The sequence below is a fragment of the Silene latifolia genome, chromosome Y, assembly GCF_048544455.1.
Source record: "Silene latifolia isolate original U9 population chromosome Y, ASM4854445v1, whole genome shotgun sequence".
Taxonomy (NCBI): Eukaryota; Viridiplantae; Streptophyta; class Magnoliopsida; order Caryophyllales; family Caryophyllaceae; genus Silene; species Silene latifolia.
The window spans coordinates 278,784,353-278,856,441 of record NC_133538.1 but is presented as its reverse complement, the minus strand read 5'-3'; the positions used below and the strand labels follow the sequence as shown (position 1 = coordinate 278,856,441).

At 41.0% G+C, this 72,089-nt stretch overlaps 1 long non-coding RNA gene across 2 annotated transcripts; it reads right to left on the bottom strand.

Annotated features, from left to right (window-relative positions):
* Positions 1-41,477: 41,477 nt before the first annotated feature.
* On the bottom strand, positions 41,478-56,877 carry LOC141627141 (uncharacterized). Of its 2 annotated transcripts, none has more exons than XR_012536703.1 (5): positions 56,403-56,877; positions 55,030-55,096; positions 54,507-54,545; positions 42,655-42,766; positions 41,478-41,798 (listed from the first exon to the last, which is right to left on the bottom strand). It is a non-coding gene; the product is annotated as an uncharacterized LOC141627141 (long non-coding RNA). The 2 variants fall into 2 exon arrangements; XR_012536704.1 differs by having other exon boundaries at positions 41,478-41,766; positions 56,403-56,876.
* Positions 56,878-72,089: the final 15,212 nt, after the last annotated feature.

The following is a 72,089-nucleotide window of genomic DNA, read 5'->3' as shown; positions in this document are numbered from 1 at the left end:
GTTTGTTTTAGGCCAGTGTCTGTATGATAGACATTTGTTTTAGGCCAGTGTCTGTATGACAAACGTTTGTTTTAGGCCAGTGTCTGTATGATAGACGTTTGTTTTAGGCCAGTGTCTGTATGATAGACATTTGTTTTTGGCCAGTGTCTGTATGATAGACGTCTGTACTGAACCCTGTTTGTACGGTCAGTTATTCGTATCGAACGTGTGTCGATGTATTTTGCGTGAGGCGGTTTGTATATGTGTTTTTGGATTGTGGTTTATTTTGTGATTTTTGCTTTTTTTGTGTTGTGTTTCGGAGGAGCACTGTCGGCTGTCGATTCTCCATTTGATGTTTGCACTAGTTCCTGCATCGTTAGCTATAGAAAACAGGCAACAGATAGCACATACGCAAAAACGTAAACACGTAGAAGCATTTGGTTGAAAACACGTAAAGCATTTGTTTGAAAATCAAAATTAACCAAGATGACTTGAAGTTAAAATTGAGTTTTGAAATGAATTTTGAAGATTCCGTGACAAATCGTCGTGTTTGGAATTCAAAAGGAATTGATTTGAGAATTTGAGCAATTAACTCGTGTCGTGAATTAAATTGCATCGAAATTATTGAAAATTGACTCGAAAAATATAAAACTCAAACCGTCAGGAAAGAATTTTAGAAAAGGATTTTTGCGAGTATATTTGGCTTTTGATGTCAAGACTCGAATTTATGAGTGCTTGAATTTTGAGGAAAATTGATGTCGTGGTATCAATTTTCGATTTTGATTTTTGCCGGAAAATTGCGAAAAAATTTCGGCATTTCGACTGACATGGAAACGATCCATCGCGGATCGGGGCGACTAGCCCTTCCCCTCTTTTAAAAAAAGAAAGAAAAATCCGTATGTTTAAAGCTGCGTCATGGAAACCGTGTCGGATTTCGTAAAACGCGAAAACAAGGAAATGTGAGTGTGAGGAAACACAAAATTTCCTGAATCATCTCGAAGAGGCGCGAGGTTCCCGGCGGGAGGTTTGAGGTGTCAGGAGAAAACACATGTTGAAAGAGACAAGTCAACAGCGGGAATCCTAGAGGAGCCTCAAAGAGGCGCGAGCAGCCTGGCGATGGAAGCTGGCTCTCCCCTTTTTCTGAAAAAATGCGCTGATCATTTCGTATAAATAGGGACGTTTGTGCTTCATTGTTTCATCATCCGAAACACAAAAACATCTCTACAAAACCTCTTATTCTTCCACAAAAATATTTCATGGATGCTTTTGAGAACGCATTGCGACAATGGTGCCGGGATTTGTCGCATCCCAAAAAGCATCAACTCGTTTGCATGGGAGTTGGTCAATTGTTGGTGCTTCGTCAAGTCAAGGTGCAACCTTCGTTTCTTGAAGCATGTTCTCGGTTTTGGGATTCAAAACATCATGTTTTCGTTTTCCCGAAAGGCGAGCTTTGTCCTCTTGCCGAAGAAGTTGGAGCCATTGGTGGGTGGCCGGGTTGTGTTCCGGTGCTTCCTCCGACTCGGTTGTGCTACAAGGAGAAATTCCGCTCCATGTTGGGCTTATCAACAAGCCAAGTCAACTTTCTTCTTTCTCCACATGGTGTGGATATGTTGGCTCTTATCAACATCTTTTCAAATCGGTTAGATGCTAATGTCTCGGAGGTGGCTAGGAGAAGGGCTCTTGCATTTTGCCTTGTCCATGGGTACCTCTTTGTTGATGTCTTGAAGAAGGAGGGACCAAGATGCCATGGTAGCATGACCCTCATCCATGTGATTGAGCAAATGGAGCATGGTAGAGATCCATCATGGTTGGTGCTTGGGGAACTTATCCAAGATTTGGACAAGGAAGGCTCTTGTGGAGAAGCTCCCTCTTTTGGATCGCCAAGGATCCTCCAAGTGTGGCTATTGGAGAGGCTAAGGTATGTAGAGCCCCCGGTTGATTCTTCTTCTTATTCCTTCCGTCACCTTACCATGAGGAGGAAGTTGTACCCGGATAGTTTTGCTTCCACCGAGGCCTATTGGGCCGTAAGATTGGCGGAGGAGGGTGGTCCTCATATCCGTTGGGTGGTACCGTGGTGGCACTTGAGGTCCTTCACGGGGTTGCCCGCTTCGGGTGCTAGTCCTCGTTCTTTGATGGTGGTGGGTTTGAAGGTTGTTTCCATCATTTATCCCGAAAGGCTCATGAGGCAAATGGGGTGTCAACAAAAGGTGCCCGCTCAAGATACTCTTGTCCAAGAGAATGTTTTCTGGAACTCCGAGCTTGTGGAGTTCTTTGAAAGATGGTGGGCCACTCGGCCGCTTTGGGAGGTGCCAAACCCCGTTGCCACGACATGGGTGACTCCCGCTTATGTCAAGTGGTCACGTGCTCCGTCCTTGGAAGAGAGATCCAAGTTTCGTAAGGACTAGGTTGTCGACTTGAAGTATCGAGAGGTTGGCAAAGCCAACCGTGCCTTCTTTGAGGAGTATGTTGATGGAGCTACCCCCGATGTGATGAGACCACCGAAGAGGAGGAGTTCCGGCCCCAAGAATATGGTGGGCTGTGCCTTGGCTCGTATTGGGTCGAATATGGGGTCTTGTGCTAGACCGGAGGCCGTCGCCGTCTTAGACCTGTTGAGGATCCGTTCCGAGGAAGAAGTCCATGCTAGGCGGGCCAACAAGAAGAACAAGGGGAAGATGTACCCCGAAGGAAAAGGCAAGGGTAGAATGGAAGAGTGAAACCTCCATTACCCGCTTTATTATTATGTTGTATTATTGTTGTGAGTTTTTATTATGTTGTACTAGCTAGTTGTTGTGTGTTTTGTGCTAGTTTTATTATGTGAGGTGTGTTAGTTGACACCTTAGCTTTTGACAAGTTGTAGACTTGTCGAGCTTTATTTGTTGTTGAAATTGTAATCCCTCCCATTATTAATTAAATAAGAGGATTGCCCGTGTCGAAAATTGCAAACGCTTGTTTCTTCCATCCATTTGGAGAAGGCAATTCAATTTGAATCGTCCCAAACAATTGCACTTGGGAAAGTGGTATTTTGTGGGAAGGGAGAAAGGCTCATTTTTGTATTTTTGTGGGAAAGGGAATGGTTTTCCCTTTCTCTTTTTTGATGGGGATGTTTTTGCTTTTTTGATTGTGGGAATGGTTGTATCCTTCTTGTGTAAGAAAGGACTGCCTACGTATTCACCGGGAGAGGTGAAATCAAACCATGATCGTAGTTCGAAATGTTTTGTGAATTTGATTGGGTTTTGTGAATTTGATTGGGTTTTGTGGTTGTATCCCTCGTGCATAAGAGGGACTGCCTATGTATCCACCTGAAGAGGTGAAATCAAACGATGCTCGTAGTTCAGGGGGTTTGTTTTTGTAGTGCAAATGGACGTTGCCTTTGACGGATCAAACGACATTCGAAACGGGCAAGGTGCCGCATCTTAGACTCGATAAAACATGCAATTTCAAATCAGATCATATTGAGGAACTTGACTTGAAAAGGGTTGAGGTCGATGCTAGTTATAAAACTAGGCTAGGTTGTTGGTTGATAGGGTTCAAGGGTAGTATTTCTTGAGTTGGTCTAGGTTGGTCGGGTTTGTAAAGTCCTCCCCGTCTAGGTCACTCAGTCTCACCGCGCCTCCCGAAAGTATTTTCTTGACCAGGTATGGCCCGGCCCAGTTGGGTTTGAACTTTCCCCTCGGATCGACGGGTAATGGTGCTCGAACTGACTTGAGGACCAAGTCGCCCTCCCGGATGTTTCTGGGTTTGACCTTCTTGTTTAATGCCCGTTGTATACGTCGTTGGTATAGCTGGACGTTGTGCAAGGCGTTGAGTCGCCGTTCGTCTAGAAGAGTGAGTTGTTCGTACCTTCGACGGGTCCATTCCGCCTCAGGGACTTGACTCTCTAGTAGGATGCGTAGAGATGGGACCTCTAACTCTACCGGTTGAACCGCCTCCATACCGTATGGTAGGTAGAAGGGTGTAGCACCTGTCGGTGTTCGAATGGAGGTTCGGTATCCCCAGAGTGCGAATGGGAGTTCGCTCGGCCAATCTCGGTAGTTGTCTTGCATTTTCTTGATAATGGTAACAAGAGTTTTGTTCGCTGCCTCCACCGCTTCGTTAGTTTAGGGACGGTAGGGAGATGATCGATGTCGTTTGATCTTGTATTTGTCCAGCAAGGCTTGAGTTTCCGCCCGGAAGTGAGAGCCTTGATCGCTGATGATTTCATGGGGTACCCCATATCGGCAGATGATGTTGTTTTGAATGAACTTGGCCAAGCGGTCAAGACTGCAAATGACTGTGCTTCCACCCATTTGGTGAAGTAGTCGATGGCGACGAGGACGAAGCAATGCCCCTTGGTGCCTATCGGATTGACTTTCCCGATGATGTCGATGCCCCAGGTTTAGAATGGCCAGGGTGATGTCATGGTGTACAAAAGGGATGGTGGTATGTGTTGTATGTTGGCAAAGATTTGGCAATTATGGCAATGTTTGACGTAGTTACGGCAATCGGCTTCCATGGTGGTCTAGTAGTAACCTAGCCGCATGATTTTCCGTGTAAGCATCATTGCACTCATGTGAGGGCCACATTCTCCGTCGTGAACCTCCCCCATGACTTTTTTGGCTTTGTGATGGTCAATGCAAAGGAGGAGAATTCCTTGGGGTGTTCTTTTGTAGAGTTGATTTTGGTTTATCACGAATTGTGATGCAAGTAAACGGATGGCTCTTCGTCCTCTTTGATCAGAGTTGGGAGGGAATTCGTTTTTGGTTTTGTAATTGAGGATGGCTTGGTACCAAGGTCCATCATGGTTTTCCTCGTCGTCGATAATGGCACAGATGTGAGCTGGCTCGCTCCATCTTTCGACACATAGGGGCATTGATGTCATGTCGTCGGGTATATTGACGAGTGCGGCAAGTTTTGCCAGGGCATCAGCAAATTGATTTTCTTCAGGTGGCAAGTGGAAGTAGTCTATTTGGTCGAAGAATTCGGCCTCTTGATTGATCTTTGCTCGGTAGGGAGCTAAGCTGTCAGATCGGATTTTCCATGATCCGGATACCTGATTGATGATGAGTGAGGAATCGCCATGGACCCTCAGTCTCTTGATGCCAAGTGTGATGGCTGCTTGTAGGCTGATGAGACATGCTTCATATTCAGCGGCATTGTTGGTGACGGCGAAGTCTAGCTTGACCGAGATCGGAACATGTTCTCCCTCTGGTGATATTAGAAGGATGTCTCTCAGACTAGATGCACCGTTAAAGTATAGGTCAAAGTATAGGTCCCATGCATCGAAGTCGGCACAAAGGATGTCTTCGTTAGGAAGTGACCATGTGTCGGTCGTTGGATCCTCATTGACGGGATTTTCTGCTAGGAAATCGGCGACTGCTCTTCCCTTGATAACCTTGAGGGGTACGAACTTGAGATTAAATTCGGACAGCATGAGTGTCCATCTAGACAGCCTTCTGTTTAGTACGGGTTTTTCGAAGATGTATTTAACCGGGTCCATCTTGGAGTAGATGTGGACCGTGTAGCTGAGCATGTAATGCCGCAGCTTCTTTGTTGACCATACTAGGGCAAGGCATGTCTTTTCCAGTTGGGTGTACCTCGTCTCGTACTCAATGAACTTTTTGCTGATGTAGTAGATGGCTCGCTCCTCGTTGCCAACTGTTTGTGCTAACATTGCTCCCATGGATGTGTCGGTAACAGTCAGGTATAGGGATAGAGGAATCCCTGGTTGGGGTGGCATGAGGACATGAGGTTTGGATAGGATTTTCTTTATCCTGTCGAACGCCTTTTGACAGTCGTCGTCCCAATCGGTGTGGTCGGAGGCACGAAGCTTCTTGAATATCGGTTCACAGATCATAGTGAGCTTGGCAATGAACCGGCTAATGCATTGGACCTGACCGAGAAATCCCCGAATCTCCTTCTCGTTCTTAGGCCGAGGCATTTGTTGAAGGGCTTTGATTTTGGTTGGATCAATCTCAATGCCTCTTTTGCTAACGAAATGTCCCAAGATTTTTCCGGAGGTGACCCCGAATGCACACTTCTGAGTATTTAGTCTCATGTTATATTTCCGCAGACGAGCGAAGAATTTCCGGAGGGCATTGATGTGGCCGTCCCGTTCTTTTGATTTGACAATCATGTCATCGACATATACCTCTACCTCCTTGTGCATCATATCATGTAGGAGAGTGGTAGCGGTCCTATGATAGGTTGCTCCGGCGTTGATGAGGCCGAAAGGCATGACCATGTAGCAATATGTACCCCACTGTGTAGTGAACGCAGTTTTGTGCATGTCTTCCTCAGCCATTTTAATCTGGTTGTACCCGGCATACCCGTCCATGAATGATAGGAGAGCATGTTCGGCAGTGTTGTCCACCAGAATGTCAACATGTGGCAAAGGGAAGTCGTCTTTTGGACTCGCCTTGTTCAGATCCCTGAAGTCGACGCAAACCCGAATTCTTTCGTCTTTCTTTGGTACTGGCACAATGTTGGCCACCCAGTCAGAGTATTCTGACACTTTGATGAACCCAGCCTTGAACTGTTTGTCCACCTCTTCCTTGATTTTTAGGGCCCACTCAGGACGCATCCGGCGTAGCTTCTATTTCACAGGTTTAGCCCCGGGCTTAATGGGTAGCCGGTGCTTTGCGATTTCTCTGTCAATCCCAGGCATGTCCCTGTAAGACCAGGCGAATACGTCCTTGTATTCGTGGAGGGGGTCAATGAACTGTTGTTTTTCCGAGGGGTCCAGGGTTGTCCCTATCCTAAGTTCTTGAGGTGTATTGTCGGTTCCTACGTTAATAGGCTCGGTTTCCTCAATGATGGGGGTTCTGGTTTCCCGCTTGTCAAGTTCTTTGGCTAAGTGAGGTGGGTAGTCACTCAAGTCAAATTCCTCATGATCATTCAGTGCATTGCGATTAAATTGAGACGAGTCATAAGCAAACTTAGCGTTCATTAAGTTGACACGAGCGAAAAGCTCGGAAAGGACAGACATCTCGTGGTCAGTCAGAGGCGACACGACAGAGGAAGTGGCCCCTGGAACAGGCTCCAGGTTATCACCTTTCATTGGAGTATGGGTGACCGTAGTGGACTCAGCCTCTGAATCAGTCACGACTTTGTGATAAAACAGTGGGAAGGGGACCTTGACTGGGACATCCGGAGCGTTAGGAGCTATGACAGACTCTGACTCCGACTCAGACTCAGACTCAGATCCTTCTTCACCTCCCTCCTTGAACATAGGGCCTTCTCCAGTTGTTATCTTGAGAATGCGGCCTTGGCGATCGGTCCATTTGACGGTTTTCCTCCAGCCCTGGGTAGCTTTCTCCGGGTCAGTATCGGAGATCAAGGCGGTTGGATCGAACTGGTTGTCTTTTAGGGCGATGTCGATAATGTCCTCATTGTCGAGGTGTTTGACGTTATCTTCCCCAAATACGAGTGTGACAGCTTGTCCGTCAAGGCATGGTGACGGTTTGGACTCGGTTGATGCAGCTTCGATATTGTCGGGGATAAAGTACCAGTCCTAGAAGACTTCCACTCCCGGGTATCTAGCCCTTGCCACAGAGTCATAGATCGGCTCCGGAAAGCCGTGGTAGAGTTCAGACTCTCCCTCGGGGAGAAAGTATCCGTTGAGAGTCAGGTGGTATGGACGGAGGATGACTCCGCGCTTCTTGCGTTTTCGGATTAGGAGGTTTATCTCCTGGATGTCTTCATTGGTAGGTTCGTATCACTGCCCAAAGGGAATGTTGGGGACCTTAGCCTGTTTCAAGGGAGGCAATGGGTCCTTTAGTGGATTGAGCGGCAAACCCGGGAAATAACATTGACGCATCATGATACGGTTGATCGTGAGGTTGGTGAACGGGTCACACTCAGAGGTTGAAGGTTCATTAGTTATGGTGTTTACGGCTTGGAAACCCCACATTTCATTGTCGTCCTCCTCAATGGCTTGGGAGGCTACCCCCCTTCTCATGACTGCTTTGATTGGGGAAGCGGGAATCGTGATCGTTTTCCCGTTGAAGGGGACCCTGATCTTTTGGTGGAGCGTTGATGTGACCGCCTTGACGGCGTGAATCCAGGGACGTCCCAGGAGCATGTTGAAGGACGCGTCGATGTCGACCACTTGAAAACTGGTTTGTCTTTCTAATGTCCCGGTTGCGACGGTCAAAGTGACTAGCCCAACGACCTTGCGACGAGAGCCGTCGTAGGCGCGTACTCCTTGATTCGTTGGGATTAAATCAGATTCCTTAATACCCAGCCTGTGGGCAGTTTTGAGAGGAATGACATTCATGGCGGAACCGTCATCCACGAGGACCATTGGTATATTCTTTTGGAGACATTGTACGGTGATGTACAGGGCCAGGTTATGATTGGCTCCGAACAGGGGAATATCCTCGTCGGAGAAGACGACCGGGTTGCTCAGATCAGGGGCGTCTCTCGTCATGTGTGCCACTATTTCTTCTGGGGAAGAGGTGGAGGGCACGGTTAGTTTTCCCAAGGCCTGCAGCAAGGCCTGTTGATGCTCAAAAGACGTTGCGATCAGTTGCCAAATTGAGATTTCGGCTTTTGCTTTCTGGAGCTGTTTCAAGATTGAGTTCTCGGGGTCCTTTGGCTGAGTGTCCACCTCTGGGATGATTTGGTCATTCGTTGTTGAAATGACCGCTGGGTTGTTCGGATTCTGATAGGGACGTCCGGACCGGGTGAGGTGTCTGATTTCCTTCGTCCGCTTTTCCTTCCCCGGGAGGATATAAACATCCTCAACATCATCCCGCCATATGCCGTTAATTTCAGGGTCTCGAGGATACCTTGGAGGGGTATTCCTCGGTGGGTAGTTCTTGTGGGGAATACTTTTGTGAGGGCGATTTTTATGGGGGTAGTTATTTTGAGGGTAGTTATTTTCGTGAGGTCTATGCCAGAATGGTCGCGGGAGCAATCCATCTTGGGGCAGGTAGTTTTGAATGCTTGGGGAATTCTCCCTCGGACGTGGTGTTGGTGGATTGACGATGAGTCGACGGTAGGCGTCGTCGAGTTGGGTGATTCTCTCAGAGAGGCTTGCTATGGCCTCCTCAACTTGCTGAAACATAGTGAGCATGGTGGCAGCACTAAACACAAACACTCCGTCTGAAGGATCCTTTTCCAGAACATTCACCTCGTCGTCAATCGGCAAGATGAGATGAGAGCAGTCTAGGGTCGGCTCATCGTCAGAGATGGCGTGAATTCCCAGGGGATTCGTCTTGTTGTTCGTTTAGTTGGTGGGGGTATAGGCAAATCTCCCTTCTCAATCATGTCTTGAATGAGGTGCTTGAGATTGAATCAATTTTCGGTATCATGCCCTTTCCCTCGATGACACTGACAGTAGGCGTTGGGGTTTCAAAATCGCGACTTCTTGGCGTCGGTCAGATCAGGGGTGGGCCCGATCGGTTGTAAATTCCCTTGGTCCATATGCCTTTTCAAGGCACTTGTATAAGTCGACCCTATGTTGGTGAACACTCTCTGGGGGCGTTCAGTTTTCTTGGCAGATGGTTCGACGAGGTTAACCTCATCAATCTTGTTTGTCTGACCGTAAGGGCGAGATCCGGTTGAGGTGGATCCTTGATAACCCCTGCCAGTGGTCTTTGCTAAGACACCCTTTCGAAGGTTGTCCTCAATACGTGTCCTGAGAATCTGTAGATCTTAAAAAGTTTTGATATTCTGATACCTCAGTAGGTTGGCATAAATCGGGCGGAGGTTGTTGACAAACTTCTCGACCAGAGTTGATTCACTCGGCTTACTGACCAACTGAGTGCTCACCCTCCTCCAACGGGTTAGGAACTCAGTGAACCCTTCCTTGTCGTTTTGGGTTAGCACCTCGAGAGTATGGGTGTTGGCCTGGATCTCGACATTGTCGGCATACTGTTTGGCAAACTCAACTGCAATCTCATCCCAAGTGGTAAGGTTTTTCGGGTCCAAGGAGTAGTACCATTGGCGAGGAATCGGCTCCAAAGAGGATGGGAAGATCCTGGTAAAAAGCTCCTGTTTGACCCCCTTAATGGCCATGTAGTCCTTGAAAGCACGGATGTGGTTGAGTGGGTCCTCCACTCCCTTGAACTTAGGAACATCGGTCAGGGTGAAGTTGTCAAGTAACTGGTCCCCAACAGGTTCGAACCTTCGGTTATTTTCAAGGTGGATATTGTTACCCCGGGCTAGGAGCTGTTCTTCCAAGAGTTTCACCTCTTCTCGCCAGTCGAGGTGGGGTATTATGTTCCCCAATTTCCTTGTTCTCCAGGGCGTCGATACGGGTCTCGACGCGATCCGAGTGACCTTAAGAGCGGTAAGCGTGTCAAGCTAGCGATCGGTTGTGACATCTCTGTTGTTATCATTGTTGATGTGGTTGACAGACGAAGTTGAAGATGGGGCCATGGCTCTGAGGCAAAAAAACGGCTCACATTACAACTCAATCCGACACGGTTTCAAGACTGAACGCAGACAACACAGAGGACGAGACAAGGATCGACTCAATAAGAAGGGGTGACCGTGTGTGGTCCCTCGGTGCTGACTCGGTTTATGACGTGACGGTGTTTGACCGAACCTTTGACACGAGTCCAATCATGACGGAGTGACGTCATTGGACGGGTCTCGTGGTGAGACGACTCATAAGTAAAGACCCATAAGTACGTTTGTTTTGACTCGATAGACACGAGGCGGAATTGGAATGGTGGATTGACGTTTTAAAAAATAGAAATTTTCAAAAAGATTCATTTGTCGCTTAAATTGACGGCTTCTGAAGATAAAGATCTCCGCAAGTCGATCAGCTATAAAGGCTTGTCTTAAGTTTATTTGCAAAAGACGGTTTGAGTTTGAGTCGGCTCGGAAAACAGTGCATTGTTTCCCAAGACGGTTTTGAAATTCAAAATTGTATGTTTTGAAAATCGAGTTTGAAATGTTTGAAAAGGTCTCGGGGACGGTGCATGGTCCTCGGGATCCGAAAGTGTCTTGAGAAAAGGGCGTGTGCTTTTCTCGGGTTTTGAAAGAAAGCCATTGTCGGCGCGAAACGGGTTAAAATCCGTGTCTAGACGCGGCGATTATAACGGCGTGAAAAGGTGATTTGAAATGGTTATACATAACCGGGTTTGAAAATCGTCATTACGACGGCCTAGAAAGGCGTGTTGAAATGGTTATACAAAACCGGGTTTGAAAATCGTCATTACGACGGCCTAAAAAGGCGTGTTTGAAATGATTTTACAAAACCGAGTTTGAAAATCGTCATTACGACGGCCTAGAAAGGCGTGTTGAAATGGTTATACAAAACCAAGTTTAAAAATCGTCATTACGACGGCCTAGAAAGGCGTGTTGAAATGGTTATACAAAACCAGGTTTGAAAATCGTCATTACGACGGCCTAGAAAGGCGTGCATCGGTCGGCGAAAGACCGAGGTTTGAAATGGCCATTATAACGGCGCGAAAAGGGTGTTTTTGAAAGTTTGAAAATGACACGGAAGGACTTATGATCAGATAGCACATAAGCACTCACAGTTCATTATATTATGCATCATGCTGACACGGGTTTTGGCTTAGAAGGGTGGGTTACACACCAAGCAATCAAACTCCGATTTGCGAGAGGGATACCAATCCAAACAAAATGTGTAAGGAGGGTGCCCTAGCCTCGTGCTCGAAAGTGATAAAAGCTCTTTGACGAAACAAAAATGTGTAACGTCAATGGTATACTTGACTCAATCGGGATTCGGAACGCGGGGATGAGAAAACTCACGCCGACGAAACGAGTCAATTGGTCCAAAAGGGTTAGGTTGTGGGCCCGGACAAGGAAACCCGACCGTGACCGTAATATAAATTAATGCATTCCAACCAAGACCTCGTTCGAGTCTCACCATCTAGGGATCACAAAGACGTAAGTGTCCTAGTTATCCCCAGCGGAGTCGCCAATCTGTGGGCATGGGCCACGTCTCGGTCTGTGGATTTGGGCCACCTACCAATCCGTAGTCACGGGCCACCTTCACGCCAAGCCAAACTGTGGACATGCAGCGGTCTTTTGAAAGCCACGGTCGGCGGCGTAAAGATGCTTTCGACCGGATCGTTTTAGATCGGTCGGTTTTGTCTCGGTAAGGGTCTCGAAATGATTAGATATGTTCAGAGTCGCCACCAAGCATTTGTGGGATGCCTGGAACCCGTTCGAATTCCACTTTATACCTCGGTCAAATCGAAGCACAAAGCAGCGTTTGACATAGGTACTAAAGATAAGGAAATCGTCCCTCTTTAGCATCATATCTCTAGAATGACTCTCGTACGCCCTGGATAAGGTCGTCCACTATCCAAAGTTTCTGAGTAAGAGGTGAAGGTACGTATTGGGAAGCCCATTAATCAGACACCCAATCCCGCCCGCGTTTAGCGGCCTCTACTGATCGATCTTGGTTGGTTGAATGCAAAAGTTGATAAAACGGTTTAAATGCATGGATGCGCATCCAATGATTTAAACCTAACATGTGAGAGCTTTCTAAGTCGGTTGATTTAATCCAAGTATCAAGTATAAGATGTCGAGTTGGATAAATGGTTGATTTGCATGCAAGACGGAAATTAAACATCCATTTACCGTATTAGGTTTAGGGTGCATAACATGATCCATTTGTCTTAGTAAGGCATTTTGCAAATATGGTTTTGAATAATCGAATAGTCATCTGATCCGTGCTATATCCGGGTTAGTCGGAGTCGGGATCGTCCTGGACTAATGCTGGAAGAAAACAGGTCCTGTATCAGACGGCTATAAGAGGCGCGAGCCAGCCGGCGGTGTAAGGGGCCTCCCTCCGGTTTTGAAAATGGGAAATGGGGAGCCTGCTTGAGGCGCGGGTTAGCCAACGATTGTATGCCGTGTTCTGACTATTTAGAAAACGTTATAAAACGTGTTGAAAATGGGTATTTGAACCTGGTTTGATTTTGAAAGGGTCGTTTAGACCGCATTTGTTGATTTGAAGAACTAGACTCGAAGAATCATCATTATTTGATAATATTCGGTGTCGGGTTCGATTTGACAAACTTGACATGAATAGTTTTGAAAAATGATTATGGACTAATTGTTTTAAGTCCATTTTGAATGTAATTAGTCGATACTCGTCATCGTACCCGGGTTAAAATCCGGCATGGTATGTAGAACCAAGGATGATTTTGTGTTGGTGACTAATATGTTTGTTTGAAAATGTGAGGAAATGAAATAAAAGGCTTTAAAATACCTTCTAAATGTCATTAACCAAATATTATCACCGAAACACGGATTTAACCACCATGGTATGAAGAACCAAGGGTGAAAAATGTTTTATGGTTAAAACATGTGAAATGAAACAAAAAGGTTTCGAAAATACTTGAAATGGTAAAAATCGATTACAAATATGAAAAATGGATTAAGGGAAATGACGAGAACAAACACGGTTGATTTTTGGTCTGAATACCCCATTTAGGCGCGAGCCAGTTGGCGACCTAAGGGGCTTCTGCCTCAGACCAAAAATCAGTTTTGGCTCGTTTATTCCATATTTTGGTTCATGTTATGCATGTATTAGCATGTTAGAGTCATGAAACAAATGAAAACATAATAAAAGAGAATTTTTACACCCTCATACTTACATGTTTGGTTATGGCGAGTGACCGACGCAAGTGTAACAACTCGTTTGATCGGAAAAAACTCGGTTTAAAACCGTTTTGGTAAGTAAAAAGAGTGTTTTAAAAGTTTAGTGATGGTGTAGTGGTCGAAGTGGTCGGTCAACTGGTTTAATGCACGATGACGGTACCAAACAATATGTAAGGCTCGTGTTTACGATCGGTAGGTCGTAAATACGCGTCGGATTGTGACTTAAGAAGTCGAGTCGAGAATTTTAAGGGAGAAAAGAGGGGGCGGACACTCGCGTAAGTCTCAAATGGGTGGCATTTGAGGGGTATTTATAGGAGAGTGAGTGGTTGTGTGAGTTTTGAGCGACGTGGTCACCTGGGCTGCTCAAAGAGGCGCGAGCTACGTCGCGGGTCTTCGAGCTGTGTTGTCGCTTTCACAACAAACGCAATCATGATTTGTTTTATCCTAGGATTTGTAGTCATATGTTTGGTACTTGACCATTCATAAATCCGGGAAATCTTTGCATAGAAGGTTTGAAATGTTTGTTTTTTGTGGTTGACTCGGTTTGACTTGTTGTTGGAGTCGGGATTTGAATTTTTGAGTCGGTTTTTGGTCCGGTGTCGGTTTTGACTCTAGTTAGTGTCATTGCGACCCCGTCGGCGTGCATTAAACACTCCAGGTATTTTTGAAATGTTTTGAGATGTTTTATTTTCGAAATCGTTTTAAGTTTTCCGACGTAAAGTTGTACACAAACTGTCGATCAAACGCCGCGATTCCAAAACATGTTGTAGTCCGATAATCATCGGGTATTTGTTGGAGTCTCAGCAGATACCGGGTATCTACACATGGCAGCTGGTTATCTTAATAATGTTTGGCTGCAGGATCCTAAAGGGTAGTCTGTGGCTTCTCGGTACCACTGGTTACATGGTATACACCGACATGTCCAGTGGTATGATGATATTTGGGATGTTTGGGGTGTTCCTAACCATACTTTGATTGGTTGGTTGATAAAGCATGAGGCTTTAAACACTAGGATGAAGCTGAAACAGATTGGTATTTGTAGCACTGATCAGTGTGTATTGTGTGAGAATGGTCAGGAGACACATGAGCATTTGTTTTATCAGTGTGATTACAGTAGAAGAGTATTGCAGTATGTTAGTCATTGGTTGCAGGATACTGGGAATCAGAGAAGCAGTATAGTGCAGACCAGGATTAGACGGGTTGCTAAGCTAGCTTGCTGGTACCTGATTTGGCTGGAGAGGAATCGATGTAGGCATGAATTGATGCTATCTCGGCCAGAGAAGATAGGAAAGGAAGTTCAGATGATAGTCATACAGAGGATGCAACATTTTATTCAAAAACCAGTTGGTAGAAATGATAAAATTTGGTTAGGTCAGATTGGCATTTATGTAACCTAGAGCTAGTTATTCACAAGATTAAGAGGTTTAATTGTATTGCCTAATTTGTTTTATTATTAATGAAAAAAGCTCACATTTTACCAAAAAAAAAGCATAATCTACCATACCAGATCAGATCCGCTAGAACTGCTAAACGCCATATCAGATCCGCTAGAAATCTATAGCATGACCAAAACCCGACTTATCTTAAATCGACCCAACCAGATGTTGTAACGGAGGCTTCCCGTTACCCAAATAGTTAATTGATAAGGCGATAAGAACAATAAATAACGAATGTAAATAAAGTTGACACAAAGATTTACGTGGTTCACCAGTAAAATAACTGGCTACGTCCATCCTGCGAGGAGATCAAATTTACTATTTGGAGAAAATAGTACAACAGTAGACCGGTACACACACGCTCAATATGAGCCAAAAGTATACCCTATTCTACCAACAAATATAGCAGTCTTAAAGGAACAAAAGAGACTACCCCAATAAGACGAAGGACAAATAATCTTGAGGCCTACCAAGATCTGAACAAACTCCTCCGATCTTCAAAGACATACGATTAACAATAATAGAGCCCGGAAAAAACTGAGTTTTCTTCTTTAGAAGGAACCTCACAAATCGACCCTCTTTATTGTGCTCTCAAATCTCTCTCTCTCTTTTTAATTAACCTAGAATAAAACTTGGGTCTTTATATATATTTATTCCACCCAAGATAAAATATCTAGACTAATTAGAAATATAGACTAATAGGAAATAAATATAAATAATTAATTTCCTAAGTCACCGAAATCTCACGACGAAACTTACGTACCAAAAAAACAAACGCACTTCAAAAGTTAGAAAGTGGGGGGCCCCACTTAATTTCCAAAAAACCAAAGTCTCAGCCCGTATAAACAACTTAGCTAAAGAATATCAAACAGAAAGTCTGAAGTCAGCTAAACACACGATTCGCGGAAGTTACGGACATGCCTTCTTCATCTCGTCTTTAGCTTAATCCGTCTTCGACACAAATTCAAGGCACAAATTCCTAACAAATCTCCACCTTGACTTGAATTACCCAAAAACGAACCAACCCCAAATCAGCTTCAATAGAGTCGATTCTCAAGTCACTATCTGTCCCGATAGTCTCCACTTGACTTGAACACAACTCACAAAACGGACAAATGAACCAAGTGTGCAACAAATATGACCAACATACAAAGTACCCAATGTAGTAAGCTGAAAATTACCAGTTGTACTAAGTACCTGATGCCCGTCGTTGTGTGCACCAAAGATAAAATTTATAATACCTATTAAAACTAACAAAAGATAGTGGTAACAGGGTCGAACCACAGGGAGGCGATGCAATTATTAGTTGTCTAATTTTAAGTCCAAGGTAACAAAAGTGGGGGTTTGATTTGATTTGGTCTATAGCTAAGGCAATAAAAGACAATAAACTAAATAAACGGATAAAACAAATATTAAAAGGGGTGCTAAGATGGTCGGTTCACTATAGTTTTGGCGGCGGTATACTAGGTAGGTCTAAAACAAACACGTGAGACGGGAAAATAAGAGGTCCTCTCGTTCCACTCTCACAGGTAGCATCTTTCGATCTCACTACAGGTCCCTAATATCACTAATACTAACGTTCGTCCTGAAAAGTGACTAAAAAGGCTAAACTAACTTATATTTCGATCTCGTTAATCTAGTCGTCTTAATTAGGTAGGCTATCTCCCTTCCCTATCTTTCGATCTTTATTGGGTCGGTCAAATCCTAAACATTCAACTAGTCGCGTGCACTCGATTCGTCAAACATAGAAATTAAATTAATTAAAACGAAGGTAATCTCACGAGGCCAGTCGATCGAACAGGAAGCCCAGTCGATCGACCATGGCGCGCTCTAGGTCGTCCTATTCTAATGCCGCCTACACTACAGATTCCTTACATCCTAGCACAGGGGATTTAGCTACTCATACTCATGATAAAAACAGCAATAAACTTAACAATTAAAGCATTCGAAATCATGCTTAAATTATCTAAACAAGCGATTAACATAAACCGAGAAATTGGTTTCGGGAGATCTAACCTAGCAATCCTATACTATGAATGAAAGCAACAAACTGAATAATAAAACAGAAAAATACAGTGTAGAGAAATTGCGGAAGAAAGATCAAAACCGAATGCGAAACGAAACTTTATTAACGGAAGTAACCTAAACTAATGTATATGTAGAACTCGATAATAAAACTGAATTAAAACTGGATAGAAACTAGATGATTATTCTGAATGCTAAAGCTACGTTATATAGGAATACAACGTAGTTCTTATTCCAAAACCTAATGTACAATGGGCTTCTTAATTCTCGATCTTCTTATTCATGTCAGAATTAGCGGCTTGGTCGATCGACCATGCAAAAAGCGATCGATCGATCGCTCTTGATTGAACAAAGAGCTACTGGAACTCGTGGGTTGGTCGATCGACTAAGGGCAGCGGTCGATCGACTGAAGTAGCTGATACTTGACTTCTAACTTCTCGTGGATTTGTCTTTCGGGCCTCGAAATGCGCACCAAGCTCGTTCCTTGAGTAAATACTTCATGTCAAATGCAATGCAATGTTCTTGGGGACGGATTTGGCTCAATATCTACTCATTTCCGCATAAATCTGCAATATTACATAAAAATACGAAAGTAGACGAAATGGGGCAAATAGTAGCATAAACTACACAAATGAGCTCTGAAATGCGTGTGAAATGAGGTGCAAAACATCATATATTGGACACGCATCAGTACCCAACATATCTTCATACTAATAGGAAGGCCAAACGTAGCAAACTCCGAGTAGGACAAAAGCTACCAAATATCAACACAAATATTTGAGTTACCCAATGTCACCATGATGGAACGGTGTACCAAAACAACACACACTAGACTCCAAACAAAAAACTCCTCGAAACTACATGGCCAAATGTACCGTCGTACCAAACTGTCCCAAAAAAAGAACACAAACGCCATGAACAAAACAAATGTCTCACTTGAGTAAACTAGGTGTCATGACCACCACAAAAATGCCTACACCAAGGCAAAAAACCTCAAGTCGAAACCAAACAAAAACAACATTCTAAGCGAGCACAAATTACCTCCATCAAAGGTACAAATTGTTAGACAAGATAGTCCAACCCAAAAGCTCCAAAGAATAAACTTCCGTCGAAGTTTCAAAATGACCCCTTACGAGGTCCCAAACGACTCTCTTTCAAGAGCCACAAACGGCTCCACCTGGAGCCCCAAACCGCCCACCTCTTGGGGCGCAGACCGCCTCATTGAGGCGAAGAGACAAAAGTAGATAGCTTGTCTTGAGAACCTTGTAGCTTGACCTGTACCGGAATAGACTCCACCTTACTGTCAACACTACCATTCTCACTAAAGCTATCCAAACCCGGATTATCCAGAATATCACCAAGTGACCCAAACTGGATGTGCTTCAAAGTATCGTTCACATATCCAAGTTGCATATGCCCCAACTTAGATTCGAGAGAGACAGAAGAATGATTACCAGATGCTCCAACAATCAGCGCAGTGCCTTGAAGGACATAAATAGTTCCTTCCTTAACACCCCTCCAAGTAAAAGAAGAACCCTTACCAATACACAAAGATCCACCATCACCTTGAAAACTGTAGCCCTGATCGACTAACATCCCAAGTGATACAAGATTTCTCTTCAAACGTGGAACATGCCTAACACCTTCTAGGAAGACAACAAAACCATCACATGTCCTAACCCGAATAGTCCCAACTCCAAGCACCTCACAAATAGACCCATCACCCATGGCAACATTAGCCCCATGTGAAGCTTCATAAGAAGTAAACCATTCCCTAAACGGACACATATGATAAACGCATCCCGTATCCAAAATCCAACTATCTGAAGAACGTGGAACAACATTAACAACGAGAGCATAATCTTCATCAGAATCGTATTTAGCAACCTTTTGTGCAACAGCAGAAACACCAGCTTCCTTCAACTTAGGACACTAATTTTTCCAATGACCGGGTTCCTTGAAGTAATTGCAGACATTCTTACGAGGACCCTTAGGGTGTGTTTGGATAACAAAAGTGGAGGAAAGGGAGGGGAGGGGGAAGGAGGGAAGAGAAAGGGAGGGAAGGGGAGGGGAGGGGAAATGGGGTGTGGGTGTTTGGATACAATTTCTCTCCAAATCTTGCCTATTGTGAAGAGATCTTGATTTGCTTTGAAGGAGGGAAAATGGATCCCTCCAAATCTTTCCCCCTTCATTTCCCTCAACCCTTATTTGCTATCCAAACAAGGGGTTTTAAATCCCCTACTCTCCCTCCCTTTCTTTTCCCTCAAAATCCCTCAATCCAAACACACACTTAGACTTGACTTTACCCTTACTAGAACCCTCCGAATTAACAACAAGCCCTACATGACTACCGTCTACAACACCACCTGACGCTACTCGGCGCAGATCCCTAGTGTGAAGCGCTGACCTCACTTCCTCTAGGGTCAAATAATCTTTACCAACAACAAACGACTCCACAAAAGTCTCAAACGAATTTGGCAAAAAAACTAACAAAATCAAGGCAGCATCCTCATCATCTACCTTAACATCTAAATTACGTAAATCAAGTAAAATAGAGTTAAGACGGTCTAGATGGTCCATGTGAGACGTACCTTCCTGCATACGAAGACCAAACAAACGCTGCTTAAGAAGCAACTTGTTGGTTAGAGTCTTTGTCATATACAAAGATTCCAACTTCAACCACAAACCTATAGCAGTTTCTTCATCGGCAACCTCAACCATAACATGATCAGATAAACATAACAGAATTAAAGAATGAGCCTTCTCCTCCAAGACTACATCTGCATCTGTCTTTGCTGCATCAGACGAACTAACTGCTGAATTTGCCTTTGAGATAACAGACCAGACGCCTTACTGTCTAAGCAAAGCTCTCATCTTTAACTGGCACAACCCAAAACTATTTCTCCCAGTGAAATTTTCAACATTCAAACCATTCGTTCCCGACATCTTTTCACCTGAAAATCAAGAAACCCAAATAACGCCTAAAAGACAACTAACGCGGAAGCATATCCCAAATCAGAACCTTAGCTCTGGTGCCAATTGTTGTAACGGAGGCGTCCCGTTACCCAAATAGTTAATTGATAAGGCGATAAGAACAATAAATAACGAATGTAAATAAAGTTGACACAAAGATTTACGTGGTTCACCAGTAAAATAACTGGCTACGTCCACCCTGCGAGGAGATCAAATTTACTATGTGGAGAAAATAGTACAACAGTAGACCGGTACACACGCGCTCAATATGAGCCAAAAGTATACCCTATTCTACCAACAAATATAGCAGTCTTAAAGGAACAAAAGAGACTACCCCAATAAGACGAAGGACAAATAATCTTGAGGCCTACCAAGATCTGAACAAACTCCTCCGATCTTCAAAGACAGACGAACAACAATAATAGAGCCCGGAACAAACAGAGTTTTCTTCTTTAGAAGGAACCTCACAAATCGACCCTCTTTATTGTGCTCTCAAATCTCTCTCTTTTTAATTAACCTAGAATAAAACTTGGGTCTTTATATATATTTATTCCAGCCAAGATAAAATATCTAGACTAATAAGAAATATAGACTAATAGGAAATAAATGTAAATAATTAATTTTCTAAGTCACCGAAATCTCACGACGAAACTTACTTACCAAAAAAACAAACGCATTTCCAAAGTTAGAAAGTGGGGGGGCCCACTTAATTTCCAAAAAACCAAAGTCTCAGCCCGTATAAACAACTTAGCTAAAGAATATCAAACAGAAAGTCTAAAGTCAGCTAAACACACGATTCGCGGAAGTTACGGACATGCCTTTTTCATCTCGTCTTTAGCTTAATCCGTCTTCGACACAAATTCAAGGCACAAATTCCTAACACCAGAAAATAACACTTTTTGCCAATTTTGGTGATTTAAAGATGTGATTTTGATGAAGAGGGGTCGAACCGAAAACTCGAAGATGAATATGCTAATTTTACTAAGCCTCTTGTTGATAGTCAAGTCAAAGCTTTTGTCTGTCTACCTCGAATCATTTTAGGAATAATGTTACATGTTTAGGAAAATGAGTTTTTGGAACGGGGTAGAATAGTGATTGTCGAAAATGGTGATCAGTGGATACATAATTACATGTGTATATAATGGTGGTAGAATAGCGTGGGATAAGAGTTACATTTTGATTGACCAAACTTACTTGGGTACATAACTTTTCCCTCAAATTGCCTTACTTTGTATTTTGCTTCTTATTCTTTCAGGGACTCAAACAACAATATGAAATATTCGAATGGTTGTGTACAACATGTACATGGGTTGATACAAAAAAGTAAGATGTTGGCAATCAAAGGAACTTATGAGTTCTGATTGATTACTGCATTATTATTATTATTTTTTTTTTTTTATTTTTTTTTTGTAAAAGGTTAATCTTTCATTGATAAATCAACCAATACAAAACATAATCCACTACAAGCGAGACTGTAACAAACAAATTTGCGTTAATCTGCAAACAAATAGAGAAAAACACAAAAGATGCAACAAAATAATAATTTTATTAATCAAAAGGATTTAGGGTACAATCTACTAGTTGTTCTACTGATTCAATTTCTGCAATGAATGAACAGGAGGGTCTTGATTTGAAGACTTGATTCTCCTTGGATGAATTTGACTTGCTTCTCCTCAAACTGACTGCAATGGATGCTTGATGTCGGGTTAAAGAGTAGTTTAATATTCAAATCCAAATGATTAGAAATGAATGTATTTTCTTCTCTTGTTTTTCTCTTGGGAGAGATTTATGTAGAGAGGCCAATGTATTCTTTTTTCCTTACTTTCTCTTAGAAGAGATTTTTTTAGTAAAGAGGGTTTTGTTTTAGAGAGGATTTTGGTTTTCTGTGAACATGTGTTTTTTTTGTGATTATGGAGGTTCGTCTCCAATGAGAGTGTTTTCTCTCCTATTTATAAGACCACTGATTTTTACTGTAAAAGCATCAAACTACTTGCTATCCTTTCTCCATTTCGTTGACTTCCTCCCTATGCTTAAGCTAACTTCCCCGCTTTTTCGTAGAAGAAGTTCTATGTAGTTAGTTATAAAGTGATTGACTAAGTCTTCCATGAAAATCAATCATTATCACATATATATGCATGGTACATGCACGTAAATGATATATATGCAATATGGACCAACGATTCCGATGTATAATGTATGTCTGTTTTTCTTTCGAGGATTTCCTTGGCTTTGGATTCATGGACCGCTAACCATCGGTCCAATTTGGACTCGACATCTTTACTCTTGGACGCGTCATTTATGCCCCATACTTCGTATTAGAAATACAGCACAATCCATTTTTCGAGTGGACCGAATTTATTTCTTAACAAAATGGACTAAGTATAGACATTTGTTCGGGTTAAATCCACCGACCCATTTCTCAAATGATAAACTTTCACATAAGTCAATATTTGACCTTGACCCCATTTTAAAAAATGTAAGACACATTTTTATGTCTACAAATTTGCCCCCTCGGGATTGAGTCACGTACACGAATTTGAGTGTTTAAGCGTGAGTCAATCCCGATAGCTTTACTTTGTCGCGCCGCAGGTCCACTTTAACAGAGCCTTTCCATTTTGCGGGTATACAACTTCTGCAAGTGATAGAATTTATCTCAATGGATAAGTTGATAATGTATTGGTAAATATCTTTTTTCAAGATAAAATTTTGTAGTCTTTCAAGCCTACTCAAATTATGAGCTTAACCATATCCCATCAGTAGACCAACTTCATTGAAGATAAAGTTTGATATTCTGTAAACTTTGGCAAGATTATCTTTAGTATTCGACCTCTACCAAAACTCCTTCTCTTTAATTATAAAAGGAAGTAAACGAGACTTGAAATCATCATTCACTAACAAGCTCCGATCAAAGTATAAACCACTTCCCAGCAATCAACACTTTAGTCCGAATACCGAATTCGATACTTAACGAGAAGCATAACTGGCTGCGTCTGTCACACAAGAAGCCTGGACCAAGCGCACTCCAGAGATCCGCGACCCAATTCGCCTTGCTCGAGAACTTGAAGTTCACCTCGACTCTCGCCGACGAACCAAAAGCCACAAAGAGACGACCAAAATTTCAGGTTTAATTTGTAGCCTGTTGGTGAGCAAAATTTTGAGATTTTACTTACCAATTTTTTTTTTTGCAGTAGTGTATCTTCATCGTCCTTCGTCCTTGCGATGTGATCGACTGATAGGCATACTTTGACGACCGAAATAGACCCGCAACTTTGACGTCGACTGAAAGTACATGGACTAGTGGATTGAAGGACAATAATGAATTATTTTGGATGTGAATTTAATTGACCAGAGGAACCCAATAGGATTTTTTTTTTTTTTTGATTTGAGAAACAAGATGAGAATAGATTTGGGTCTCCTTGTTTTCTGTTCTCCGTGCTTCCACTTCCTCAATCCCCTTTCTTTTTTGTTCTTTGTATACAGCGTATTTGCTTTTATCGGCAGCCTAAAAATGCACTCCTTGTCATCACGAATTGCTTCATCCTCGACGTATACTCAATGCCCATCGTGAACTCGGCGTGATCCGCGATTCTCAAAGTTCAATTTTACCCGTCTTTTGGCATGTGAACTGCGAAATCGGAGTGATCTTTGTGCTTGGCGTTGAGATTTACATTAAGTATACCTTGTTGACCGGTGCGGTGACCCGTACTACCGTCGCCATGCCTCTGGACTCGCCTCACTTGTGCATTACGAACTCCCGCCTGACGCTTCTCAGACTAATGGTTCGCGCCATCTTCGTTATTCTCGGCATTTTATTCGTTGACGATTGCAAAGACGCCACTCCCTTTATGTAAAACACAAAGAACCAGTCCTGATGTTTACCTTTTTGACGATGACGAAACTTGGCAATCGATATGATATCTACAATCCCGACGCAATGCCTCTGAATCGCTTACTTGTGACTTAAAATCGAATCCGACGGCTAGATTAAACTCCGTATAGAAGCTCTGCAACCAGTGACTTGTCGAGAACCACGACGATAGACGGCGCCAATCAGACCTAAAATTCATGCGCAACTACTGAGCTCTTGAAACTTGGCCCGAATCCATCTCGGCGGAAATGAAACTTGGTCTTCGACTGGCTTCTTGATGGTGGCTTCCACGAGCAGCGTCATCCTCATCGTGTTTTTGACACCTCTGTTTTGACGACTGATCCAGACCAACGTCCGAATTCCGAAATGAGGACTTGAATTTAAGTTTGGCAAATAACAAAACTAAATTGGAGAGGAATCATTTAGAAATATTTATTTTTGCTTTCGGACGTTCAAGGTCAGCAAATTGAACAAGCTGAGAGATGTCATTTGAGAATTGATTTTTTTTTTTGGAAAACTTTGTTCATGTACATTTGATTGGAAACTTTGTTTTGACTTTTGACAATAAGGAAAATGACGGTCTTCTTTTTTCTTTGGAATAATTGTGGATCTTTTAATTGTTTGGTGCCAGCCATGATGTCACCACATTTTTTTTGAAAAGGAAATAATTTGTTTGTATTTCCGACTTAGGAGACGATATGGTGTTCTTCAAGACGAGCAAATCTCAGAAGATTGACAAAAAGTATTCTTTGACAGTCGATTGCGCCATTGACAGGGCAGATAACGGAGTCAAACATGCCACTTTTCCTTCTATGACGACTGTCTTTGCCGAATACTGATGACACATCCACTTAACCTGTATTGCTAGGGGCAAGAATTTGAAAGCTCCGTGCTGCTCTGTTTCAACATTATCAAGATAGCAACACCGTACCACATTATTCGAAGCTGTTAGGTTACACTTGTAGTGGTTTCCACATACCATCGTTGTATTTGCTTTGTTTTAGACGCATTTTTTTACCACACTTGGGAGTGTAATTTTTTTTCAATCATGGATAATAATAAGATGAGCAATATATTTTTTTATTTCTCAATTTCGCATATCCATTTTGTCTCGCCGTACACAGTTTATACTCTTATGGGCGAGGAGTAAAGGAGTTTTTTTTTTTTTTTTTTTGATGTGGCTGGACTAAAGCAAATTGTTCACTTCAGCTACCTACGTACCCATAAAAGCGCAAGTAAATGTACCTTACGGATCAAGCCAACGTAGTTCAAACGAAACTGAGTCGATTTTATTTGGGGGGTTTGGCCGCACCTAAGCAAAAGGGTTTTACTTAAGCTGCCTACGTACCTACAAAGTAATAATACTCTACCGGATCAAGCCAACGTAGTTCATTAAAGGGAAAGTTTTTTTTTTTGGATTTTTTTTTCGTGCAGTTTAGGCTCGTGCTCAGGAGCTGGCATAATGATGGATCTCTGGACTATTGCCCCCTCGGGACCTTGTCACGTGCGTTTTTTTTTTGCCGTCTTAACGTGGCGGGGTCCAGATCCATTTTGCTTTGACTTGGAAGTCGATGAAGAGCACCCTAACTTGTCGTTTATGGTCCATCTTTCTTGTAATATCACCCTGTCATTATCTGACTTGGCGGCCGAATTTGTGTTTGACTTGGAAGTCGAGGCGTACCAAAACTTGTCGTAATGGAATGATTTTTTTTTTAAAAAAGTCACTCTGTCATTATATTCCTTGGCGGATGATCTGTCGTGAGATATCTTCTTGAATTTTTTCTTAACTTGGAAGTCGATGGCACCTCAACTTGCGCCTAGGTTTATTTCTTTCAGTTATCAACGTCGCCTGGACACCATCTTCGAGAGTTTTAGGGGTTTCACCAACTTCCATCTCATCATACGAATCTTGACACTTTTGTGCCGTCACATGGTTAGACGAGACAAAATTCCGAGTGATTTTTCTTTGACTCGACTCCTCTTGCGGATTCGTGAAAATGACGGTACGTCCTTTTATTTTCAGTGACCTACCCGTGGTTATTTCCACTTCAAGATGACGTTTCATTCGAGAGGGAATTACACTATGAGTATCTTTGCTGAGCTCGACTGCAACTTTTGTCTTCGAGGACTTCTTCTTCTTTCGTCGACACCTCTTTTGCACCTTTGAGCTGCCAAGGCGACTGAAGACTGATTTCTTTACCTCACTCCCTCCAATGCGAGTGAATACAGACGTATTTGACCTTTGTTGTTGAGAACATGATGTTAATTGCACCCGGACGGTCTCTTCCCTTTCTCCGAGCCTGTCGAACACGGAAGAGCGAGGAGTTGAAGTTGACCCAGCCTATCGAAAACAGACCGTTGTGGCAACATTTCTGTGTTCTCGCCTTCACTTTCCGCCAGATCTGCCACAATAAATTGTGATGACGCTTGATTTGCCTTACGTCATGCAAAAATTTTAACGGGCTCGGGAGGCGAAAAACCAATACCAACCTTTCCGATTTCGAGCTTGTTCCCTTGTTGATGAAATTACTTTTGCGTTTGGTTTAAACCATACGGGGTGACTTCAATCACTTGGCCTAATGGAGAAGGATTTTTAAAATCGTACCCTGACTTCGACATGAGCTTGTAAGCATTTCGATCGAATCTTCCCTTTGTCGACTCTTCGCCACATGTTTGGTCCTCTTTCATCGACGCCGTCGTAAAACCGGGAAGAGGTTGTTTACTCGTCGTAAAGCGATTTGTTCTTGCAACTGGAACGATGACATTGTTTTTCAAAGTTTGCATATCGCCATCATCAATTGTTCTAGTTGATGCGGATTCTTCATTTCGAGGTGCACACTCTGCGAAAGGTGTCTCTCCATCTTTACGCTTTGATTTTGGCACGTACTTAAGGATTGGTGTCGCTTTTTGTGTGATCGGAGCAACTTTCTTTTCGGCAGAGTTCACATTTGTTTGACTCGTCTTTATGAAGACGCTTTCATGATGTTTGACTGTTGTCGAATCCTTTTCGGTTGGAATTTTGGCATCATCCGTCTTTTTCGGAACTTTGGTCCCAGTCGAAAAGGTCTTTGATGGTAGCATCTCAGTTGGTGTGTCATTCTCTTCGTAGAATCGAGCATCAGCAAAGTAGGACTCCACCGTAGAAAAGGGATTCACATTGCCATTTATTTTTTTCTCGCCGTCTCTGTAGTATTTCAGGCATTGATGTAGGGTTGACGCTACAACACCTTTTTCATGAAGCCAAGGTCGACCAAGCAAAAACTTGTATGACGTTTTGGCATCGATTACATGAAAAAGCGTGGTGGATAACATATCTCCCATTGAGATTTCAACACTGATCATGCTAATTGATTTTTGTCCACCGATATTGAATACTTGGATCATCAAACGACTTTTGGCGAGCTCGCTTACAGAAATCCCAAGCTCTTCCACAGTGGCTTTCGGCATTATGTTGACGGCTGAACCTCTATCCACCAAGATCCGACCCACCTTCTTTTCCCGAATGTATGCAGATACAAACAAAGGGCGATTGTGTAGCTTTGATCCTAGTAACAAATCTTCATCAGTAAAAGCGAGCGCGTCATTGCAAGCAACACATTTTGTTGATTGATCTGCAGGCTCTCCTGCGGCTTTAAGTTTATCAGCATACGCTTCTGGTTGAAGAATCGCCAATGACAACTGTTGACGCATCACTTCGGGCAAGAGAAACATTTGTTGCCACCCCATACGTGCAGGCAATGCGTCTAGGATTGCATCAACCTTTGCCCCCTTGGTCGAATTTGACAAGGACTCTTTAGTCAGATCGTCTTCACTGCGATTTTCCTCAATAACGGTAGAAGACACGGTGTTCACCGAAACTTGTTCAAGGTAACGCCTGGGAAAGTAGTCTTGTAACGTCACGACTCGACGTGACTTTGACTTAACTGTCTTAAACGGCACGACATCTGGCGAAGAATCCATGATGATTCCTCCATCCTTCTTGTGTGAAGATCTCCTTACTTTTTGACCAGTTGATTTTTGACGTTTTAGTACTTGGGGAACCGACGCTTCTCCATTTTCTTCTTTCGTCGATGCATAGTCACAAGGGCCCACCCTTCTTTGTCATTGTACTCCTCTAGGATTTGAATGTTAGAGGTTGGTGATACGACGGGCTTAGACTTTAGGCAAGACGACAATCACCGCCTCAAGAGTTCCAAACCGAATCATTTACACATATTCTTTAATTGCAAAAGGAGGGTATGACTTAGCACATTCGACGTTTACATGTGCCACGACGTAATTGGATTCAGCGGCATCTTCAAGGTCCAAGAGAATTTTTTCGTCCTCGGCTAACTGCATTATTTTCTCTTTGAGGGTTATGCACTTCTCCAACGGATGACTCACGACCCGATGATATCGACAATACTTCGAGTCGGTCGTACGTCCGGCTTCACTTGGTCGTTTAGACTCGGGAAGCTCGATCACCTTCTTCTCCAAGAGATCATCTAACATGCCGGCGGATCGAGAATCCGGAAGGGATACTTCTTCTTCTCGAGCTCTTTCAAAGTTGGTCGTGGCTTTCGTGTATCCTTTAAATAGGTCGCCACCTTCTTGTCTATTTTTGGTCGAGCCGAGATTTTCACCGGATTAGAAGTAGACACCGTCATAACCTCCTTCGAAGTGCTCTTGGACCCCTTTTCGTTTTTCTTATACTCATTTCTCTCCGTCTTTGGTTCTAAATGAGTAAAAAGTCGTCCCCCATGGCTAGCGATAGTAATCTCCATGTCGTGAGCTCGAGTGGCTAAATCTTGGAATGTTTTTGGCTTGTTGCCTTGAAGGATGTAAACTAGATCCAGATTCATTCCCTGAATGCACATTTCAATAGCCGAAGTCTCCGAAAAATGATCTTTACACTCGAGGGTTAACGAGCGCCACCTACTTATGTAGTCGATAACGGGTTCGTCCTTCCATTGCTTCGTGTTATTAGTTAGTTCCGTCATGCTTACAATACGCCTGGTACTGTAGAAGCGATTAAGGAACTCTTTTTTCATCTGGTCCCAACTGTCGATTGACTCGGCGCTTAGATCCGTGTACCAATCAAAAGCAGTCCCTTTCAGAGATCGGACAAACTGCTTGACAAGGAGATCGCCATAAGTACCGGCAGTGTTACAAGTTTCAATGAAATGGGCAACATGTTGCTTGGGATTGCCCTTTCCATCAAACTGCTGAAACTTCGGTGGTTGGTAACCGATAGGCATCCTCAAATAGTCAATCCTCTTACTATATGGCTTGACGTAAGAGTGATTGCCGACGGAGCAAAAGTTTCCATCAAGCTGACTTTTGAAGGCCTCCGCGATCATCTTTTGGACGTCTTTAGCAGTAAACGACTTATCCTTATCACGATCATCCTCGTTCTCGCTGGCATAGTCACTATCTTCATTTTGAAATGACGAAGTAGGCCGCTTCTCCAACTTTTTCGTCAAGGCGACAATCTGCTTGGATTTCTCTTCGTTTTCCTTCTGGAGGTCTTCAAGAATAGCTTTCATTTTATTAAGCTGTTCTTCCATATTGTCGCCCTCAATGACCATGACAGGTGCCACCATGGAATATGACGGTTGGCTTGACATCTCCTCGTTACGCCTTTGTGGTGACGACGGAGACGAACCAGCGCTACTCTGGCCATCCTCGACGTTGAATGGCTCAAACAAAGGGCTAGTGTGAACAATCATCTCCTCAAAAGTGTCGGACATTATCTCTCAAAATGTTAACGAGACAAACTGAGGGTCGTCGACTCGGATGGGAGAAGATGAACCGAACACAGGATATTCATATGGCCTAGAGTTGCCGGCACCATATGATTCCCTTGGGGCATTGGCAGTGACATTGGATTTGCGGGGTCTCGTAGGCACGGATGCAGAACGGAGTCTCGCTGCAGCGGTACGGAAGAGGATGGATCTGGTCCTGCTCCTTGTAGAAACACCAACGGGGGATCTGTCGAGAGACCCACCGAGACGGACTGAGCTTTCGTTAGAGGCCATTGAAACGATTGTTATGAAACTTGATTGTGCGGAAAAGGAGATGAGTAGTAGAGATGTCCCACCAAGCGTGCCAAATTTTTAACAAACAAATTTGCGTTAATCTGCAAACAAATAGAGAAAAACACAAAAGATGCAACAAAATAATAATTTTATTAATCAAAAGGATTTAGGGTACAATCTACTAGTTGTTCTACTGATTCAATTTCCGCAATGAATGAACAGGAGGGTCTTGATTTGAAGACTTGATTCTCCTTGGATGAATTTGACTTGGTTCTCCTCAAACTGACTGCAATGGATGCTTGATGTCGGGTTAAAGAGTAGTTTAATATTCAAATCCAGATGCTTAGAAATGAATGTATTTTCTTCTCTTGTTTTTCTCTTGGGAGAGATTTATGTAGAGAGGCCAATGTATTCTTTTTTTCTTATTTTCTCTTAGAAGAGATTTTTTTAGTAAAAAGGGTTTTGTTTTAGAGAGGGTTTTGGTTTTATGTGAGAATGTGTTTTTTTTTTAAGATTATGGAGGTTCGTCTCCAATGAGAGTGTTTTCTCTCCTATTTATAAGACCACTAATTTTTACGGTACAAGCGTCAAACTACTTGCTATCCTTTCTCCATTTCGTTGACTTCCTCCCTATGCTTAAGCTAACTTCCCCGCTTTTTCGTAGAAGTTCTATGTAGTTAGTTATAAAGTGATTGACTAAGTCTTCCATGAAAACCAATCATTATCACATATATATGCATGGTACATGCACGTAAATGATATATATGCAATATGGACCAACGATTTCAATGTATACACAATGTATGTCTGTTTTTCTTTCGAGGATTTCCTTGGCTTTGGATTCATGGGCCGCTAACCATCGGTCCAATTTGGACTCGGCACCTTTACTCTTGGACGCGTCATTTATGCCCCATACTTTGTATTAGAAATACAGCACAATCCATTTTTCGAGTGGACCGATTTTATTTCTTAAGAAAATGGACGTACTAAGTATAGACATTTATTCGGGTTAAAATCCACCGACCCATTTCTCAAATGATAAACTTTCACATAAGTCAATATTTGACCTTGACCCCATTTTAAAAAATGTAAGACACAATTTTATGTCTACAGAGACCCTTCAGCTAGCTAGACATGCAATGACATCCTCACTAGGAGGATCATTTAACCATTCATACAGTCTGACACATACATGGTACTTAATTTTCCTAATAACCTGATCAACAGTAGAGCAATGCTCTTGAAAGAATCGAGCATTCCGTTCTTGCCACACAAAGTAAATGGTACCTGCAATGCTGCATCTAGCCCACTTCTTACGCCAGTGCTTGCCTCTGAAATTAGCTAAACGATAAAGTTCATGCTTCAAAGACAAAGGCCTCCTGGACATGTAGAAGTCTCTCATTTTATGCTCTTGGATTTGGTGTCATTTGAGCTAAATATTTCAAATCAAATATGGAGATTTAGGTGTTGAGTATGATTACAAGGGTACTTGATCAATAAACGTGTTCTAATACACCATATTTCCCTGTTCCTTTCTTGACATTATTGCAAAAAACATGATCAATCTGAGTTTTTCAAATTAGCGGTAAAGACACTCACCAGTTTCAAACAGTACTATCCAAATTAGTAGTAAAGACACTTAACCCATTACTACTAAAGTTTTTTCAAATCAAATATGGAGAATTGAACTAACTATTTGGGCAAACGTAGAATACTCAACCCATACTACTACTGTTCTTGCTAATTTCCCTTCAAATGAAGTTTTCATAGTGTCTTAACAGGAAATATGATGTCAAGTGTACCCAAAAATGATTGCCGATTTTTCAGGCCCTCTACATATGTTGGCTACAACATAAGACGTCATTCCTTTTGTTAATACTCACAATTCATTTTTCCTAAAGTGAAATTCCCGTCTTATAACTGTATTGTTATAGTTTCACAAGTATGATTTCAATGTTTTCATACTTTTGTTTTTTTGTCAGTTTCAACAAATTAGTATTGATAGGTGATTATGGTGATTGTGTGTTTTAGAGCTGGTTATGTACTTTGTTTGTTGAATTTTGAGTGTCGGTTCTGATTGTGTCCACACTTAAATTTGTCCACCTGTTTTGCCCTATTTTAAACTTAGCTTTAGTTTTACTACTATGCACACTGAACTTTCATATATTTTCGTGCTTTTATGTGTAGAATATAGCCAAGCTTCAAAAATAGCCATCTTTACGTCGGTGTCCGACTGCATTCTTCGAGGCTCGTGTCGAAACAACTTTTCCTTTATCCTTAAGTAGCCAGGCCTCGGCCTCAAAACACTGGTCATTCCATTAGGTCGACCTTTCGTTAAGTTGTGCATGAGGGTGCTATAGCACAGCTACATTTATGCTGTCTATTTCGATAATTTATTTGTTTGAGCGCTTTTAAAACGGTGTTACTGGCAAATTTGATACATTGAGATTGCTGTTTTCTCAAGTACATGCTAGCAGCTACCAAGAAACAAAAAGTACTAGTAAACACAAAGTAAACGAACCAACTAGGCCAGGCCCTTCGGCCTTCCAAATTCTCTGTAAATCAGATTACATAATCCCGCTGTGCAAATGTCTATATGGCAGCTAAATATTAAATTCTGCCATCACAGGGCCACAAGCCACAATACTCCCCAGCCATATACCTCTTAACATACAAACTTTGTAACCTGGTGAGCTAATACTACTTAATTTTTTTTTGCTCCTGCAGGCTGCAGCATTGCACCATGGCAGCGCAACAAGTTTGTCTTAACGCCCTTACCAGTAACAACATCAACTACAGGGTTAAGGTAAAGGTGGTCGAAAAAAGAAAGCTGCAACGATATGGACTTAAGACCATCCTCTACCAATCTGTGCTTTTACGAGATGACGAGGCAATGTTCATTCTAAACTAATTTCTCAATATTCAGTGATACTTGGTATACACCCCCGTGATATAAGAGTGAATATAGGCAAGGTGCCAAGGTGCAACAGTAGCCTTTTGAGTTTATTGTTTTAGAGAAAATTGTTGATTACAGCATTTTATAAATCACTTTTTGAAAATTATAGTCTTATATAATTTTTTTCGAAAATTACATCCAAAATTTTACTTTTCTTCCAAAATTGCACCGATGCTATTTCCGGTGAAATTTGTTAAAAACTGACCGAACTACCCTTTCTTACAAACACTTGTTCCCCAAATTTTCCCAGATTCTTCTAATTTTAATGGATATTTCATGCCTTGAATTTTTCCCGATTATTAATCCTTCTACTTCTTGTCTTTCGCATTCAATCAACGCTTTGATTAATTATTATTCTTCAATTGTTTTTTGTTTTCCCAAATTTCCCAGATTTTTCTATTTTTGACGCTTTTAATTTATTCTCCACCTCTTAATAAGTAGAATTTTAGAATTAATTATTCATGCATCCATGGGAAACGTAAGCTTTTTTTCCTTATTTTCATGCATAATTCTAATTACGTTTTGATTTGTATGCTTTGAGCTTATCTTTTGTATATATTTGTAGTTAGTTAGATGCTCTAATTGGGTTTTCAATTGGATAGATGTTGAATGATTCTTAAGGGTTTGGTTAATGTGTAAATTATAGGTAATTCAACTAGAAAGAATTCAGCAGCAATGTTGGATAGCGACGAACCGACAGTGTCAGCTCAGCATTGTCAATTCGCTCCGATTTTATGTTGGGTCAATGAGAACAAGGAGAAAATTATTCAATCAATTACGAAAACTGAAGAACCCTAATTAATTTCAATTTGGGGAAAATTGATTTAGAAGGTACTGTATAAAAGAGAGATGAAGAATGAAAATAGGGTAGAAATTTCGTATATAATAGAAATAGGGAAATTCAATTTTTCGTATAAAAGAGAGCAAATTGAAAAGGGTAGAATTAAACTTGAAATGATTAGGTAATATTGTTGAAGAAATTTCAAATGAAGAATTAGAGAGATGAATAAGTTGTGAAATTTGATGGAGGAGTGAAATTTGAAGAAGGAGATAAACATTAAGGAATTATAAAGAATGAGGGTAAGGGTATTTTCGTCATAAAAAATGAACTTAAGTGGCAAAAATTCAAATTGGAGTCAATTGTTCACCGGAGTTAATGTTTTGGCTGTAATTTATCATCAGACGTAAAATTTTGGATGTAATTTTCAAAAAAAATTATATAAGGCTGTAATTTTCAAAAAGTGCTTTATAAAAGGCTGTAATCAACAATTTTCTCATTATTTTATTCTGTTTTGATATCAGAATGTGAAATGCTACTTGTCAATTAGACCTAATAACCGGAAATGCTTCTTATGTTTAGTGGCCAATTGGGAGGTTAGGGGTTGGGTGTAGGATGTCTTAACCATGTGTTAGATGCAACCATATATTTAGGAATATCCAAACAACTTAAAGCTTTTTAAGTCAAGAAGATCGAATTAGGTTTTACTTCTTTTTAAGGCGTTTCCCGTTTGTTATTTGGTCTACTCTCTACAGGACATGTCTATTCGTTGAATCATGTAGTTACCTAAAATATTGGAGTTAGAGTTGTATATATGTACATGGCTTCTTGATGAATAATATCAACAAATATACATCAATTCTTCTTCTCCTAGTTTCTGATTTTATCAGTTGGATTCTTCTAATATGGACCAAATTTGTGCTGTTCTTTTCTATACTCTTTGGAACTTTTATTATCTTAGAGAACAATTTTGTGACTTTTGAATGATAGATAAACATGTTCTTAGGCATTATTTTCTCTGTGCTTTTGTCGACCATCTACTGCCTCCTATAATGGTTAATAACATAGGAGGCCACAACTGCCCTTGCCTTTTTATCAAAATCACGAACCACCTATTACCTGATCGAACCCTTGAGAATTCAAAACTGCCCCATTATTAGGCCGGATTAGGCTATATGTTTTATATGGGCTTTGACCCAAGTCGGTTTGTATTTAAGTATTGCAATTACGCTAATGAGAAACAACACAATCACATTAAACCTAATACATCGTTCAACATGGTATCAGGAGAGTCAGTCAAACCCTATTTCCCCACAAAACCTACCTCTGTCATCTGTTATTGATCATTTTTTTTTTCCGATTTGTCTTCTTCGGCTAAAAATGACAGTCACGGATGACTATGCTTCCGCTTCTAACACTAATAAAATTGATTCACTGTCACCATTCTCTCTTGTTAATCAAGAGGGACCTGGCCAAGCGATAACTCATATCAAACTCCGGAGCGATAATTATGAAGAATGGAGTCGCTCTATGCGCCGGTGTCTGAAATCAAGACGCAAATTCGGATTTTGTGACGGGTTTATCGCGAAGCCGACTGATGCTTTCTTACTCGGTCAGTGGGAAGTGATACACAGCACCGTTGTTCAATGGATCATGAACTCTATCGATCCGTCTATTAGGGATAGTGTGTCGGCCAAATTTGCCTTTTATGTCCCATAAACCACATTCCAAATTTAGCCACCCTAGCCGAGCTAGTAAGGGTAGTTATTCGGGAATATTATTTTACGATTTGGTTTTTATTGTCTCGTGTGAGAGATGCATCAGTTTTGGATGATATGTTGGGAAATGAAGGGAAACTTTGAATTGAAAAAAAAAAAAAAAAAAACTGAACTGAAGCAGAGGAGGTTCAGGTCAAAAGGGATGGTCGATCGACTGCATCACCTGGTCGATCGACTGCCAGATCGGGTATTGAAAAAAGAGGCAGAAAGAAAACAAGAAAAAGAAAGAAAAGAAAAAAAAATCACATGATTAGAATAATTTTTGGATGGTGATTTTTATTCCCATGTTGCTATTCATATTATTTGGGGAATTATTATTATTTTGGGAGATTGTGAGATTTGTGCTTTCAGTAGTACCGTTTTGATTTTCTCTCGAGTACGAAGTTGGGAAGTATTCAGAAATTTGGTGTTTAGGAGTTGCTTGCTCGGCTTTATCTCCTCCTATCCGAATTTATTTTAGCCCCTTCTTACCCGTAGCCTCACAATCCCAAATCGCCTCGGCATGTGTCATGGTCATTAAATGGTTCGAATGCATACGTACGGTTGTAGAGATTTTATTCATGTTAGACTGCAGGCATGTTTTTATGGGTCGTAGTTAGGTGAGAGATTTATTTCGTTCATTCTTCTATCTTGCACAATTAAATTCTCATCCTATTCTTAAAATTGAGTGAATGAGCGACCCGTGAGAGTCAGATATACACGAGTCTTGCAAGGTCGAAAGTTTGGTAAATTCTTGAACATGTTCAACTCGTTTGCGCTTGACAAAATGCTTTGATATTATTTGTTGCACTAAATTGGTTGGGCATGATAATACGTCATTGTTTTGAGAAAGAAATCTGTTCCAATAGATGTTTAGATTGAGTCTTAGTGCTTGCTTGGGGACAAGCAAGGTTTGGTTTGGGGAGATTTGATACGTGCATATTCTATACACTTTATTAGCGATTTTGGCACGTATTTCTATGCGTAATTGTTAGCTTTAAGCTATTATTTCTCCCGAAACGGTTTACTTTGTATTTCCTATGTCATTATTGTAGGAATTGATCGGAACTAAGCTAAATCAAGCCTTTATCTGTTCCCGAGGGCATTTTATGGAAACTATGAAGTTAGGTGATGCGTGTCCTAAATATGATGTTTTACACCCTATTTCACACGCATTTCAGAGCTCAATTATGTAGTTTATGCTACTATTTTCCCTATTTCCGTCTACTTTCGTGTTTTTGTGTAATATTGCAGAAATGTGAAGAATCCAACGGAAATCAAGCCGAATCCGTCCCTAAGTACTTAGCGTTTCATTTGACATGGAGTAAAGACTCGGGAAGCGACCTTGGTGGGCATTTCAAGGCCTGAAAGATATATTTGTGAGAGTTTCAGAAGCGGATTACCAGCTTCAGTGGTCTATAGACTGACCTACATGGTCTACAGACTGTCAGAATGCTGAACAGAAGTTTGCAGGAAAGAAATTCAGTCGATCGACTGGTGCCTTTGGTCGATCGACCACCCCACGAGCTGACGGAAATTAGAAGACGCAAGAAAGCCCAAAGTAATTAGGTTTTAGGAATAAGTTACGTAAGACTATCTATATAACGTAACCCTATGTTTCAGAATAGGCATCAAGTCATTAGGGATCTAGTTCCTATGATACGTATCTTTAGTTTACACACAAAAAAAATACATTAGCTAATCGTAGTAGAGAATTCTCAAAAAAAGTTCGTACCTTATTTTCGAATTCATCGCTTGTTCCTTTGCTTCGGTAATTCTAATTTTAGTATTGTTTTATTCGTTTCGTTAGTATTAGTTCTTGCTAGCTAGAATCCCAAGCCCTAGTTACAGTTTTATGCGAATTTATTCATTCAATTATTTCAATTATGCAATCCGTTATGCTTATTAGCAAATTAGTTCTTGCTATTTGCGTAAATATGTCTAGCTAAACACCCCGTGCTAAGATGTTGGGGATCTATAGCATAGATGGCATTAGAGTAGGTGACCCCGAATTAGGGCTTGGTCGATCGACGTGGGTAGCTGGTCGATCGACCGACTTCGTGTCTGATTAGCACCGTTTGATTCGTTAAGTGCAATATTTAACAATGAGACCGAGAGGAGACTTGTTAGATGCTTAGTTTTGACCTACCCGTAGATCGATAGATAGGGGAGGGCATTAATTAATGAATTGAGATGACTAAATTGCTGAGATCGAGAGATAATGTAATTTAGGCTTTAGGAATCACTAATCAGGGCGAGACCTAGCATTAGTGAGACCTAGGGACTGGTAGCATAGGCCGAAAGGAGCTACTAGTAACTTGGACCGAGAGGACTTGTTTTACTCATCCTACGCGATTGTATTTCGGACTTACTTAGGATTGTGTGCTATCGCAGCTATAGTGAACTGACCGCCTTAGCATTTCTTTTATCATTGTTCACATCCTTTATTACTTTTATTTGCTTATTTAGTTTATTTTATTAGATTTAGATTTAATTCACATCAAAACCCCCTCAAACTGTTACCTTTAGACTAAAATTAAAAGCAACTATTATCTCCCTACCTCCCTACGGATCGACCCTTACTACTACTTGCTAGTTGTAGTTCGGAATTTATAAATATTATTATTGGTACTCACTTCGACAGGTATTATTAGGAGCTCGGAACTTGATCGTCTCGGAATGCGTGCGTGAAGTGGGAGGCTGTTTGTTAGAGCAGAGAGAGGCTGCTACAGCGCGACTGGTCTATCGACCAGTGAGTCTAGTCTATCGACCATGGAGTTCAGCAGAGGAAGCAGTGTTGCCAGCACTGTACTGGGCGATCGATCGACTGCTTCGCCTGGTCGATCGACTAGATTTCGAAGTTGCGTTTTCTTTTATACGATTGTCTTTTGTAAAAGCCCACGGGGAATTTATCTTTTGGTAGACTTTTATCAGTAGGACGTAACAAACAATTTAGGTTAAGCTTTATTTTTATCATTCACCAACTGAAGTTTTAGACCTAGTTTTGAGAACGAAAACTGGAGGCTACGGATTACGATCAATTGTTGGTTCATCAAATTCTTTAGTAAGCTTTAATTAAATTTCAATCTTTTCTTATTCTTGTTCATTTATTTCTAATTTCTGCCAATTTATATTTAAGCAATTCAATTTTAGTCCTTTAGTTTTAATTCTAATTCAATCATGTCAATTTTGTTCCGTATCTTTAATTTTGCAATTGTCATATTCTTAATCATGCGTAGCTAAATTCTTATGCTAGGAATTAGGGAATCCATGGCGTCATGAGTTGATTTTATTAAGTTTAGGTTGAACCCATACCGGCCTTATTTACTTTTGTGAGATTTTACCCCTTCGCTAGATTGAGAGATTAGCGGAGTTAGATTTCTTACAAGTAGTTGGAAAGACTAGTGGAGCGAAAGCAATCTAGTTTCATTCTAGGGTGAAAGAAGACTGAGAGGCTTAGTTCGAATAAGGACTTAGATGACCTATTTGACATCCTGAGACGGTATTGGACAGACCTTGACTTTACTTGACTGACCCTTAAGCCATGGTGAACCGAAGTTCCTAGCTGCTTTTTAAAATCTATTTTAAACTTCATTCAAATTTCAGTAATTAGTTTAGAATCAACCAACCAAACCCCCCCCCCCCCCCCTCCCCAACAACAATTGTTACTACAATAGATTAAAAATAGAAAATAGAATTGATCTTGTCTCTCTGTGGTTCGACCCTTACTATCACTAGCTATAGTTTTAGTTTGGTTTATAAATTTAACTTTGATACAAAACGACGGTATCAAATTTTGGCGCCATTGCCGAGAAGACAGTGTAATTCTATTTGCTTTATTTTTAGTTTATTTTTCTTGTCTCAAGGAACTTTGGTTCCTTGAGGCCGTTGCTTACCTTTTCCTTCTAGTTTTGCTTGTGCACAGTTAGAAGAAGATTTCGAGAGGAAAACTTGAGTACTCCCGATTTTGCTACAATCATGCCAACAATATATGATCATTCTCAGCCAAAGGTACATGATATTCCTCAGGGATTTGGCCTCCATGTTCCTACACAGGGGACTTTTGATATCCGCCCCTCTCACATCTCTTTAGTAGAGCGGAACCTGTTTGGGGGATTACCAGATGAACTGGGAAGCATATGGAGATCTTCACGGATTATTGTTGTTCCATATCTGTACCGGCCGGAGTAACCCAAGATGAAGTAAAGGAGACATTATTTCTATACTCCTTGAAAGATTATGCGCGTCAATGGTACCGATACCTTGATAAGGTAGCAGCTCGAGTTACAAACTGGACATCTCTAGCTTTGGCTTTCTACAAAAGATATTATCCGCCTGTGAAAACCAATGCTTTGAGAAGTCAAATTACAAATTTCCAGCAAGGACTTGATGAGGAATTACATGAAGCATGGGTCCGTTTCTAGAAATTAGTTCGATCTGTTACTCACCACGGTTTTCAGCAGTGGTACCTTTGCAACCAATTTTATAATGCCTTGTACGACGACTACAGAGTCATCCTTGATGCGGCTGCAAGTGGTAGGTTCCAAAACAATGTGGATTCTAATAAAGGTTGGAACACTATTGAGGAGATGGCGGTTCATAGAGCTGAATATGCGAGTTCGCGTGGGAATTCGCGAAAGCCAAGTGAAGAAATGAGTGCCGTTGCGGCACTTGAAGCTTCTATTAATGCCCGGTTTGAAAAGCTCGAGTCTTCTAAAGCTTCCGAGAAGAAAATTAAAATTCCTGTTCATAACTCAAATGAGACCGCGAAATTGAGAGAAATAGTCCGAGCTCTTTTGGTTCAAGTTACGAAAATAGAAGAAGTTGGGATTGAATCTGCAAGGAATTTTGAGAAGCAGTTGGAGATTTTAGCGGCTAACCAAGTCTCTAATTCTTCAAGCAAATGTGAGGTTCCTATCGAGACACTTAATGCAATTCACCTCCGCAGTGGTCTCTCTAATGACGGTCCTGATAAGCCAAGAAAAGACTCGGAAAATGATGAAAAGTCAGATTTAAATTCTGGTGCGAAAACAAACTCCACTGCCAGTGCCAGTGGTCGATCGACCAACAACATCAGTCAATAGACTAAAATCTCTGACGAAAAAGTTTCTGACAATCAGGAACTATTCGAACCTAGTGCACTTGGTCGATCGACCGAGCCCCATAGTCGATTGACTGGGTCGCCAGTGCTGAATGAAAATCCGTCAATTGAATTGCAAAATACCTCAGCTAGTGATGATTTGACGGAGATTTTAAACATTCGGAAGACGAAAATTGTCGACCCTACGACAAGTGTTGCAGTCCCGTATCTGGAGCGTTTAAAGAATACAAAGTTGGAGCGTAAGTTCGGTAAGTTTTTGGAGATCGTCAACAATCTTGAGGTAACCATTCCTTTCACTGACTTAATTACCCAGGTACCTTCTTACACTAAGTTTATGAAGGATATTTTGACTCGTAAGAAGAATTTTAATGATGTTGGTACTATTGCTTTCACGGAGGAGTGTAATGTTCTTTCACGAAGCAACATACCACCTAAATTAAAAGACCCGGGTAGTTTTTCGATTCCATGTACTATAGGTAACCATGAATTTGGGAAAGCTCTTTGTGATCTAGGGGCCAGTGTTAGTGTTATGCCATACTCTGTGTGTGAAAAGTTGAATATAGGTAACCTTAAGGTGACCAATATGACCCTTCAGATGGCAGATAGATCGATTCAGAGACCCTTAGGTATTTTAGAAGATGTACCCGTTCGAGTGGGTAAGTTCTTTATTCCTGTCGATTTCGTCGTTTTAGACATTGCTGAGGATAGTCAGTCACCTATTATCTTAGGTAGCACTAGTAGAAAAATATTTATTTGCGGCTCCAAAAAAAGGGCCTTTTGCGGCGTTTTTCATGTAGCAGCAAATGGTAGGGCCGCAAATAACAAAGTTATTTGCGGCGTTAAAAAAACGCCGCAAATAAATGGTTATTTGCGGCGTTTTTTTGAAAAAACGCCGCAAATAAATAGGCTATTTGAGGCGTTTTTTTAAAAAAAACGCCGCAATAGGTATTAAAAAAAAAAAATTTTTTTTTTTTTTTTTTTTTACAAAAAAAATGATCTAAACAAATTATTTAAATATAATAGCTATCAAATAGAATAACAATCTTACATTATTTTCATTCATACATCAAATAGAATAAAACACATACAAATACACAATACTTCAAAACTAATTACAACACTAAAATACAAAATTAAAAAGTAACTCAAGTTTGATTCTAATCTCAAGTTTCTAAAACATAAAGACCCCATAGTATACTACGGCTATAGGACTCCTTCGTTCAACAAACCAGCTCTTATGTCACCTCTCCAAATGTTCACCGCTCAAAGTGATTTTCCTGGAGTGCGAGACAGTTGCAGCGGAACTGTCAACACAATTGGCATACAAATTTGTGAACTGCAGACATTTAATGAGAAAATTAAGAGATAAAATATTTTACAACATGCATTGTTAATGTGTGGGATGGTGTCACTGATAAAAACCTCTAAAGGCTAAAAGCAAAAAGTCTAGTAAAAAATCTTCATAGGTGATAAATAGGCAGTGTCTGACATTACCAATAAGGACATGCAACAATAACTTAAAGAGTTTAAAGACAGTTGCATGATCACAATGAACTTATATGAGATTGTGTTACATGCGAGACCAACCAACTTACCTTATTATGAGATGATGAATATATACTGGCTTGAGTTACTCTCACATTTGAAACAATCTCATACAAGACTACATGATAATAAATAGCTCAAGAAATCCAAACTCACAACAGAACGCCAAACAAGGGCCGAATCCCCGGCCTCACAACAGAACGCCAAACTCACCTTTTCTACAATTGCAATTACACTCGAGACAAATATTTATCGGCGGTCTACGAAGGGAATATGAGAAGGGAGGCTCATAGAATGGTTAACTTCGGAACAAGCATGACGTAAAGAGTGGCATGTCAAAAATGCACAACATGTTTGTAGTTAAAACAGTAGTTGAAAACATAATTTTCTGCAATACTTTGTGACACTAAAGATAAAGATACACAAGATTTAGTAGCATCACAAATTTCACAAAAGTCTACAAGTTAATAGAATCCAATGCAAATTAAACCGCCGTTTTCCAACAAACTAAAGCTATGCATTTGATATGTAAAAAAGCGAAGACATAATTTAGCAGCTTGCTGGTATATCGGTATATGGAACAAAGCCATAATTAGGCAGCTGATGGCAATAAAAAAAATAGAAGTTCAGAAGGCAGAGAAAAATACCTGTCATACCTTTGATGTCTTTGTTCTTTCTCTGCCACAAAAAATAGAAGTTCAAAAGCCATAATTAGGCAGCTTGCTGGTATATGGAACAAAGCCACCTTTATCCCTTTGCCTTACCAAATATTCAACACATCAGTTATAAATAAGCGCATAAGTAATTTTTTTTATATTGAAACCTCACTTGGCATTTACAATGTCAGAAATAAATACGAAGATTAAAGAGTTATACCTAGCGAATAGTGACAACATTGATAATCAAGATAGCAAATACATTTTACCCCTTGAGAGGATATAGCTAAGGTTATCATCAGGAGTTAACTAGACACAAGTCACGAGAGAGTAGCGTCGGAGAAACGAATCCTTAAGGCCCTTTGAAATCCATAACAAATTTGGTGTGTCCATTTATATGATAGCCATTTTGCTTAGCAGAAAAATGAGAGGCAAAGACACATTATTTTCTATAGAAATCTCCCTTTGCTTCAGCAAAAAAAATGGAAAGGGCGTACATTTAATGAAAAATAGAAATCTTTCTTCGCTTGAAAGTTGAAACCAGTCGTCGGTGTAGAAAAACAACACATTTGCATAGATAACTAATCCAATACGATTCATACCCCTCTTAGTAAGAATGTAAGATAAATTACAAATGTTTAAAAAAGAACATACCAAGAGTGAAATTTGTATTATATTGATAAGCACAAAACTAGGTGTCGTAAAAAGCTAGAATTAACCTACCAAATTAACAATTTATAAGCCAAACTATACTCTAGACTACTCTAAATGATAAAGTAATATAGTGCAAGTAAGGGTCGGTCCCAAGAGAAGGTCTTTTAAGCTAAAAACTTGAAATGTAAACTATTGATTACTAATGACAAAGCTATAGACAAACAATGGTTATTCACAATGGTAAACAATAGAGAGACATGAAAAAGGGGGGGTTTTGAGTTGATTGGTAACATGGAACAAAGTAAAATTTGCAAACTTGGTCTAACAAGCAATACAACAAACACTTGGTGAGTAAGATGATTCAATAATTAAAAGGAACTTGGTGCAATTCTCCCTTTGTAACCAACAATGGTAAAGTTTAACTCTTTAACTACTCTCCTCTTAATTTCTACCCAATACTTTCAAGTCAAGATGATAACACACACAAATTAAACCATCTATGTATATTCTTCAAGTTTAACCAACAATTCATTAAACCATGAGTGCAAGTTAAGCATGAGCATTAAAGATAAACCAAGACAAGAAGCTAGGATCAATTCTCACAAGATTAAACCATACAAATGAGAAAAGACATGAAATTTCCTACTTTTTGCATGAATCCTTTAAACCAATTCAACATACAACAAGCTTGCTCCAAACAATCCTAGACAAATTAACAATTTCTCTAGAATTTGCAATAGTTGAACAAATAAGAAGCATGGATGGCCAACCCAAACATAAATTCATTCAACAAGAAGATTAAGCATAAGGAAAGATCATTAGATAAATAAAAGGAGATTAAAAGAGTCTTACAATACCAAAGTTGAAGACTTTGGATGAATTACACCAAGAAAGGAAGGATTTAGCCTTCCATAGTCTTCAAAACCCAAAGAAATAAAGAAAGATTACAACTTTGCATCCAAAATGAAGTGTTCTTCTACTACAAGTTTCTAGAGATTATTCAATACTTAGGTGATAACTAGGTCTTCAAACATGAGGGGTATATATATGGGTGCACACCCTTCTAGGTTAAACACCTCAAAACAAGCCCAAAAACACGGAATGTTTACTTAAGCCCTCGTTGGGGTGGTGACACCTCAAAGAGTTTTGTGAATGGTCAATTCAACCACTTGAGGGACCAAAATTCCCGACAAGGTCAAGGTTCAAACTCTCAAGGGAATAGGAATGGGAATTTCAATCAAGAAGGAAATAGGAATGGGAATTTCAACAACCAAGGTAGAAATCAAAACCAAGGTCAATCATCCCAATTCGGCAATCAAGGTAACAACAACAATTCTCAAAAGGAACCAAGTGTTCAAGACTTGCTTAAGACCATTTTGCAAGAGCAAGTCAAAACGAACAAGAGGCTTGACAAGATTGATGCCGACAAGAATGTTAGTGATGCCAAGGTTGCCAACCTTGAAGTCCAACTTGGCCAAATTGCTCAAGAACTTGCCAAGAAGAATCAAAGAACCTCAACTTCTATTCCCTCCACTACATTTCCTCCTAGAGAAAATGCTAGTGCCATGACATTGAGGAAGGGGAGAACCTTAGAATCCCCTCCCAAGAAGAAGAGAAGGGGCAAGTCACAAGAAAGGGTTATTGACATTGAAGAGCAAATTGAAGAAGAGCTTGTGGTTGAACAAGAGAAAGGATCATCTTCAAAAGCTAATGAGGACAAAGAAAAGAGTCCTTGGAGCATTGACAAGGGAAAGGAGGGAAGCACCAACACAAAGGATCAACTCAAAGAGATTGAACAAGAGTATGAACCGGAGGTACCATTTCCTAGTGCCCTCACAAGTCCCAAGAAGTTTGATAAAGACACCGATCTTTATGAGACTTTTAAGAAATGTGAGGTCAACATCCCTCTTTTTACTATCATTAACACCGTTCCTAGGTATGCAAAGTTTCTCAAAGAACTTTGCACCCCTAAACGGAAGCCAAGGAAAGGAGTTGAAAGAGTCACGGTTAGTAGGCATGTCTCGGCAATTTTCAAACAAAATCTTCCCAAAAAGTGCGATGATTCGGGCATGCTAACTATACCGTGCTCAATTGGAGGCAAAGCCTTTGCTAGAGCTATGCTAGACTCGGGGTCCTCTATTAATGTCATGCCTTATTCCATTTATGAGACCTTAGAATTACCTCCTTGTCAGGACCAATGTTGTGATTCAATTGGCGGATCGTTCCACAATTCACCCTAAGGGTCTTGTAGAGGATGTGTTGGTAGAAGTTGATAGCTTCATATTTCCTACGATTTTTATGTTTTGGACATGGAACCGGACTCTAAGGCTACACCCCTCTTGTTAGGGAGGCCTTTCATGAGAACATCCAAAACCAAGCTTGACATGTATGATGGAACTTTGACCATGGAATTTGAAGGGAAAGTTTTGAAATACAATGTGTATGAGACGATGAAAAAGACCGATGATTTGAGTTGTTGTTACTTTCTTGATAAAATTGAACAATTGGCAAATCGAGTTTACCAAATTAGTCAAAGGGACCCACTCGAGGTAGCCCTCACTAACAATGTCGAGAAGGAAGGATTGCGGTTTTTGTTGTCTCATGATGTGCAGGAAAATATAGAAGCATTGGAAAAAGAAGAGCCACTAGAAGAATCAAAGGAAGAAAACGAAATGAGGGAAATTGAGGAGGAAATCCCGAGCCGGGCGCGACTGCGCGATTCGGCGCTTGACTGCTGACTCACCACCAGTCCGACTGCGCGATTCAGCTTCACTCCACCAAAGATTGTTTTTCTTCCTCCTCTTATGATTATCAAGCTAAATTTCTTCCTCTACAGGCTTCCCTTGAAAGACCACTTCCATCCATCATTAAGCCACCCACCCCCGATCTAAAACCACTCCCCGACCATTTGAAATATGTCTTTCTTGGGGCAAATAACACTCTACCCCTCATAATTTCAAACCAACTTGAGGGTGATCAAGAAAGGAGATTGGTGGATGTTTTGCATAAGTACAAAGAAGCATTTGGATGGAGCATCGCGGATATCAAGGGGATAAGCCCAAGCACTTGCATGCACAAAATTCGATTGGAAAAGGATGCAAAACCCGTTCGGCAACCACAACGGAGGCTTAACCCACCTATGATGGAAGTTGTCAAGGAAGAAGTTATCAAACTTCTCCAAATGGGTATTATCTTTCCAATTAGTGACTCCCAATGGGTAAGTCCTACTCAAGTTGTGCCAAAGAAGGGAGGGGTGACGGTAGTCAAAAACACTCAAGGGGCATTGATCCCCACCCGTTTGCAAACGGGATGGAGGGTGTGTATTGATTATCGCCGCCTCAACCAAGTCACTTGGAAGGACCATTTCCCCCTACCCTTTCTAGATCAAATGCTAGAGAGGTTAGGTGGGAAAGAGTACTATTGTTTTTTGGATGGATATTCCTGTATTTTCAAATCCCCATTCACCCGGAGGATCAATCCAAAACAACCTTCACTTGCCCATTTGGTACTTATGCTTACCGCCGCATGCCCTTTGGATTGTGCAATGCCCCCGGCACTTTCCAACGATGCATGATGAGCATTTTCTCGGACTATGTGGAGCGTATTTTGGAAGTCTTCATGGATGACTTCACCATTCATGGAGACTCATTTGACTCGTGTCTAGACCATCTCGCTATGGTCCTATCACGATGCATAGACTCTCACCTCGTTTTAAATTCTGAAAAGTGTCACTTAATGGTGAGTAGTGGAATCGTGCTAGGACACATAGTGTCGAAAAGAGGGATTGAGGTGGATATGGCAAAGGTGGATGTGATTAAAACCTTACCGTATCCATCTAATACTCGAGACGTGAGGTCGTTCTTGGGACACGCGGGTTTTTATCGAAGGTTTATTAAGGATTTCTCTAAAATAGCTAACCCCTTGTGCAAACTTTTGCACAAGGATGTGGAGTTCGTGTTTGATGATCATTGTAGGGAAGCATTTGACTTGTTGAAGGAAAGACTTGTATCGGCCCCAATCATTCAAGCACCCAAGTGGGATCGGCCTTTTGAGATCATGACCGATGCAAGCGATTTTGCCATTGGAGCCGTGTTGGGACAAAAAGATGACAAAGCTTCATATGTGATCCAATATGCTTCTTCACTCTTGAATGATGCTCAGCGGAACTACACCGTCACGGAAAAGGAATTTTTAGCGGTGGTGTATGCCATTGAAAAATTCCGGGCTTATCTCTTGGGTGCAAAGGTCATCATCTATACCGATCACAAGTCTATAAGGCAACTTGTAGACAAGAAAGACACCAAGGCAAGGCTCATGAGATGGGTGCTTTTGTTGAGCGAGTTTGACATAGAGATCAAGGACAAGCAAGGGAGTGCTAATGTGGTGGCCGACCATTTGAGTAGGCTTCACATCAATGAAGATCTCGTGAAGACTATGGGGGTAGTTGACGGTAGCTTACCACATGAATCCCTTTATTCCATAAAGGCCGTTGAGCCTTGGTATGCCAACCTTGTCAATTACATGGTCACCAAGAAGTTTCCCACCTCCCTTTCATCTAGTCAAAGGAACAAGATCAAGTCCGATTCTAGATTCTATATATGGGATGAGCCGTATCTATGGAAAATGTGTCAAGACCAAGTCATCCGACGTTGTGTTCCGGATGTAGAAATCCCATCCATCCTAAAACATTGTCATGAGTACGCTTGTGGGGGTCACTTTGGGCCTCATAGAACGGCACGTAAAATCCTTGAGTGCGGGTTCTATTGGCCCAAATTGTTTAAAGATGCTCACGTTTTCGTCAACACTTGTGACAAATGCCAACGAGTTGGCAACATATCGCGACGAAACGAAATGCCCCAACAACCAATGCTCTATTTGGAGATTTTCGATGTGTGGGGGATAGACTTCATGGGTCCATTGTATCTTTACATCCTTTTAGCGGTGGACTACGTCTCAAAATGGGTCGAGGCTATACCCACTCGGAATGATGACGCAAGGACGGTTTCTAGCTTTGTTCACAATAACATTTTCTCAAGGTTCGGCTATCCTAGGGCGTTGATAAGTGACCGGGGGACTCATTTTTGCAATAGGATTTTGGAGGGATTGCTAAAGAGGTACGGGGTCGTGCACAAAGTCTCCACCGCCTATCACCCACAAACCAATGGGCAAGCGGAAATTTCCAATCGGGAGATCAAGAGCATCTTACAAAAAACAGTGAACCCCGATAGGAAAGATTAGAGTCAAAGGTTGAATGATGCTCTTTGGGCATACCGCACCGCCTATAAGACACCCATTGGTATGTCCCCATACCGACTCATTTATGGGAAGGCATGTCACCTTCCTTTGGAAGTGGAGCATAGGGCCTATTGGGCCATCAAATCCTTCAACCAAAGCATTGATGATGCGGGGCTCCATCGGAAGCTTACTTCAAGAAATTGAAGAAATCCGTCTTGACTCTTATGATAATGCCGCCATATACAAAGAGAAAGCTAGAATATGGCATGATCGAATGATAAGTCGACGGGTTTTCAAAGAAGGCACCAAAGTTCTTGTGTTCCAAAATCGGTTAAAGTTGTTCTCCGGGAAGCTAAGATCAAGATGGGTTGGACCGTTCATTGTGAGCAAGGTCCATCCTCATGGAGCGGTCGAAGTTGAGAACCCGAGCACGGGAAAGACAATCAAGGTGAATGGTCAACGGCTTAAAGAGTATCATGAAGGCATGGAAGCACAAATTGTTGAACAAGTCACCTTGGAAGACCCCGTTTACCAAGCTTAAGCGTGAGAAGCACTTTGTCGAGCCATCGACGTTAAACATACGGCAACTTTTGTAAATATTCCCTCTTTGTAGCATAGAATTTACCGCTTTCTTGTCAATTTATTTACTCTTAACGCGTTTTAGAAGCATGCATTATGGATTCTTTTGAAAGTTTGTTGAAGTGTTTGAAGGACGTAGGATGAAGCTCCTTGGGAAGCGTGCCCAAGTCGTATTGGGAAGTGAAATGACTCGGGACACCATCTAGACGAGTCAAAGGAAGGAAAAGCACGAAAGGAAGGCCAAGAATCCCCACAAAGAAAAAGTTGATGGCAAGTTTTTACTCGACAACCCGCCAGGAAGCGCAGCCTGCGCCAAAAAGCGCAGCCTGCGCAGTTAAAATGCGCAGCCTGCGCAGGTAGCAGCCACGGGATTTAGAAGGAGCTTTTTACAAACCAAAAATTCACTTTCATTCATTCATTTCGACACATTATACCTTCCACTCCCAAATTTCCCAACTCAAACTTCATCAACCTTCATCAAAATCCACCATCAAACCTTCAACAAACTCCTTCCTTTCATCACAATCACCTCTCAACCCAACCCAACAACTCAAATACTCACTTTACCTTTCAAATTGCTGATTTTCCCCAATTTTATCCCAAACCCTAACCTTGCACATTGTGGATTCAAGTTCGTTTCAAGAGATTTCTGGGTAATTGGAGCATTCTTGGAAGGGTTTTTAGCATTATACTTCAATCAACTAGCATTTTAAGTGGATTCGGGGAGGTATAACAACTTTTCCAATCTTTTGCTTTACTTACCTTGCTTTAATCCGAGATTAGGTGTTTTTACATTGAATTTTTGGATAATTTTGATTGATTGTTGTCTTTAATTGCTGGGATAAACTTGTTTTCTGAGAAAGGGAAGAGGTATTCAACAAACATCACTTAATCCCACCTTCTTGAATTTGTGCCTTGAAGGTGTTTGTTGAATTGCCTCAACGAGAGCAAAACTGTTTTGAGTGTTTTTGTTGGTCTTTTTGGTGCTCTTGCTTGCTAGGAACCATGGTTTTCGGTAAGAGGAAAGCTCAACAAGGGGAGGGAAGTAACCCCAAGGTGTTTAACGGGAATGAGGGTCTTAATGCGGAACAAAAGAAAATCTTTGCAAAACTTGAAAAAGAAAACCCCGTCCCCATCACCAAATTCCTCCACCGTGACACTCTTCAAGAACTAGGACTAGAGGAAATCACTTTTCAACTCTTGAGTCGGGTAGGATTAGAGCAATACATGGACCTTCATGATGACACCTACCGCTCTTTTACTTATGAATTCTTGTCCACCATCTCCAAAACGGGGGAGGGGGCGAATGAGAGAGTGAATTTCCGTCTTCATAAAGTGTGGCATTCGATTTCTTTTGATGAGGTAAGAGAGATTTTGAGAATCACAAAACCGCCCTCCCTGGCCAACCCACCCAAGGGCAAGCTTAATGAGGTGTGGTGTCACCTCACGGGAAGGGACGCTCAAGATCACAATGACAAACTTTCCGCCATAACCAACCCCGCAATCCGTATTTTAACAAGATGTTTGGCTTGTTGGTTCTTCTCCGTGGGAGCCGACGAAAGTGAGTGATGCGGTGAGGGAGTGCATTTGGGCTATGCTCCCGAAGGAGTGGTGTGCTTGGATTAGGCACGGCTTTTTGTTGATTCTTGTTTAAAACATAAGAAGAGGAGGGGAGGTAATATCAATGGTGGGGGTCTCATCACCCTTTTTGTGGAGAAATATGTGGGCTCGACGTCGGATGACCAACTCCCCGTTTGGGGAAATCATTTTTATAATGCACATGGACTTGAGGAAACCCATATGATCCAGGTCCTTGATAAACAAAATTTTCAATGCAATTGGTTGGGAGTGGGGAAAACTCCCTACATGGTTCTACCAAAGAACGGCCCGATTCCTCATGGCACCCATGACATTCATTTCTTTTGCCCGCCCGACACGCCGAACAAAGGGAGGCACAAAGGGGGCACAAAGGAGAAGGGTCGAACCACCCCTATTGTCCACATTGATAGTGAAGAAGAGAGGGAGATTCGGAACATAGAGCGTGACCCGCCCATCCATGACACACCAATGTTTGAGGCGGGGACAAGCTCTACTCCACCAATCGCCCCGTGGCAACAACAAATGTTTAATTACTTCACGGAGACCCGGGGGACTTTGGAGGCAATTAGTGGGAGAGTTGATAGCTCTCATGCTTGGCAACAACAACAAACGCCAAGGCTTGAGAGTTTGGATCAATGGAGGGTTGCTAGTTTGGAGCACCAAAAGTCGAGTGCGGAGGCCGAAAGAGCCCAAATGAAGATGCTTCAAGAGATGGCTAAGAGGCAAGATGAGGCCTATGCTTGGCAACAACAACAAGCCAAGTACATGGAAAAGCAACAAGCCATGTGGAAGGCCCAAAATGAATGGAGAGAGCAAGCGACTCAACAATTCGGGGTGCAAAATGAGAGGCACCACCAATATGTTGAAGACTCCTATGAAGATGCTCAAGCTCACGAGGATTCTTTTGGGCTTATCCGTGGCCTTTTCGGCATGACCCTCCATCAAAATGACCCCACCTACCAACCAACCATTACCGAGCCACAAGTTGAGGAGGCCTATGAGAGGGCCAAAAGAGTGAGGCAAGCAAGAGGAAGGAGAAGAAGAGATCAAGGGACATATGAGCAAGGGGAAGGCTCGGGTCCCTCCAACTACCAACCTTGAGCGGATGAAGAGTACTCCTCCACATTGAGGACAATGTGGAATCTAAGTGTGGGGGAGTAAGATGATTGAAGTTGTAATATATGTACATTTCTTTATGTTTCCATTGAATGCATGTAATGAAAAAAAAAAAAAAAAAAAAATGAAAATCCCGGCTAGGTGAAAACCCACAAGGGTGGGCGCCTAGGCAAGATTGGAAAAGGTAGCCGAGGACGGAATGAAAACCCGAAAGGGCATTCCGGGCAAAATGAAGAATCGAGTTGCGAGCCACCGATGAGAGGAAAGGAAAAGCTAAGGTGAAAACCCGAAAGGGCACCTTAGGCAAAATGAGGGATTTTCAAACAAAAAAATCGAAAAATTGAAAAATACAACACCAAAAAGATGGAGGGACAAGAAGGGAGTGATAAGGAGGGTCAAGGAAGGAGGCTAGTTCTAGGACTTAATTTTCTTTTGTGTCACAAAATTTGTTTCAAATTGGTGGATTTTCCGATTGGCTACTTGAGTTGTTGATTCTTAAGGGTGTTTGGCCAACCAAGTAGCATGATCTCACTTTTATGTGGAGTGATAAGGGGGTGTTATAAGTAGTGATGATTTGTGATTAATAGGAGGATGTGTGGGTCACTTTGCTATTGCCTTGGGATAAGGCAAAAGTGACCATTTCTATTTGGGCGATATAAGAAGGGTGGAGTTGCGTGATGAGTCGGAGAAGGAGGTGTGTTGTGTCTTGTTAAGAGGGATGACATAAGGAGGGCGTGTGAGAGAAGAGAGAGCATGTGTCAACTTTGAGTCTTTATTTTTTTTTTCATAGGTGGTTGTCAAAGAGGGAGATATAAGAAGGTCGTGGTAAGGGAAGAGTGGTCATTCACTCCTACACTCTCTTGTAGACTTCGTGATTGCTTGTTTCGGGTTTTGCTCGGGACTAGCAAAAGTCTAAGTGGGGGGGAGTTTGATAGTAACGTTTTGTGTCGGTCTAAGAGGGTGATTTTATCGCCCTCGTGTCTTTTAATATGGGTCTTTTAGTATGTTTTTCCTAGCACTTGGCATAGGGGTTGATGTGGTTGAACTTGTGTAATTCTCCTCGGTTGGACGATTGATCTTCATGAACGGAACCCGAGAGGCATAGAGCACCCTTCAAAGGTTAAGACAAGCGGCAAGGAGCTCCCATGTAGCCTAGAAACCAGTTGAAGGAAGTAGGAGTAAAGCTTGGAAAGTAAAGAATGAAGCAAAACTTGAGAAGTTTGAAGTGACTCTCGAGGGCGCGACTAACGCTAACAATTGGCGCGACTGCTTTTCCGACTTCAAAGAGAGAGAGAGAGAGAGAGAGGCCTGCGCAAATCTGTTTTTTTAAACACGGGCTTAAGTAAACATTCCGTGTTTTTGGGCTTGTTTTGAGGTGTTTAACCTAGAAGGGTGTGCACCCATATATATACCCCTCATGTTTGAAGACCTAGTTATCACCTAAGTATTGAATAATCTCTAGAAACTTGTAGTAGAAGAACACTTCATTTTGGATGCAAAGTTGTAATCTTTCTTTATTTCTTTGGGTTTTGAAGACTATGGAAGGCTAAATCCTTCCTTTCTTGGTGTAATTCATCCAAAGTCTCCAACTTTGGTATTGTAAGACTCTTTTAATCTCCTTTTATTTATCTAATGATCTTTCCTTATGCTTAATCTTCTTGTTGAATGAATTTATGTTTGGGTTGGCCATCCATGCTTCTTATTTGTTCAACTATTGCAAATTCTAGAGAAATTGTTAATTTGTCTAGGATTGTTTGGAGCAAGCTTGTTGTATGTTGAATTGGTTTAAAGGATTCATGCAAAAAGTAGGAAATTTCATGTCTTTTCTCATTTGTATGGTTTAATCTTGTGAGAATTGATCCTAGCTTCTTGTCTTGGTTTATCTTTAATGCTCATGCTTAACTTGCACTCATGGTTTAATGAATTGTTGGTTAAACTTGAAGAATATACATAGATGGTTTAATTTGTGTGTGTTATCATCTTGACTTGAAAGTATTGGGTAGAAATTAAGAGGAGAGTAGTTAAAGAGTTAAACTTTACCATTGTTGGTTACAAAGGGAGAATTGCACCAAGTTCCTTTTAATTATTGAATCATCTTACTCACCAAGTGTTTGTTGTATTGCTTGTTAGACCAAGTTTGCAAATTTTACTTTGTTCCATGTTACCAATCAACTCAAAAACCCCCCCTTTTTCATGTCTCTCTATTGTTTACCATTGTGAATAACCATTGTTTGTCTATAGCTTTGTCATTAGTAATCAATAGTTTACATTTCAAGTTTTTAGCTTAAAAGACCTTCTCTTGGGACCGACCCTTACTTGCACTATATTACTTTATCATTTAGAGTAGTCTAGAGTATAGTTTGGCTTATAAATTGTTAATTTGGTAGGTTATTCTAGCTTTTTACGACACCTAGTTTTGTGCTTATCATATATACTTCTATTTGCGGCGTTCAATGGCCTAAACGCCTCAAATAACATTCTGTGTTTTTAAAAAAATATTAAATTCAGTTCTTATTTGCTGCGTTTAGAAAAAAAAGCCTCAAATAAAGAGCCGCAAATTAATGTTTTTCTACTAAAAGAGCTATCGACTGAAATTTAATTTAGTGGAAAACCCAATTGAGGTGAAGTTAGATCGAGTTCCTAAAAAATACTTGTCCTACCTCTGATGTCTGTGTTCTTTCTCTGCCACAATTGAGTTCCTGAAAAATGTCCATCATAAGTTCAGAATGTAGAAAAAAGCAAGGCATATTATGAGATTACAATTAATCCAAACAATTTATCAGTAAGTTCAAAATCTAACCCTAAACTAGTTGACAGATGCAATAGCTAAGCTAACATTGAAGCATTAATTACCATGTAATCATGCGAAGTGACAAGGAGATTAGGGGTGCAGGATGGGTTATTGGACGAATATTGCCATTCCATGTTCGGGACTCACTAATGGAGAAGTTCTAATACTCGATTGCAAAAGTGTCCAAACAAAACCTATCTAAGAAACACCATACTAATATCGATCATACAAAATTAATTTAGACAACTAACTAAGCGGATGGGAAGATCGTTACCAAAACATCTTTTTAATAATCTAATTAGTATTAGTTAGCTTCATATAAGTAATACGAAGTATGCTAGTTCAATTAGGCCAACTTACATAAACTTACATGTTGAAATGGAAACCAGTACCTTATTTTCAACAAGCTAAGCTATCTTCTCAACTAGCGTCACCTTCTTTGTTTGTCGGGTAAGGAATCTGTTTCGATTCGAAAGACGCAAAACATCCCTGAATCATGCATTGACAAAATCATAAACAAGCAATAGAACAAGCTAATTATCAATATGCATATCAATGCTACAATGACACTCCAACAGCCAATCTCAAATGTCAGTCCCTCGAACAGTCCAAATTGCAAGAATGATGTCTTTAGAAATCCATATCCTACACACTATTTGGTCAAATTTCATATTCTTAATATCACTGAACAATTCATAGATGACCCGTTGTTACTCGAACCTTTATATCTCGAGTTATAGTCCACAACTTCGGGTTGATTCTTGATTCAAATGAGGCCTCAAAGAGACTGCTAGTGCTCGACAATATAAAAGAATCTTTGAACTAATCACACCAGTGAGATTGACATCCTTTATGATGGGTTTCGATGGAGAAAATACGGATAGAAAGTAGTCAAGGGTAACCTCAATCCCAGGTGAGCATGCAATTTAATCTCCTGCAGCTGTAATTTATTTTTCTGAAAAATTCTACTTACGATTTGTTCCTTAACATTCAGAAACTATCAGTTTTTATGATATGATATTTGAATACTTTCTCACTTGGGAGATCTAAAATATAACATGTCAATACCCAAGTGTTTCTAAGGCTCCAGTAGATTGTGAGTTAAACTTGCTAAAATTCTAGTCTGTTCATAAAGATCACCAAGCACCACGTCAAGCTCAAATAAAGTGGGATTATTCTAACAATGTAATAGGCTAAAACAAGTGAATCATCTCTTAATAAAGATTATAGAAGTTGGAAACAGTAAAACAATTAAAATGAAATGCCATCTAAATAAGCATTCTTATCCTCCCATGACTCAAATAAACAAAGCACGCTAGGTGAACACCCATTTCAAACAGTCCTAAATAGTCTATTTGTTAGGAAACAAAACAAATTATAACTACTTCAATGCATCTGGTACCTATGTTTCAACTGTCCTAAATATCAAATGATGTGGCATAGTTACACACTTACACCTCCGTTTGGTGTTGGTTATGAGACTTAATAGTCTAATAATTATAATTTACAAACCAATGCCATAAAATCATCAAAGTTCACAAATAAATGAACAGCTACAACTTCAATCGGTAAAATTAGGATGCTAATGATGTTATTTTTGTCATGAAATGATAATTAAGCATAACTAAAGCCAAATACAACAACAATTATGCTATAAGCATATAATTTATCATTTCATATCTAAAGTAAAATTACTAAGATACTAATTTTGAATCACCCAGAAACCCTAAAAGCTAAATTAAATCATTCAAGAGAATAATTTTACCTATTAGTTAAGGAGAGAGTGAAAGGAAGGCACCGCCTGTGGTGAGGGAGATATGGTGACATCCGGCGCGGTGGGGAAATGTCGAGCCGACGAGATTTGACGCATTTTGTGAGGGCGTGCATGCGGGTGAAGACTGGTGTTTGGAAAGTTTCCACTGGTGGGCGAGTCTCAGGATGTAGGTGGGGCTCCGGGCCTCCGGCTAAGTCGTCTGTCGGTGTACAAACCTGAGGAGAAAAGTCGCGAAAATGCGGTAGTTAACAGGACGGTGACATATCGTAGAGGGCGAAGGACGGTGGTTCGTAACGGCGACCGCCTTGGTCGACGCGGTAGATTGAGAGGTGTGAGACTGTGAGGGATGAGGGATGAGGGAGAAAGTGAGAAATAATGAAACAAAATTAGGGATTTGGACTTGTTGTCTTTGACAGGGATGAATGACAGAATGAGTGAGGAAGTGTTACTTGCTTCTCTTGTAAATATCCATTATCTTATTGCTGCGTTTGGGGATAAAACGCCTCATATTGTTCTATTTGCGGCATTTTTTCAGTAAACGCATCAAATAACCTTGTGTTTTAAAAAAAAAAAAATTAATTCAATTTTTATTTGCTGATTTTTGGCTAAAACGCCGCAAATGAAGAGCCGCAAATTAATGTTTTTCTACTAGTGTAGACCATTTTTACATACGGCTGGGGTCGTGATAGATGTCAAACTCGGAGTCTTGACCTTGGAGGTAGGGGATGACACAATTGAGTTCAGTCTTGCTCGCACTGCGATCGAACCTCATCAATGATGATGATACGTGTTATTAGTTGATATTGTTGATGAGGTCGTTAATTGTAATCGGAGGGAATCCTTAGCCAAGGATCCTTTAGCCGATTTAACCCGTTTAGATGAGTGTGCGATTAATCCAAATAAGAATCTTTGATGAGTGGATATTTTGGAAGCAGTAATGGAAGGCCACGAGCTCACAGAGGAAGAAGATGAGATGATCATAAGTTTGGCCAACGTGAATTTGGTAAACACTTGCTATACCATTAAAGCTGATTCTGCCTATGCTGTTGAGGTAATGGTGCCAGAGCGTAAGCCACCTCCTCCAAATCTTAAGTATGTCTTTTTAGATGATACGGAGCAATACCCAGCTATTGTTAGTGCTAAGCTTGACGATAACCAGCTTTATGCTTTGATGTGTGTACTTAAGAAAAACAGGAAAGCTTTAGGTTACTCTTTGGATGATATTAAGGGCATCAGCCCTGACATTTGTATGCACAGAATTGAGCTGGAGGAGGTTCACAAGCCTTACAGACAGGGCCAGCGCAAGTTGAATCCGAAGATGCAGGAGGTTGTCATGGCTGAGGTGATGAAACTACTCGATCAGGTATTATTTATACAGTTGGCAACTCCAAGTGGGTTAGCCCAGTTCAGGTAGTCCCGAAGAAAGGAGGGACCACTGTGGTAGAAAATGAGAAAAATGAATTAATACCAACTCGAGTTGTAACAGGTTGGCGGATGTGCATTGACTACAAGCAGTTAAATGCCGCCACGAAAAAAGACCATTTCCCCCTCCCTTTTGTTGACCAGATGACCGAAAGACTAGCCTCTAATAAATTTTTCTGTTTCCTAGACAGATATTCAGGGTTCTTTCAGATCCCTATTTGTGACACCCCGCGATAAAGCGGAAAATAAACTACTAAGTATATGCGAAAAATGTGAAGTTTTTAAAACTTTTATTTAGTAGATATAGTTTAGCATGCGAGAGTCACTAACATTCAACCGAACGAAAAAGCGGAAATAAAAACAAGGGTTCATACAAATAAAACGGTCAAAAGTGGGGAAAATATATCCCTCGAATGACATAAAGAAATAGGTGAGTCTAAGCGGTGAATAAGAAATCTAAAAGTCCGGAGTACTCGCTAGCTCACACGTCAAACCTCATATAAGCATCTTCACCAACCTGTCATTCATGTAAACATGAGAGCCACAGTCAGTGGGGAGTAACTCAGGGTTCTCCCAGCCACAAAACATCAAGATGAACATGACAAGCACAATAAAAAATGATCAGATTAAGTAAGATAAGAATTAGTTGAATTGTAACTAAGCATATGATTATACGTGTTCAAGGATTCAAGAATAAGGAAAAGGAATAAGATAGGCAAGTAAGCAAAGTATAAGCAATGTTAAATAATGGAGGAAAAATATAAGAAAGCAAGATAAAGACCACTTAACCATGAGCACGTAATTCATGGAGATATGACCAATATAACCATCCAGAATGCAAATCCTTTACTACACTCATCAAATATAATTTCCCCTGGTAGGAAGACAATGATAATCACAAAGACTCAGTCCTAGTCTAAATCTGGCCAGACTCTCGGGACAGAACGGTTCCCGATTCGACATGCGGCAGATTAGTCCGCATCCAAGACTCGATCGACATAACGGAAGTCGAGAACCCACAATCGGCAGAACAGTCCGAAAGAGGCGGAATAAATGAGCTAAACCCATACTTGGCAGAACGGCACAAGCAGGCATAAAGGCATGTCAAGCATATATGATGGTACTAGGCATTTCTACAAAAATACGACTCACAACAAGTAATTATTTATAATAATCTTTTCATACTTGTAACACAAAAGTAAATATTTCATTTCATATTTAAGCATGCCGGTTAAATAAAATGTAACAAGCGGTAATGAGTAATTTACGTCATGTGAAAATTCACGGAAGGCACACAAAATTTCAATACAAGAGGCAAGATGGGCCCAACCTTTAAATTGTGGTAAGCCCACCAATTTAATGGTGGTGAGCCCAAACCCACCAACCAAAAGAGTCCAAAGAAGCATGTAAGTGAGTCCAACAAGAATTAAAAACTGAGTCCAAAAGTTGCAGGAGATGAAACCCAAATGATACAATAATTCAAGCCCACATAGAATGATTCATAAAGGATTGTCTAAGTATAAAACATAATAAAGGGGGACTATGGGACTACGGGAAATGGAACGAACTTGCCCGACTACGACTCGACAAAACCAAGCCATGGAGGAGGCCATTCAACTCACAGCCATGCCATGGCCACTGTCGCCCATGGTCAGTCCACATTCGCGGCCAAACACACCCTTCACACCATCTTTCACCCGCACAAAATAGTCCCAAAACAGGGAGCATGCAGTGCCAGACTCGGCATCCAAAACAGGGCACCAATTATACCAAAATCGAGTTTTCAAGATGGAGAAACAATAAGTATACATGGGGCGACTTTAGCATGAAAATAAAGTAAGAAAAACAGACCCGAGAAACCGTTTAATTCGTCTCAAAATAGAGTTCGAAACTAGCATGGAACAATTTAAAGCCGTATTTTAAAGCTCTTATTTCAACTCCGTTTTAAGACGAGATTAAAGAGGGGAAATTAAGTGTACATGTGACGATCCTAAGATGAATAAAATGTGCACAAAAACCATTTCGAGTGACTGATTTGTCCCTCCCCAAAACAGCAGCAAAACATCAAATGTCCAGCATAAAACCGAGTTCCAGCAGCCTATTTTAGAACAAACTCGAGACGTACAAAGCAGGCATTTAGGATGGGAGTGAGCATGCTTAAGAATTGAATGAACATCGCCAAATTTCTGCCATGGACAACCCAAAAATTCCAGCAAGAAAATACGCATATACATGAAGAGAAGACAAGTAACACCACGCTCGAAGTTCTTAACCGGCTGTATAACTGAAAACTAAGCCATAGGAAAACATCCAACAACCATGAAACTGACCACAAACACTCCAAAATCAACCGCATACATGAGGAACACATAAAGACTTAAACTTTATGATAAAATAAGGCAAAACCGAGTAGGAAGGGTGAGTTCCCGACATTTTGTCGAGTAACCTATCACTGTTACCTTAACTTTCTTCAATCTTCGAGAGAATGGTCGTTTATGAACGAGTTTCCTTCTGGGTCCTCAAAGTCTTCACCTAGAAACCGTAATAACAGCCGAGTTAGCTTAAAAACGTCACATTCATGAGACGGGTCGAGACGAAAACTCCACAAGGCTATGCCTTTCTTACCTTAAAAGATGAAGGAAGAGATAAGGAGAAGAATGGTGCAAGAATTAAGAGGAATGGTGAAGAAATGGAGCCGGGATCAGTGCAACAAGGTCACGAAAATGGTGTTTTTTAGAACCTCTGCTTGTTCGAAAGTTACAGCTGCATTCTTTATTTTATTTGTTGTTTGTGGGGTATTTCCAGAAAAATGAGAAAGGAGGAAAGCCACTGGGGTCGGTTGTATGGTCCGCACGGTGAGATAGAGTAGCTCAATTATTATTATTTTGGTTGGGTGCCAAAATTGAGGGGTGTGTTGTCGATGCGGGATAGGTCGAGAGTAGATAGGTCTAGTCTCACATGTGGACATGTGACGGTTCTTTGCTAGTCTTAAATTTTACGTCTTAAACCTACTATAATTTAAGACGGAACTTATTACTATAGCACTATTATTATTATTATCATCCGGTTAAAACGTATATTTGTATAAAGTAAGCTTTTAAAAATTATAGCTTTAATTCAATTTGCCTTTAGTAATATAATAAAATTAACTACATAAAGTAATGTAAAAGTATTATTTTTCTTTATGAAAATTATACGAAAAGGGCGGGTGTTACAATCACCCCTCCTTTTAAAAAGTTTCGTCCTCGAAACTTGATTTAAGAAAATTACGTTAAAAAAATAATTCCGGGTACTTGATACGCATAGAAGCTTCCGGTTCCCATGTCACTTCTTCCACGTCACCGCACTTCCATAAGACTTTCACTAAGGGAACAACTTTACTCCTCAACTTCTTGTCTTTCTTATCCAAAATGCGAATCGGTCTCTCTTCGAAAGAAATACTAGGCTCAAGCTCGGGAATTTCATTTTGCAAATCATGACTTGGGTCACTAATGTACTTCCTAAGTTGAGATACATGGAACACATCATGAACTTTACCCAAACTCGGGGGTAAATCCAATTTGTAAGCCACGGTACCAATCCTTTTCACCACATCATAGGGTCCAATGTACTTTGGACTCAAATTTCCTTTAACTCCAAATCTCTTTACTCCTTTCATAGGGGAAACCTTCAAGAACACTTTATCACCAATTTCAAAATCCAAGGGTCGACGGCGAACATCGGCATAAGACTTTTGGCGATCTTGGGCGGCTTTAATTCTTTCTCGGACGATCTTCACTTGGTCAATTGTCTCGGCTAGCTTGCCGGGTCCTAGATCACGAACATCACTTGCTTGATCTCAACAAATCGGACTACGACACTTTCTTCCATATAAAGCTTCATAAGAAGCCATCTTGATAGAGGCATGGTAACTGTTATTGTAGGAAAATTCCACCAAAGGTAGGCTCTTCTCCCAACTAATATGGAAATCAAGGGCACAAGCACGCAACAAATCTTCAAGAGTTTGAATCGTCCTCTCGGTTTGTCCATCGGTAGCGGCATGAAAAGCGGTACTCATTAACAACTTACTACCCATAGCATCTTGTAAAGCCTTCCAAAATCTCAAACAAAATCTCGGGTCACGATCCGACACGATCTCCTTAGGGACACCATGGTAACGAATAATCTCCTCAACATAGGCACTAGCAAGCCTATCTAGACTCCAAGTCTCTTTAATAGGAATGAACCTAGCACACTTGGTCAATCTATCCACAATCACCCATACGGCATCCTTTCCACCAACGGTCTTAGGTGAAGCCATAACAAAATCCATGGAGATAGACTCCCATTTCCACAAAGGCACATCCAAGGGTTGTAGCAAACCTTCGGGTCTCTTATGCTCAATCTTCACTTGTTGACAAGTGAGGCATTTCCCAACATAAGTCATAATGTCATTCTTCATGTTAGGCCACCAAAATTGAAGCTTCAAATCTTTATACATCTTGTGTCCTCCAGGGTGGATCGAATAAGGGGATAGATAGGCTTTATCAAGAACTCTCTTTCTCAAGTCACTGGCATCGGGGACATACATGCGGCTTTGGTAACGAAGATATCCACTAGCATCAATCTCACAATCTTTAGCTTTCCCTTCAAGAAGCTTGGCTTGGAATTTTTTGAAAGTAGCATCATCAACAAGGTTATCACGGATCTCACGAAGGATAGTGGGTTCGGCAACCATAGCAACAAGGTAATCAAAGCCACTTTCCACTATTTGCAAACTTAACTTACGAAATTCGGCACAAAGGTCATTGGGGAGCACACGGATAGCACACAAGGAGTGAATTGACTTTCTACTAAGAGCATCGGCAACCACATTTGCCTTTCCTTCATGATATAACAACTCCAAATCATAGTCATTCACTAATTCCAACCAACGACGTTGTCTCATATTCAACTTCTTTTGGGTGAAAATATACCTCAAACTGTTATGATCGATGTAGATACGACAATGAACTCCAATGAGGTAGTGTCTCCACATCTTTAAGGCATGAACAATGGCGGCTAACTCAAGATCGTGAGTAGGGTAGTTCACTTTATGAACTCTCAATTGTCGCGAAGCATAAGTAACAACCTTCCTATTTTGCATGAGAACACAACCTAAACCCATCTTAGAAGCATCACAAAACACATCGAATTCCACTCCATCCTCGGGTAAGGTCAACACGGGAGCGGTAGTCAACCTTCTCTTCAACTCTTGAAACGCTACTTCACAAGCTTCGGTCCACAAGAATTTGGTCTCTTTCTTCAAAAGTTGAGTCATCGGTCTAGCAAGCTTAGAAAAATCCTTTATAAAGCGACGGAAATAACCCGCCAAACCCAAAAAACTACGGATCTCACCAACATTGGTCGGGCTCTTCCATTCCATCACGGCTTCAATCTTCGAAGGATCCACCATAACACATTCTTTAGATATCACATGACCAAGAAATGACACCTTAGACAACCAAAATTCACACTTGGAAAACTTGGCAAACCACTTTTGACGACGAAGAATCTCTAAGATATTACGGAGATGATCAGCATGCTCTTCCTCGGATTTAGAAAAGATGAGAATATCGTCGATGAAGACCACAACACACTTGTCCAAGAATTCACTAAAAGTTCGGTTCATTTGGTCCATGAAGATAGCGGGGGCATTGGTTAAACCAAAGGGCATCACCTTAAACTCAAAATGTCCATATCTCGTGCTAAAGGCGGTTTTTCGGATATCAGAATCACGAACGGGAATTTGATGATAACCGGATCTTAGATCAATCTTGGAGAATGTAGAGGCACCTTTGAGTTGATCGAACAAATATTCAATCCTTGGTAGAGGGTACTTGTTCTTGATAGTGACACAGTTGAGCTCATGGTAATCGATACAAAATCTCATGGATCCATATTTCTTCTTCACAAAGAGAACGGGAGCACCCTAAGGTGAGGCACTAGGTCGAATAAATCCTTTCTCAATCATCTCATCAAGTTGCTTCCTTAACTCTTTAAGTTCGGTTGGAGCCATACGGTAAGGAGCTTTCGCAATCGGTCCGGTTCCGGGCACAAGGTCGATAGAAAATTCTACATCACGCTCGGGAGGTATCCCGGGCAACTCCTCGGCAAAAACATCGGCGAACTCACACACCACGGGTACTTCTTCAAGCTTCGGCAAAGAAGAAGAAGTAGAAGTCACGACACATAAAAATACTTGGTGACCCTTACTCTCCATACTTATAAACTTCAACGCGGAAATCAACTTCACACCTTCTTGAGAACGAACTCCTTTATAGGAAACACGGGTTCCTAGCGGACTTTTGAGGCGAGTATTTTGATCTCTACACTCGAATCTTGCATCATACTTGGACAACCAATTCATACCCAAAATCACACCGAATTCCTCAAGTGGAAAACGAAGTAGGTTAGCGGGGAAAATATTTCCTGAAATTATGATAGGGACATCGGGAAAGAAATAGGAGCATGAAATGATTTCTCCGGAAGGTAAGGATATAGGGGTATCCTCACTAGGTATAGGCTCAAGAGCTAACTTTTCCGAAAACTTGGAAGAAATAAAAGATAATGATGCACCGATATCGAAAAGAATAAGGCATGGTTGATCGAGAATTGAGAACATACCTGTAATGATGTCGAGATGAGCGGCGGCTTCGGCACGACTCATGACAAAGATGGTTCCTCTTGGCTTGGCTTTTGGAGCTTGGGTGGAACAAGAAGTAGTAGAAGTCTTCCTATCGGGGCAATCATTGTAGCGGTGACTGGGCTTCTTACAATGGTAACAAGTCAAAGGTCGATTGTAGCATCCAACTCCGGGATGTAAAGCTTGCTTACAATTGAAGCACTTGCGAGCTTTCTCCAAGTTGAGGTTGTTGTTGCTTGATTGGGAAACTTGTCCACTAGGCTCTTGCCTCCTTGGTTCTTGCACTCTTGGTTCTTGTGCTCTTGGTACAAACCTCTCGTTAGCATAATTCGGCGAAGGAGAAGGCACAAAGGGTCTCTTGCCATGAAAGTTAGGACGGTAAGAAGTAGAGTGGGAACGAGACTTGGCATCATTATCAATAGCCTTCAAGGATTTTCGGCCCAAAGAGCATCATCATAGACCGCCACAAAGGTTGTGGAGTCTCTTCTCACCATACTTTTCAACTTGGGATTCAACTTGCTTCGGTAGAAGTAGACACGTTCATCTTCATCTTTCACAAACTTAGGGGCATAGTGAGCAAGATCATTGAACTTGTCGGTGAAAGCTTGAACGGATAGGCCTCCTTGCTTGAAATCAATGAACTCTTTCAATTTTTGTTGCTTGAGTTCCTTAGGCTAGAAACGAGTTTCCACAAGAGTCTTGAAATGGTTCCAATCAAAAGTGGGGTCTTGAGTGACGGAAGGTCCGGTAATAGTCCACCACCTATCGGCCTCCTTCACAAGGAAATGAGAGGCAAGCTTCACTTTGTCTCGATCTTGGACATCATAAAGAGAGAAATTCTTTTCCATGTCACGAAACCACTCAGAAAGCTCAATAGGATCCACTTCACCACCATAGGTCCTAGCCTTGTTCCTTGCTAGTTGACTTGCAATCCAAGCAAAACTTCCTTGATGATCTACTACTTGTGGAGCAGGACGGGCTTGAACATTGACATTTTGTTGATTTTGAAGAATTTGGGTAAGAGCTTGCAAGATAGTATTCTCCACATTGTTTGGTTGCACCATCTTCATAAAGCACCAAAGAGAGTCAAACGATTTTGTACTTAAAAAATAGCATACACAAGAAGACTACCAACTTAGGTCCTTAGTTCTACCCATCTCTCATTCATTATTTCCAGGTCAAGTTCAAAATTTAAGTTTGGGGTACACGTGTGTGCGTCGGGAGCCACAAAGGCTCTGATACCAACTGTGACACCCCGCGATAAAGCAGAAAATAAACTACTAAGTATATGCAAAAAATGTGAAGTTTTTAAGACTTTTATTTAGTAGATAGAGTTTAGAATGCGGGAGTCACTAACATTCAACCGAACGAAAAAGCGAAAATAAAAACAAGGGTTCATACAAATAAAACGGTCAAAAGTGGGGAAAATATATCCCTCGAATGACATAAAGAAATAGGTGAGTCTAAGCGGTGAATAAGAAATCTAAAAGTCCGGGGTACTCGCTAGCTCACACGTCAAACCCCATATAAGCATCTTCACCAACCTGTCATTCATGTAAACATGAAAGACACAGTCAGTGGGGAGTAACTCAAGGTTCTCCCAGCCACAAAACATCAAGATGAACATGACAAGCACAATAAAAAATGATCAGATTAAGTAAGATAAGAATTAGTTGAATTGTAACTAAGCATATGATTATACGTGTTCAAGGATTCAAGAATAAGGAAAAGGAATAAGATAGGCAAGTAAGCAAAGTATAAGCAATGTTAAATAATGGAGGAAAAATATAAGAAAGCAAGATAAAGACCACTTAACCATGAGCACGTAATTCATGGAGATATGACCAATATAACCATCCAGAATGCAAATCCTTTACTACACTCATCAAATATAATTTCCCCTGGTAGGACGACAATGATAATCACAAAGACTCAGTCCTAGTCTAAATCTGGCCAGACTCTCGGGACAGAACGGTTCCCGATTCGACATGCGGCAGATTAGTCCGCATCCAAGACTCGATCGACAGAACGGAAGTCGAGAACCAACAATCGGCAGAGCAGTCCGAAAGAGGCGGAATAAATGAGCTAAACCCATACTTGGCAGAACGGCACAAGCAGGCATAAAGGCATGTCAAGCATATATGATGGTACTATGGCATTTCTACAAGAATACGACTCACAACAAGTAATTATTTATAATAATATTTTCATACTTGTAACACAAAAGTAAATATTTCATTTCATATTTAAGAATGCCGGTTAAATAAAATGTAACAAGCGGTAATGAGTAATTTACGTCATGTGAAAATTCACGGAAGGCACACAAAATTTCAATACAAGAGGCAAGATGGGCCCAACCTTTAAATTGTGGTAAGCCCACCAATTTAATGGTGGTGAGCCCAAACCCACCAACCAAAAGAGTCCAAAGAAGCATGTAAGTGAGTCCAACAAGAATTAAAAACCGAGTCCAAAAGTTGCAAGAGATGAAACCCAAATGATACAATAATTCAAGCCCATATAGAATGATTCATAAAGGATTGTCTAAGTATAAAACATAATAAAGGGGGACTATGGGACTACGAGAAATGGAACGAACTTGCCCGACTACGACTCGACAAAACCAAGCCATGGAGGAGGCCATTCAACTCACAGCCATGTCGTGGCCACTGCCGCCCATGGTCAGTCCACATCCGCGGCCAAACACACCCTTCACACCATCTTTCACCCGCACAAAATAGTCCCAAAACAGGAAGCATGCAGTGCCAGACTCGGCATCCAAAACAGAGCACCAATCATACCAAAATCGAGTTTTCAAGATGGAGAAACAATAAGTATACATGGGGCGACTTTAGCATGAAAATAAAGTAAGAAAAACAGACCCGAGAAACCGTTTAATTCGTCTCAAAATAGAGTTCGAAACTAGCATGGAACAATTTAAAGCCGTATTTTAAAGCTCTTATTTCAACTCCGTTTTAAGACGAGATTAAAGCGGGGAAATTAAGTGTACATGTGACGATCCTAAGATGAATAAAATGTGCACAAAAACTATTTCGAGTGACTGATTTGTCCCTCCCCAAAACAGCAGCAAAACATCAAATGTCCAGCATAAAACCGAGTTCCAGCAACCTATTTTAGAACAAACTCGAGACGTACAAAGCAGGCAAGTTAGGATGGGAGTGAGCATGCTTAAGAATTGAATGAACATCGCCAAATTTCTGCCATGGACAACCCAGAAATTCCAGCAAGAAAATACGCATATACATGAAGAGAAGACAAGTAACACCACGCTCGAAGTTCTTAACCGGCTATATAACTGAAAACTAAGCCATAGGAAAACACCCAACAACCATGAAACTGACCACAAACACTCCAAAAATCAACCGCATACATGAGGAACACATAAAGACTTAAACTTTACGATAAAATAAGGCAAAACCGAGTAGGAAGGGTGAGTTCCCGACATTTTGTCGAGTAACCTATCACCGTTACCTTAACTTTCTTCAATCTTCGAGAGAATGGTCTATTATGAACGAGTTTCCTTCTGGGTCCTCAAAGTCTTCACCTAGAAACCGTAATAACAGCCAAGTTAGCTTAAAAACGTCACATTCATGAGACGGGTCGAGACGAAAACTCCACAAGGCTATGCCTTTCTTATCTTAAAAGATGAAGGAAGAGATAAGGAGAAGAATGGTGCAAGAATTAAGAGGAATGGTGAAGAAATGGAGCCGGGATCTGTGCAACAAGGTCACGAAAATGTTGTTTTTTAGAACCTCTGCTTGTTCGAAAGTTACAGCTGCATTCTTTGTTTTATTTGTTGTTTGTGGGGTATTTCCAGAAAAATGAGAAGGGAGGAAAGCCACTGGGGTCGGTTGTATGATCCGCACGGTGAGATAGAGTAGCTCAATTATTAATATTTTGGTTGGGTGCCAAAATTGAGGGGTGTGTTGTCGATACGGGATAGGTCGAGAGTAGATAGGTCTAGTCTCACATGTGAACATGTGACGGTTCTTTGCTAGTCTTAAATTTTACGTCTTAAACCTACTATAATTTAAGACGGAAATTATTACTATTAGCATTATTATTATTATTATCATCCGGTTAAAACGTTTATTTGTATAAAGTAAGCTTTTAAAAATTATAGCTTTAATTCAATTTGCCTTTAGTAATATAATAAAATTAACTAGATAAAGTAATGTAAAAGTATTATTTTTCTTTATGAAAATTATACGAAAAGGGCGGGTGTTACACTATTCATCCAGATGATCAGAGTAAGACCTCATTTACCTGTCCACAGGGTGTTTTTGCATGCCGCAGAATGCCTTTCGGACTGTGTAACGCCCCAGCTACCTTTCAGAGGTGTATGATAGGGATTTTTTCTGATTATATAGAGAATATTATGGAGGTATTTATGGATGACATCTCAGTTTATGGTAATGACTTTGATCGTTGTTTAGCTAACCTTGATAAAGTCATGCAGCGTTGTATTGATGTTAATCTTATTTTAAACTGGGAAAAATGTCAGTTCATGGTCAATGAGGGAGTTGTGTTGGGACATTTGATTTCTGATAAGGGCATACATGTTGATAAAGCAAAAGTGCAAGTGATTGAGCAACTGCCTCCTCCTATGAATGTTAAAGGAGTGAGGAGTTTCCTTGGCCATGCTGGTTTTTATCGGCGGTTCATTAAGGATTTTTCGAAAATTGCTAAACCACTTACACAATTGCTTCTTAAAGATGCTTTTTTTGAGTTCTTGATGAATGCCTTTTAGCTTTTAACAGGTTAAAGGAGGCTTTAGTTTCTGCGCCAATCATTCAAATTACTGATTGGGACCTCCCATTCGAGATTATGTGTGATGCTAGCGATTATGCGATTGGTGCAGTCTTAGGACAGCGGAAAAATAAAGTTTTGAATGCCATATATTATGCTAGTCGAACTCTGGATGAGGCTCAAGTTAATTATTACACAACTGAGAAGGAGTTTTTAGCGGTAGTTTTTGCCTAAGATAAATTCCGGTCTTATTTGTTAGGTTCTAAGGTTATTGTTTATACTGACCATGCAGCGCTGAAGACTCTCTTTCTTAAGAAGGATGCAAAGCCGAGGCTTTTGAGGTCGATACTCCTTTTGCAGGAGTTTGATTTGGAGATTAAAGATAAGAAAGGTGTAGAGAATGTGGTGGCTGACCATTTATCTCGTCTGCAGCTGACAGAAAAGGAAGATTCGTTACCCATTGATGATTCTTTTCCTGATGAGAGTCTGTTAGCTATTACTAATTCGGGGTCTTATCCACCTCTGTGGTTTGCTGATTATGCTAATTTTGCAGTGACAGGTAAAATACCACCCAAGCTTTCATGGCAGGAGAAGAAGCGGTTAAATGATGCTAGACAATACTTTTGGGATGATCCATTTGTTTTCAAGGAATGTGCAGACGGTCTTATCCGGAGATGTTTGCCTCAATGGGAGGTCAAGGATATCCTAGAAGCTTGCCACTCTTCTGCCTATGGTGGTCACCATGGTCCGTCCCGGACTATGGCTAAGGTACTCCAATTTGGTTTCTATTGGCCAACTTTGCATGCAGATAGTCGAAATTTTGTTGCTGAGTGTGATGCTTGTCAAAGATCGGGGAATTTTTCAAAGAGACATGAGATGCCACAGGTAGGTATTCTAGAGGTTGAGATTTTTGATGTCTGGGGCATTGATTATCAAGGAGCCTTTCCGAGCAGTCAAGGTAATAAATATATCCTCGTAGCCGTAGATTATGTGTCCAAATGGGTAGAAGTTGTTGCTACCCCTCATTGCGATGCGAAAGCTGTGATTAAGCTGTTTAAAAAGATAATCTACCCTCGTTTTGGTGTCCCTAGGGTTGTCATTAGCGACGGAGGCATGCATTTTAAAGAAAAAAAACTTTGTGCTATGTTGACTAAATTCGGTGTCCAACATCGTAGAGGTTTGGGGTATCATCCCCAAACTAGTGGTCAAGTTGAGATTTATAACTGGGATTTGAAAGAAATGTTAGCTAAAGTTGTTTCTAAATCACGGAAAGATTGGAGTCTTAAGTTGGATGCTTGTGAGCTTATAGGACCGCGTTTAAAACGCCAATTGGGATGTCACCATTCCGATTGATTTATGGTAAAACATGTCATTTGCCTGTTGAATTAGAACATAAATCTTGGTGGGCAATTTGTGATTTGAATTTAGATCTTAACCTCTCTGGTGAGAAACGTATGACGCAGTTGAATGAGTTAGAGGAATTTAGGCTGCTGGCCTATGATAATGCTAGGATCGACAAGGAGAAGACGAAGCGCTGGCATGACAAGAGGATCATCAAGCGCGAGTTCAATGTCGATGATAAGGTACTCCTTTTTAATGCTCGTATCTGTTTATTTCCTGGTAAGCTGAAATCCAGGTGGAGTGGCCCCTATACGGTCACAGCGGTGACAAAATTCGGATCAGTTGAATTGGAGACCTCATCTAGAGACCGATTCAAAGTGAATGGTCAATACGTGAAACACTATCACGGTGCAGACGAATTTGTTGGGCAGGTCGAAGTACTATACTTTGACCCACTTTTAGAAGCTGCAAATTGAGGTAAGAAGGTCGTGCGGGACCTATTAAACCAGCGCTAACCGGGAGGCAACCCGGCTTGTAATTTTCTTGTGTAATTAGGAACTTTACCGTTTTTTAGCTTACATCTCGTTAGGAGCTTTAGATTTATTTTAGTTTAGTTAGCGATTATTGTTATGGGAAGACGTGTGCCTTTGTGAGTGTTTGCAGGTAATTATTTTATGCAAAGCGCGTAGGATGATTCGCTGGATGTCTATGAGAGAAAGACGGGAAAAATTAAAGTTGAAAAAGAAAGTTTTGACGTAATTGAGCTTAACTGCCAGTACCTTCAGTCGATCGACCAGGTGTATCAGTCGATCGACTGAAGAGAAAAAATCGCCAACAATCAAAAACTATTTATGAGGAAGACCGGTCAATCGACTGTGTCTGTTAGTCGATCGACCACAGCGTGATATCAGAGGTCAAACAAATAGGGAAGTCTTATTTCATATCTTCATTCATTCATTCATAATACTTTTGAACGAAACAAAAAAAAAAAACCCTAGTTCTTCCTCCATCGCGATTCTTCTTGCTAATCTCCCCTTTAATTTCGATTTTCTTGCTCAAAATCTCCAAGGTTTCATCAAAGGTATGTTTCTAATCATCTTTTAGTCCTTTAAATTCGATTTTTGCTGAATATTTATGCCCAAATTCGAGCAACCTCACATTGTTTCGAAAAAATCGATTTGGGGCTAATTTCTTGTCGAATTTGTGCTTTAATTGCGTTTGTTATCCCTTTTCCTTTGATTTTCGAGCCATCTTAGCGACTAGGAGGAGTTAATTTCGTTTCCCTAATTCTTATAAACCCTAATTCGTATGTTGCTTTCCGTTTGAATTTTAGGGTTTACGTGTCTCAGTGTTCGGGTTTGGGGAAATCTAATTGTACTTGCTAAGTTTTGTAGGAAGCATAAATGACGAAAGGGGAAAAGGCAGTGGGCCGTGGGCAGTCCAGCAGTCAGGGGGCATCAGTCGCGGATTACGCTGCTCATGGT